Source organism: Musa acuminata, chromosome BXJ2-5, assembly GCF_036884655.1.
Source record: "Musa acuminata AAA Group cultivar baxijiao chromosome BXJ2-5, Cavendish_Baxijiao_AAA, whole genome shotgun sequence".
In the NCBI taxonomy this organism is placed as follows: Eukaryota; Viridiplantae; Streptophyta; class Magnoliopsida; order Zingiberales; family Musaceae; genus Musa; species Musa acuminata.
In genome coordinates this window covers 14,064,681-14,117,500 of record NC_088342.1, presented here as the reverse complement: position 1 = coordinate 14,117,500, position 52,820 = coordinate 14,064,681, and the positions used below count along the sequence as shown (strand labels likewise).

Below are 52,820 nucleotides of genomic sequence, written 5' to 3'. Positions count from 1 at the left end.
CATCACAATTGTTTTCCTTCCCCTGTGCTTAGGCTACATCGAGTGAATATTTGGTCTCGATGACATTTAATTTGAAAACTATGTTTTTGGACTTTTTCTATCGTATTGTTGCAATTGAACAGTATAACTTGTATCTCTATTATGCATTATGCATCAGGAAGCTGCTTGGAAGTTACGAGATTGACTTTAGTGCTAATGTGAAAGGCTAGTCATGTCTATCTCTATATATTCTGCCTAGATTGGCCTAATCCCAAAATATATTATTTTTAATCATATATATATAATATTATTATCTGCATCATAATCATTTATAAAATATGAGAGACTTGTCAATTTGTAGGCAAAATAAAGGCTGAAATATCAATAGATTTATGAATATAGGTAAAACAAACCATACCTATTGGAAAACAATTGCTCAATTATCAGCATCTTGTGGATGAAGGGGGAGAAAGCTAAAACATCAGCAACGTGTGGATGGAATGAAAGGGGAGAAAGCTAAAATAGTTGCTGAATTATCAGCAACTTGTGCACGAAGGGAGAGAAAGCTAAAATATCAACGACAAAGCTATAGGCGAGAGAAAGCTAAAATATAAGCGACTAAATATGTAGGTGTATGTAGAGAAGAACTTGAGCTCTTGGTAAATAAATCTCTTCTTCAAATATTGGAGTAGTGCTAGAATAATTGAATTGTGCTTATGTGGCTCTACTTTTTAAAGATTAAGATGCAAACGGAATTTTTGGCTTGTTAATTGGATCGATTATGGATATGTGATTATGAATGGTTTGAGATTGTGTTTGAATTGATTTCAAGCTCGATCAAGCTTGGCCCGAATATGAATAAATTGAGTACTGCTAAAGCATTAATTTCAGCCTTAAATTTAAGTTCGGCTTATATTTAGCTAAATTCATCAGGCATTTCATGAAATGAATTGTATAAAAAAATTGATATTCTTATTCTTGAGATTAGTGATTGTGATTATTGGACAAATGCATATCAATTGTTATTCTATATTAATTGCTGTGCATTTGATGTTGCAATAGAAAATATTCATATCTGATTACTAAAGATTATAACTAAACTATTAGTATTGAGAATAATATAGAAAATTTAAAATCATACTTAAGATTAGGTTACTGTATGGCATGACCGATCTGATTCCTTAACTTAAATTGGACTAGATTTTATATTGGACCAAATTAATTCCATTTAATTAGAAATACTACATACATATATATAATATTTAATACAAGCAAGATATTCTTTTGTGTATGAAGTGTCTCTGATATAAGAACATATGAAGCACCTGATATGACAAAAATGTTTCTTGTGCATGATATATTTATCTATGAAAGAAAATCAATCAAGTACGTAATATAAATATAACCATCCACTTATATATAAGATATGCCAAAGACATGATGTCTAATCAATCCAAATATGACAAAGAGTTGATTATGCATATGTCGTATTGATTTTTAGAGATGAAGAATTATTAATTAAATGTCATATTAGTTTGATATCTAAAAGAAATATTATCTCATTAATCTAACTAGTATTTTGTAATTGATACAAAACAAACACTATAATAATATTTCTAAATAATTTTTGTTTTGAGTTTATTGTACTAAACTTGAGCACAGGAACTTCTTATGAGTCTTATTTTCTCATAATAAATTGAGACTGAGTTGATCATCAAAGGAATATTATTATTTACACTCTTGGCCAATCTTTTATAGGATTGAACTAAAATAGAATACTAAGATACATGTGTCTACAACTTTTTTATCTGAATCAAGAATCAAGAGAAATTTATCCTTCAAATTATATCTACTTAAGAAATGATTCTTCTTATCTTTTAGCTATGGAAACACGTAAAAAAAGAAGTCAAGGTGGTTAACTCGTCAAGATTGATCATATTATGGATCTATACATTTTTCAACCCAAATCAATGTTCCATTTCTTTAGCAATCTCTCTAAAAAATTTAATGCTTATGTCTAACTTATCATTTTTGCCATAAAAACAAGGGTAATTTATCAAATAGCTCCCTCTTTTATTTTTTAATCAGATGACACTTTTCTATTTATTTTTTTATCATAATGCCTTTATTTTTTTCTTTTGGATAATAATATCCTCACTCTTTGATTAAATTACAATGGAACCCATGTAAAATTCATGATTCATTTCTTTTTATTAAACTAGTTTGTTTCAATTCATCTTCCCCTCCTCTGCCTCTTCCCCCTCCCTCTTCTCCACCTTTACTTTACCTCTTCCTCCTTTACCCCCTTCACATTCTCTTTCTTATTTTCCTCCTTTGCTCCCTCTACCTCCTCCTATTGAATTTTAAATTTTGATGATAAAATCAGTTAATAAAATTTGATGAACTAAAATGCTTTTAAGATAAGTGATTAAAAAAATACTTAAATTACAGACTTGGACTATAGAATGGCTAAATATTGAATTAAAGACTTGGACATTGTGTAGAAAGATTATCATGCCATAATTAGATGTCAAACCAAAGGATTGATCAACATATTGAAGATCAGACTTCTTGCTATAGGTTTGAGTATTGTGTTTGAAGGATTAAATATTACGTTAGAAGGATTAAATGCATTAGAAAATTGAATGTGCTAGTGGAATAGATGATATACCAAAGAACAAGGCGATATACTAAAGATTTAAATAAATTGTCGGAAGATCGAATGAAATATCAAAAGAGTAGACAACATGCTAAAAGCTTCAAAAAAATGTTAGATCAGTGATTGATAAATCAAAGTCTTGATCGAGATCATTTTGGGTTGCCATTGGGCTGAAATAGAGCCTACCAATGATGAAGCCATTGAGGTTGAAGCATAGTTTAATTGAGTCCATTAGAAAGCTCAACTAGTGGCCTAAACTAAGCCCAAGCAATGGCAGTACCATCTATGGCAGTACCATCTAAGTTAGTCAATAAGATAGTGCTTTATTAACCTTTCTAATGGTAGTACCATCTATGGCTATAGTAATATCGCTTAGAAATCAAATTTTATGATGGTAGACTATTGGAGTCTAAGTTTATAGCTCGTTAAAAGTTATTATGATAGTAACATCGACTATCAGTAATATTACCACTAGTATCATAGTAGTGTTGTTTGTATCCTAAAATTATAGGGATTTAAATTTTTTGCTCTATTTTTAAAGCATTTTGGGGTCTATAAATACCCCACTTAGACTTGGTTGATGAAACATCTATTCTTGAGTATGTAAAGTATTGTAATTCTCTTTTTTAGCATTATTTTGAGCCTCTTGCTCTATTTTGAGTTTACTAATGATACAAAGTGACAAGAGGGGAAAGGTTTCTTTTAAAAGAATGAGTGTAAAGGTTTTCTCCTAAGTCTAAAAAAAAATATTACAAAGAGTTGTTGATTTTTACCTATTAAAAGTAAGATTGATAGTTAAAGCTAGTGATCTTGAGGGAAGAAGAATTGAAAATAGATATAACTTAGGAAGATCGAATCTCTATAAATCAATTTATATTCATTCTCTTGTTTTTGACTTTTGTTTATAATTGCTTACTTATTATCATTTACTTTATTTGTAACTCTTAGTAGCACTCAATATTTGGTTGATCATATCTTTGAAATATATTATTTTCTTGATCTAACTTTAAAATTAGTTAAAATTTACTATAACACTAATTCACCCCCCCCCCCCCCCCCCCCTTTAGTATCATTAAGATTCAAATAATTAGTATCACAATAAGGTTCTATCAATTGGATTAACTCTCAAGAGAAATTTAATATTTTTTTAGGCAATCAAGATAATCACTCCATCATATGTTATCTTATGTTCAATGGAATAAACTACACCTTTTAAAAAATTAGAATGAGGATTTTCTTACTTTCTATAGATATGATTATTATATAAATTAATAGATGAATAGAATGATTTTGAAAAGAGTATTTTATTTAAATATTAAAACTATGAATATTTTATTTTATATTAAATAAAAATAAGGTCAATCGAGTTTCTATTTGTGACACTACATATTATATATGATACATGCTTGAAGTCATTTAGAGTAAAAGAATCTAAGATTAATATTTTAGTTCATAGTTGTGAATTATTTAAAATGAAGCCAAATGAATCTATTAGTGATATATGTACCCATTTTACAAAGTTATCAAAGGATTAAAAGTATTTGACAAAAATTATAATAAGTAAGATTTTAAGATCACTTCTAAAGAATTAGGACTCATAGATACTCATAAGCTAAGATGCTAAATATTTGAATAATTTCCTCCTTAAAAAACTTATAAAATCACTAATAGCCTATGAGATTACTTGTAAAGCATATAAAGAAAAAAAATTTATCCAAGAAGAAAAAGGGTATTGCCTTGAGCACGATAGACGAAGACTCAAATGAAGATAGTTCAAGTGAGTTCAAGTGACGAAGAAATAAACCTTCTCACAAGAAAATTAAAAAGGTTCATAAATAAGAATAAGTCAACTCAAATAAGCAAAGGGGCTAAGACTAAAATTAATCTAAAGAAAGACATAATGATAAGATAAGATTAAAAAAGCTAAGACAATTCAAAGTGAATGTCCTTAGTTGAAAAGGAAGACCTCATCATTAACGAATCATAAGGCATTCAAAATAATATGAGATAAATCAAGTGAACTAAATGTAGTAGAACAAACTATTGAATAATAAGTGATAAATTATGCCTTCATGACTTTTGATAATGAGATAACAAATACTCTTGAAATCTCTTTATCGTATAATGAATTACTTAAAATATTTCATAGCTTATATGACGAACTTAAAAAGATTAATAAAAAATATAGTTCATTAAAACAGGATCATTCTATACTTATTAATGAGTTTGATATACTAAAAAATATTTATGACAAATATATTCTTCTAATTAAATATGAAAAAATTATACATGTTTACTTTTAAATCCTCTCAATATAATTTTCTCAATATGTCAGTATAATCCTATCAAGATATAATAGGAAGATATCTCGATGCTTCAATGAGAGGATTTCTCGGTAAGGAGAACCAAGCAATTAAGGGAGATAGGCCATGGTCATCATAGCTATTTTCCTTCCCTTGTGCATGGGTTATATCGAGTGAACCTTTGATCTTAATAACTCCTTTTCGAAGGGTATTTAATTTGAATATTATGTTTTTGGACTTTTCTATTGTATTGCTGCAGTTGAATATTATAGCATGTATCTCAATTATACCTCAGGAAGCTGCTTGGAAGTTGCGAGATTGACTTTAGTGCTAATATGAAAGGCTACTTAAGAAATTCATTAGTGCTATTAGACTTTAGTGCTAATCTGAATCAAGAGAAATTCATCCTTCAAATTATATCTAATTAAGAAGTGCTTCTTCTTATCTTTCAGCTACGGCAACACCAAAAAAAAAAAAGGTCAAGGTGGTCAACTTGTCAAGATTGATCATATTATGGACCTATAAATTTCTCAACTCAAATCAATGTTTCATTCCTTTAGCGACCTCTCTAAAAAAAAATTAATGCTTATGTCTAACTTATCATTTTTACCATAAAAACAAGAGTAATTTATCAAATAGCTCCCTCACTATTATTTTTTAATCAGATGACACTTTTCTATTCATTTGTTTTATGATAATGCCTTTATTTTTTTCATTTGGGTAAAAATATCCTCACTCCTTTGATTAAGTCACAATGGAACATATGTACAATTCACGGTTCATGTCTTTTTATAAACTAGTTCAGTTCAATTTTTCTTCCCCTCCTCTACCTCTTTCCTCTCCCTCTTCTCTATCTTTACTCTACCTCCACCTCCTTTACCCCCTTCACCTTCTCTTTCTTATTTTCCTCCTTTGATCCCTCTACCTCCTTCTATTGAATCTTAGATTTTGATGATAAAATCAATCAATAAAATTTAATGAATTAATATTCTTTTAAGATAAGTGATGTAAAAAATACTTCAATTATAGACTTAGACCATCGAATAGCTAAATATTGAGTTAAAGAGTCGGACATTGTGTCGAAAGATTATCATGCTAGAATTGGATGTCAAAGCCAAAGGATTGATTGACATGCTGAAGATTAGACTTCTTGCTATAGGCTTGGGCATTGTGAATGAAAGATTAAATATTACGTTAGAAGGATAAAATACGTCGAAAAATTAAATGTGCAAGTAGAATAGATGATATACCAAAGAATAAGGCGATATACTGAAGATTTAAATGAATTGTTGGAAGATCGAATGACATGTCAAAAGAGTGGACAACATACTAAAAGCTTCAAAGATATGATGGATCAGCGGTTGATGAGTCAAAGTATTGATCAAGATCATTTTGGATTGCTATTAAGCTAAAATAGAGCCTACCAATCTCGAAGCCATTGAGCTTGAAGCATAGCTTAATTGAGTCCATTAGAAAGCTCAACTAGTGGCCTAAACTAGGCCCAAGGGATGACACTACCTAAGTAAGTCAACAAGATAGTGCTTTGTTAACTTTTCTGATGGTAGTACCATCTATGGTGATAGTAGTATCGCTTAGAAATCAAATTTTATGATGGTTGACCGTTAGAGCTCATCAAAAGTTATGATGTTAGTAACATCCGCTATCAGTGGTATTACCACTAGTATCATAGTAGAGTTGTTCGTATCCTAAAATTTTAGGGATTTAAATTTTTTACTATATTTTTAAAGCCTTTTGGGGTCTATAAATATCCCACTTGGACTTGGTAGATGAAGCATCCATTTTTTAGTATGTAAAGTATTGTAACTCTATTTTTTAGCATTTATTTGAGTCTCTTGCTCTTTTTTACAAAGTGACAAGAGGGAAAATGTTTCTTATAAAATAATGAGTGTAAAGATTTTTTCCTAAGTCTAAAAACGAAAAAATTATTATAAAGAGTTATTGATTTTTACTTTTTGGAAGTAAGATTGATAGTTAAAGCCCATGATCTCGAGGGAAGAGGAATCCAAAATAGATATAAGTTAGGAAGATCGAATCTCTATAAATCAGTTTATATTCTTCTCTTATTTATGACTTATGTTCATAGTTGTTTACTTATTATCATCTACTTTATTTATAACTCTTCGTAGAACTTAATATTTGGTTGATCATATCTTTGAAATATATTATTTTCTCGATCTACCTTTAAAATTAGTTAAAATTTACCATAACACTAATTCAAACCCCATTTTTAGTATTATTAAGATCCAAACAATTAGTACCATAGTAAGGTTCTCTCAATTGGATTAACACTTAAAGAAATTTAATAGCATTTTTAGGCAATCAAGAGGATCACTCTATCACATGTCATCTTATGTTCAATAGAACAAACTACACCCATTAAAAAATTAGAATGAGGATTTTCTTACTTTCTATAGATTATGATTTTTATCTAAATTAGTAGATGAATAGAATGATTTTGAAAAGAGTATTTTATTTAATTATTAAATAAATGAATATTTTATTTTATATTAAATAAAAATAAGTTCAATCAAGTTTCTATTTGTGACATTGCATATTATATATAATATATGCTTCAAGTCATTTACAAACACACAAGTAGAGTAAAAGAATCTAAGATTAAATTTTTAGTTCAAAATTATGAATTATTTAAAATGAAGTTAAATTAATATATTAGTTATATATGTACCCATTTTACAGATATTGACAATGGACTAAAAGTATTTGACAAAAATTACAATAAGTAAGATTTTAAGATCGCTTTCGAAGAATTAGGACCCATAGATACTCGTAATCCAAGATGCTAAAGATTTGAATAATCTTCTCCTTAAAGAACTTATAAAATCACTAATGATCTATAGGATTACTTGTAAAGCATAAGAAGAAAAAAATTTATCCAAGAAGAAAAAAGGCATTGCCTTGCGTACGATAGACGAAGACTTAAACTAAGATAGTTTAAGTGATGAAGAAATAAACCTTCTCAGAAGAAAATTAAAAAGGTTCATAAATAAGAATACATCAACTCAAATAAGCAAATGGGCTAAGACTAAAACCAATCTAAAGAAAGACACAATGATAAACTAAGATTACAAAAAGCTAAGACAATTCAAAGTGAATGTCCTTAGTTGGAAAGGAAGACCTCATCGTTAACGAATCATAAGGCATTCAAATTAATATGAGATAAATCAAGTGGGTTGAATGTAGAGCAAACTATTGAATAATAAGTGATAAATTATTCCTTCATAACTTTTGATAATGAGCTAACAAATACTCTTGAAATCTCTTTATCGTATAATGAATTACTTAAAATATTTCATAGCTTATATGATGAACTTAAAAAGATTGATAAAAAATATTATTAATTAAAAACGGATCATTCTTTACTTATTAATGAGTTTGATATACTAAAAAATATTTATGACAAATATATTCCTTGCATTAAATATGAAAAAATTATACATGTTTGCCTTTAAGTCCTCTCAATATAATTTTCTCAATATGTCAGTATAATCCTATCAAGGTATAATATGAAGATATCTCGATGCTTCGATGAGAGGATTTCTCGGTAACAAGAACCAAGCAATTAAAGGAGATAGGTCATGGTCATCATAGCTATTTTCCTTGTCCCTGTGCTTGGGTCATATCGAGTAAACCTTTGGTCTTAATGACTCATTTTCGAATGATATTTAATTTGAATGCTATGTTTTTGGACTTTTCTATCGTATTGTTGCAGTTGAATATTATTTCATGTATCTCAATTATGCATCAGTAAGCTGCATTGAAGTTGCGAGATTGACTTTAGTACTAATGTGAAAGGCTACTTAAGAAATTCATTAGTGCTATTGGACTTTAGTGCTAGTCTGAATCAAGAGATATTCATCCTTCAAATTATATCTAATTAAGAAGTGCTTCTTCTTATCTTTCAGCTATGGCAACACCAAAAAAAAAATGTTCAATGTGGTCAACTTGCTAAGATTGATCATATTATGGACCTATACATTTCTCAACTCAAATTAATGTTTCATTCCTTTAGCAACTTCTCTAAAAAACTTAATGCTTATGTCTAACTTATCATTTTTGCCATAAAAACAAGGGTAATTTATCAAATACCTCCCTCACTATTATTTTTTAATCAGATGACACTTTTCCATTCATTTTTTTATGATAATGCCTTTATTTTTTCATTTGGATAAAAATATCCTCACTCCTTACATTAAGTCACAATGGAATCCATGTAGAATTCATGGTTCATTTCTTTTTATTAAACTAGTTTGAACCAATTTATCTTCCCCTCCTCCATCCCTTCCCCCTCCCTCTTCTCTACCTTTACTCTACCTCCTCCTCCTTTACCCCCTTCACCTTCTCTTTCTTATTTTCCTCCTTTGATCACTCTACCTCATATTGAATCTTAGATTTCGATGATGAAATTAATAATAAAATTTGAACTAATATGCTTTTAAGATAAATGATGTAAAAATACTTCAATTACAGACTTGGATCGTCGAATAGCTAAATATTGAGTTAAAGAGTCGAACATTACGTTGAAAGATTATCATGATAGAATTGGATATTAAGCCAAAGGATTGATCGACATGCTGAAGATCAAACTTCTTACTATAGGCTTGGGTATTATGCTTGAAGTATTAAATGTTATGTTAAAAGGATTAAATGCGACAAAAAAATTAAATGTGCAAGTGGAATAGACGATATACCAAAGAATAAGGTGATATAGAAGGTTTAAATGAATTATCAAAAGATTGAATGATATGTCAAAAAAGTGGATAACGTGCTAAAAGCTTCAAAGATATGCTGGATTAGTGGATGATGTCAAAGTATTGATCAAGATTATTTTGGGTTGCTATTAGGCTAAAATAGAGCCTACCAGTCATAAAGCCACTGAGCTTGAAGCATAGATTAATTGAGTCCATTAGAAAGCTCAACTAATGGCCTAGACTAGGCCTAAGCGATGACACTACCTAAGTAAGTCAACAAGATAGTGCTTTGTTAACCTTTCTGATGGTAGTACCATCTATGGTGATAGTAGTATTACTTAGAAATCAAATTTTATTATGGTTGACCGTCATAGTCTAAGTTTACAGTTCGTCAAAAGTTATGATGATAGTAACATCTACTATCAGTGGTATTACCACTAGTATCATAGTAGTGTTGTTCGTATACTAAAATTTTAGGGATTTAAATATTTTACTATATTTTTAAAGCCTTTTGGGGCCTATAAATATCTCACTTGGACTTGGTTGATGAAGCATCCATTTTTTTAGTATGTAAAGTATTGTAACTCTATTTTTTTAGCATTATTTTGAGTCTCTTGCTCCCTTTTACAAAGTGACAAGAGGGAAAAGATTTCTTATAAAAGAATGAGTATAAAGGTTTTCTCCTAAGTCTAAAAAAGAAAAAATATTATAAAGAGTTATTGATTTTTACTTATTGGAAGTAAGATTGATAGTTAAAGCCCGTGATCTCGAGGGAAAAGGAATCCAAAATAGATATATGTTAGGAAGATCGAATCTCCATAAATCAATTTATATTCATTCTCTTATTTATGACTTTTGTTCATAATTGCTTACTTATTATCATCTATTTTATTTGTAACTCTTAGTAGAATTCAATATTTGGTTGATCATATCTTTGAAATATATTATTTTCTCGATCTACCTTTAAAATTAGTTAAATTTTGCTATAACACTAATTCACCCCCCTTTTAGTGTCATTAGGATCCAAATAATTAGTATCATAGTGAGGTTTTCTCAATTAGATTAACAATCAAGAGAAATTTAATAGCTTTTTTAGGCAATCAAGAGGATCACTCCATCATATGTCATCTTATATTCAATGGAACAAACTATACCTATTAAAAAATTAGAATGAGGATTTTCTTTCTTTCTATATATTATGATTTTTATCTAAATTAGTAGATGAATAGAATGATTTTGAAAAGAGTATTTTATTTAAATATAAAAACTATAAATGTTTTATTTTATATTAAATACAAATAAGTTAAATTGAATTTTTATTTGTGACACTACATATTATATATGATACACGCTTGAAGTCATTTACAAACACACAAGTAGAGTAAAAGAATCTAAGATTTATCTTTTAGTTCATATTTATAAATTATTTAAAATGAAGCTAAATGAATCTATTAGTGATATATGTACCCAATTTACAGATGTTGTTAATAGATTAAAAGCATTTGACAAAAATTACAATAAATAAGATTTTAAAATCGCTTCCAAAGAATTAGGACCCATAGATACTCGTAATCCAAGATGCTAAAGATTTGAATAATCTTCTCCTTAAAGAACTTATAAAATCACTAATGACCTATGAGATTACTTGTAAAGCAGAAGAAGAAGAAAATTTATCCAAGAAGAAAAAAAGGCATCGCCTTGAGTATGATAGACAAAGACTTAAATGAAGATAGTTTAAGTGACAAAGAAATAAACCTTCTCACAAGGAAATTAAAAAGGTTCATAAATAAGAATAAGTCAACTCAAATAAGCAAATGGGCTAAGACTAAAATCAATCTAAATAAAGACACAATGATAAGCTAAGATTACAAAAAACTGAGACAATTCAAAGTGAATATCCTTAGTTGAAAAGGAAGACCTCATTGTTAAAGAATCATAAGGTATTCAAAATAATATGAGATCAATCAAATGGGTTGAATGCAGTAGAGCAAACTATTGAATAATAAGTGATAAATTATGCCTTTATGACTTTTGATAATGAGATAACAAATACTTTTGAAACCTCTTTATTGTATAATGAACTACATAAAATATTTCATAGCTTATATGATGAAATAAAAAAGATTGATAAAAAATATTATTCATTAAAAAAGTATCATGCTTTATTTATTAATGAGTTTGATATACTAAAAAATATTTATGACAAATATATTCCTTGCATTAAATATGAAAAAAATATCTCATCTTGAACTTAAAAAGGAGTTATTCCAAAAATTAATAAATTAAAATGCTTTGAAAAATATAAAAAAGGACTTATCATGAATGAAAAATTAAAAAATTGCTCGAAAGATGCAACTAATAGTAATGATGTAATAGAATTACTTAAAAAGAAAATATAATTTTAAATAAATATTTAAAAATTAAAGTAGGAAATAAATTTCTTGATATGATTTTTACAAATGATCTCTCACTTTCTATAACTTAGAATTATAACTAACTCAAAAGGAGGAGACTTAAACTATGCTTAAAATGAGAGTTTATGACACTTTTTTCTCTCAAGAATATATGCTCCATTAATGAAGTCTGATAGGGTATAGACCCCAAAAGGCTTCAAGAATGAAACTAAAAATTTAAATTCCTAAAATTTTAGAGTATGAGTAGTACTACCACTAACACTATGTGGTATTACCATTGCAACCAATAGCTTAGGTGGTTCTACCACCACCCTAGGTAGTACTACCATAGTATAGATGGTACCATTGTCGAAAATACCAAAATAACATAAATAGTGCATTTCTTTTATCTCATGTGGTCTTACAACCTAGGCTTGGTGGTACTACTACCCAAGCCTAATTTAGGCCACTAATTTAACTTTCTAATGGGTATAATTATGCCCTAGTTCGAGCCCAATGAGTTCATTAACAAGTTAGCATGGTTTTGACCCAAGACTAACTTAAATTAACTCAAAATAATCTTAATCAATACTTTAACAAATCAACCACATATTTGACATTTACATAGCTTTTATCATATTATATGCTCTTCTGATGTCATCTGATCTTTCGACACTTCGTCCAAATCTTTAGCACATCACCATTTCCTTCGGCATATTGTCAATTCAATTGGCATGTTGACTTTCCCATAATATCCAATCTTTCAATGCAATATTCGATCCTTCCGGCATGATGTCCAAACCTATAGCATAAAATTCGATCTTCAACACATCGACCAATCCTTCAGCTCGATGTCTAAGTTTTAGCACGATAATATTTTAGTGCAACATTCGACTCTCCTACTCGATAGTTAGACCTTTGGTGATCAAGTCTATGATCAAAGTATTTTCTGTGTTAATTATCTCAAAAACATATTTAGTCCAATAAAATTATTAATTGATTTTATCATTAAAAAAATCTGAGATGGAGGATACATCATTTTTAGAAATAACAATAAAGGAAAAACCATTGACATCGAAAAATTGGCAATACATCCAACTTTATAACATAGAATAATTGGATATATAAAAACCAAGTATATTGTATGGAGATTTGTCTAAGTACAATTTCATAAAAATAATTAATAATACATTAATAAAGAGTTGTTAGTTTATACAACATAAATAATTTGATTACATAAAAAATGATATAAACTTGTCATAGACAAGTGTATCAAATGTGAGAACATATTATTTTATCAAGTTTTACAAATATTTTAAAAAATATCCTACATTAAAAATGTTTATGTGCATAAAGTTACTAATATTACTTTTGATGGATTTATTAAGCATAATTTCTTTATTTAAGGATTCTCAGATATATCATACCTCAAAGTATTTGAATATTTTGTGCTTAAGACTATGTTAAAAGTTTATATGCTCAATCTTAAGAAAATTATGATCCTAAAAGAAATGATTCATTCTTTTGATAAGCATTTTGATGATAAAATAAGTGAAAATTATAATATGGAGAAATTATCACTCAATGTCAATGATTTTGGGGGAGTATAGTGTTTGGCATAATCATTTTATACTTTGTTTTTTATTTTTCTTTTAGCTAATAGCAAAAAGGGGGAAGCATCTTGATGATGATTTAAATCCTTCATAGTTTGAGTTTTCTTGATATCTAACTTGAATTTACTATTTTGGTTACATTGATAGCTTATTTACAATTATTGGGTCTTTTAGCTTACTTTATAAGTATTTTAAAAAGTAAATATCATATTTGAAAGATTGATGAAAATGATTTATCATTTGATGAAATAAAAGTTAAAAAATTTGTATCATTTGTGTGCTCCTCATTTGCTAATGATAAAGGGAAAGAAATATCCAAAGACTTGTGATTTATTAATCTCCTTTGTATTCATAACTTATGTTTGATTTCATGACTTCTTGATGTTTATAGCTTGTGACTTATGTTTCTCTCGACTTTATGATTTGAATGACCTGTGACTTATGACTTATGTTTTTCTTGAATTTATGGTGCTCATGGCTTGTGATCTATGATTTTTCTCTCTTATGATATTTTAATATTTATGACTAATGATTTCTTGATCATCATGACTTGAATTTATCTTTGATAACTTAATATTGAGATCTTTCATATACCATAATATCAAAATAATTTTTATTTTCACATAATGGATTATTGATATACTCTATTCTCTTTGCTAATGAAAAAGGGAGAGAAGTAATAACTCATGCTTTTTGTTGATGACTAAGGGAGAGCCTTATCCGGATCATGATCTATACTAGATTTTATGACTTATCGGTGTTCATGGCTTATGATTTGTCTTTATTTGTAACTCTTTTATATTTATGACTTGTATATTTCCTTCTTTTTTTTATGATAAAGGAGAAGAATATATATCACTAAATACAATGAATGCAATGATGAACAAATAATATGATCTTTAAATATTAGGATACTTGCAAGTGTTCAAGTTATATTTCACTTGGTATACCTTTTACTTAATACAATTTGAAAGTTTGTGATATCATTGAACTAAATATTATATTTTTATAACATGTAAATAAGGAGAGTCTGATTAAGACTCCATCATAATACCATAATATAATAATTGTAATCTTTTATGTTATCATGATTCTTGTGTTTCATTAATTATTTCTTTAATTTGATGTATTTTGATACTCATGATATAATTTATATGTATGATATATAGATATAGAGAGTTATATTAAGACCTCATTATCAATTGGTTATCATCATAAAAAAAAGAGATTATTAAATCCTAAATCTTGATGAATAAATCAATTGATGAATTTAATGAACTAATGTACTTTTGAGATAAGTGACGTAGGAAATACTTTGATCATAAACTTAAACTAGTAAATGGCTATATGTCAAACTAGAGAGTTGGATGTTGTGTCAAGAGATCATCTTTCTAGAATTGGACATTGAGCTAGAGGATTAGTTGACATTTCAGAGGTCAAACTTTATGCTATAGGTTCAAGTATTGTGTCGAAAAAATTGGATATTGTATTGAAAGATTAGATGTTATGAGAAAGTCAACATATCAATAAAACAGGTGATATGCTGAAAGATAGGGCAATATGCTAGAGGTTTCGACGAAGTGTCAAAAGATCATATAATATGTTGAAAGAGTGTACAATGTGTCAAAAGCTTCGAAGATATGTTTGATGAGTAGTTGATGAATTAAAGTCTTGATCGAGGTTCTTTTGGGTCAGTATTAGGTGAAAATAAAGCTCATTAGTCATGAAAGTTATTGGGCTTGAAGCAATGTCGAATTGATCCTGTTAGAAGGCCAAATAAATGGCCTAAACTAGGCTTATGTAGTAGTACCTCTAGGCCCAAGCAGTAATACTAGTTAAGTTAGTTGATAAGCACAAATAATGCTTTGTCTAACCTTTCTAGTGGTAGTATCATTTATGATAGTACCACCTAGGGTGATGGTAATACCATCCAAATTTTAAATTTTATGATAATGGAATGCTAGAGTCCAGGTTTGTGACTCATCATATGTTGCAATGGTAATACCACTCAATGTTAATGGTAGTACCACGCGTATCTTAATATTTTAAAGATTTAAATTTTTAACTCTATTTTAAAAACTTTTTTGGGCATATAAATTCACTTGAGCTTGGTTGATTGAGCATATATTCTCAAGTTTGTGAAATATTATAGCTCAATTTTTTGTATTATTTGAGTCTCTTTCTCTCTCTTGAATTTAGTTATGATACTAAGTAGTAGAAAGTGAGAAGTCTCTTATAAAAGTGTGAGTGTGAAGGTCCTCCTAGGTATGTAAAAGAAAAAAAGTTATAAATGATCGTTAATCTTCACCTGTTGAAAACAAGCTTAATACTGAAAGCTCATAGTCTCGAGAGAAAAGGAATTGAAAGTGGATGTAGGTTAAGAAAACCAAATTACTACAAATCAATTTGTATTTCTTCTCTTTCTTGTTACTTTTATTCATGATTACTTGCTTATTATCATTTACTTTATTTGTAATCCTTATTAATACTCAATATTTTGTTGATCGTATTTTCAGCATATATTTTTCTCAATTGAGTCAATTAAAATTTACTATAGTACTAATTCATCTCTTCTCTTAGCATCATTAAGATCCCAACACCTCTCAAATTACTTCTCCCTTCTCCTCCTCCCCCCCTTTCCCTTGGCCTCGTTCTCTACCTCCTACTCTTCCTCTATTTCTCCCTCTCCTCTGCCTCCTCCACATGTTGACACAAATATATATATATATATATATATATATATATATGTATATATATATATATATATATATATATACATATATATATATATATATATATATATATATATATACATATATATATATATATATACACTTAAGTTACACTCAAATATTCTTATTCATAAAATCTAATAGAAATTATATTAATTTTTATATAAAATTATCTTAAATTTATTATAAAATAGAAAACTATTACAATTCTTGCTAGAATCATATTCTTGTAGAATTCTACAAGTTATGATAAGTATTTATCTGAAGTCCTCTAAAGATATATATTATTAATTTAAAATAGGTTCATTGATCAAGGGTAACTTTGTCAACTTCAACCAAACTAACTCAAATTTTCACCAAACAATCTAGTGATGATTATAAAATGATTAGTACTATTTTTTTTTTATAGAATTTTATGATATTTAATTATCAAGAATAAAAATATTTTGGATTGGTTATCTAATTGAGTATAATTTACTTCAATTTTGATGTAATTAGATCAGCTTTAACCAAACTAACTCAAACTTTCACCAAACTACATAACCATGATGATAAGAGATTAGTACTATTTTTTCTTTTTTTATGTAAGAATTTATGATATTTAATTATCATAAAAATATTTTAGATATATTTTGTGAATGAGTGTAACTTAGTTTAATTTGAAGTGTAATTGGGTCAACTTCAACTCAAATTAACTTAAAATATTTTTAATAATATTTAATTATCAAAATAGAGGATCTTTTGGATAAATTATATGATCGAGTATAACTGGTTCTACTTCGATTAAACAAAATCCAAATTACACAAAACCACTAAGACTTGATTCTAACATGATTAGAACCATTAATTGTAATTTTAAAATTTTTTAGGATAATTACTTATTAATTTCAAGAGATTTAGAATAGGTTCTCACCAAGTCTAAATCTCCTATAATTCAATAATTAATCATCTTAAAATCTTAAATAAAAAAACATGGTACTAATTATTTTAGAATCAAATTTTTGTGTCCTATTAAATGTTGATATCATTTAGTCGAAGTTGACCTAGTTACGCTAAATAAGTTACACTCAATCATATAATATATATCCAAAAAAATTCTATTTTAATAATTAAATATCATAAAATTATACATAATTTCAAAAGTATTACTAATTATCTTATAATTATAGCCAAATAGTTAGGTGAAAGTTTGACTTTGTTTTGTGAAAGTTGACCTAGCCACACTTGAAATTGAACTAAGTCATATGCAACGTATCCAAAATATTTTTTATTTTAATAATTAAATATCATAAATCTTACAAAAATAGAAAACATTATTTCTAATCATCTTATAATTATAGCTAGCTAGTTTGGTAGAAGTTTGAGTTAGTACGATTGAAGTTAACTTAGTTATACTCGAAATTGAACTAGATTATAAAGATAACATATTTTTTTTAAATTATTTAATTTTTTATTTTTTTAAAATTATCTATCAAAACTTCCATAATTCTACTAGAATCATGATATAAAAAGAATTATGCTATTTTTAATAATAAATTTAAATAATTTTACATAGAAATTAATATATCTTTCAATGTGTTATGTGAATGAGCATATTTCAAGTATAACTCAAGTGTAATGGGGCATTTTTGGATAATCTATCAGGCGAACGAGGAGTGAGGGTGGGACGGTGGAGGATTAGATGAAGAAAAGGAGAAGAGGGGTAGGGGGAAGAGGAGTGAGGGTGGGAAGGTGGAAGGATTAGACGAAGAAAAGAAGAGGGGTAGGGGGAAGAGGATGAGGTGACGGAGGTGAACAAGAATACAACGAGAGAGAAGAAGGAAGAGGCAAAGGGGGAGATGGAGTAAGAGTAGGAGGGTTGACCAGAATGGATCAAAATTGATTCAAAAAATTTTAAGATAATAAAAAAATTGATATTTATGAAAAAGGAGCACCATTCGAAAATAAGAATATGAGATATCATTTGGTAAAAAAGGAAGATGATATTTAACAAATTATCATAAAAATAATTCCCCGCATGAGATAGACATTGAATGAGTACAAAAGCTGTAGAAATTATAGTCGACACATTAAGAATTCATCACCAATCAAGGTTTTTTTCTTTCAAGTTTCGAAACAACAAGCACTACGTATTCTAAGCCACAGCCTCTCGTCTAGTATGTCTAATAGATGTAGAATAGTAGTGAATCACATTCCAACTGTAGTTCGATTATTATAAGATAAAACCAACAAGGCAAGAACAAGAGTTGCACGCGTATGTGGGTTTTCGTCTATTCTATCTCCCTCACCATATATTTTGTTTCTGATTACAATGCTTTATTTAAAAAAAAAAAATTGCTTGAGATCTTTAGAAGCGTTGTCTGTGGTAGCTATTTGGAATTTTGTGAAAACATATGTTTGATTTGTTTACGGATGTTCTTATCTAAAACATAATTTCGATGTAAGAAAGAAGTTTCTGGACTCGTTTATAAGTAGTATCCTTTGTCGACCACAGATTTTTATTGTATGTAGTCGTACGTAATTATCTTGTAGATTTTTTTCTATAATTACATTATATACTATTGCGTCCAAGTGAATTTACGATAAGATCCTTAAGTGAAAAAATTAGAGGGGGCACAAAAATCTCAGGCTGATATTATATCATAATGAAAGTTTTATTTAGGTTGTCATTTATCCCAAAAATATTGGGCTGTTAATAACTCTTCTAATCCATTTGTATATTCTTAACACTTGGAACCCGACGTAGGTCATCGCAGCTGATTCGTTGGTCAAAATGCTGCCTTTGTTGACCCAATCATTACTCCATTTGAAGCTATGTTCTTGAATTTTCCACTAGTTTTCTTGTGGAAGACTCCAACCTGTGATTTTAATTTGCATTAGGAAGCTGCTAGGAACCTGTAGGGTTGACTTTAGCGCTATCGTACTATCGTGGAAGGCTAGTAGAACAGATAACCTGCTGCCATTGTGTCCTCGTGTGTGTGTACATATACTTCGCCGTGGCCTGATATTAAACAAAAGAAGAAAAAGAAGAAGATGGCAAGGATGTGGGTTGCTCTTTCTGAGGATGTTTATAGAGCCAATGCAACCTTAAGCATACCTGGGATTCTTTTCCTGTTTTTCATGGTCGCCGCGACGATCTCCATCATGGCTGTAGTTATCTTCAACTGTGGCGACAGCGGTGGTGCACCACGGCAAAAGAAGAGAAAAGGTTTGGATGGCCATGACGGTGAGCTTGGTGGTGGAGGGGAGAATGATGGTGATGATGGTGGTGATCAAAATGGCAGCGGAGGGTATGGTGATGATCACCAGCGCCAGCACCAGCACCAGCACCAGCACCACGTCGGTGGGCATCACCAGCACCACCACCACCACGTCGGTGGTCATCACCATAGTGGCGGGTTCCACCACATGTAGTCATATATCCCATAAATGAATTGTAATATTTTTTTTTATATTTAACAAAACGATTCATGTTTTTGTAAAGATTATAATATATCTTTTCACTATTTATTTATAACCTTCTTTCTCCAAATAACGATTGCGTGGCCTTATGTTACCAGAAACATGATGTCAATGTAATTAATATCATATGTGGATTTATCCCGACACTATTTGCAGAATCATCGACCAAATATCAGACTCGTGGATGTGTAATTTGTCGGCTACTACAATATCAATTGACTTGTGAAAGGTATAATAATAGAGGTAAAATATACAAAATCTTGTTGAGATAGCAGCGACTCGTGGATATATCAGCAACCTGTAGGAACTGATTTCACTGTTAGATCACAATTAACCTATTAGGAAATAAATCAGATTAGGAAATTGTCAGACCTCAACAAATGTTTGATCTGATCCTTGTCTTAGGTTGGACTAGAGTTCGTGTTATGCCACCTTAAAGTCCATTAATTAATAACAGTAATATACACATGTAAAGTGCCATGACCTCTTATTCATCTCTAACAATTTTAAAATTATTTTTATATCCGTGCGAATTTTAGAGACTTCTCTTTTGATAAAAGAGTAATATTTTATTTTATTTTGGAGACGAAAGCAAGATACCTGATACTTCATCGAAATCATCTTAAAAAAAAAATAAAATAAAAGAACTATATTTTAAGAAATGCTCAAGAAAAGAAGCTCTAAAGATAACGAAATACTTAATAGTGTCGGAAAGAAACATGTTAAAGCGGAATAATTCTTTCCCTCTGTATTAAAATAGGTTCCTCATCAAAATATCAACTTAATATTCAAATAAAAATATCAACCAGCACAGCATAAACAATAGAGCAAAAATCAATCACACTGTGAGATCAAATCTTTTTAACGTGGAAAACCCAATGTGGGAAAAACCACGAGACCGTAGTCCACCTCAAACTTCCACTATCAATAATAATGATAACATGTTTACAATAGGTCTTCTCTAGAATAACTAGAGGATCAGAATAACATCAAGATCATAGATCTATGTAGGATGGATCTCCTCAAAAGAAAATTCTAGGTCTCACAAAGTGGATATCGCAGAAAAGTACCTTAGAGAGGGTAAAATGCAGATCAACACCGTTAGGATTGTAGAGTTTCCTGCAAGGATTCTCCACATAAAATTTGGGTCGAAACTGACAACGTTTGGCCACCGATCGTCAAACAAAAAACTCATAAACCTAATATTTCTCTCTCTCTTTCTCTCTCCTACGTGTCGCACGCTCACTGTGCCATCTCACAGCGCACACTGCAATCTCTGCCATCACCCAATTTTGCCCTTTCTCTCTTTCTCTGATTTGGGCTTGAACAACCTAATTTGTCTAAGCCCATATATGGGCTGGACCCAACAATTCTCTCCCTCCAGCTCATATGGTGGGTTGTACCAAGCCCGCTCTTCGCCTACATGCTTCAAGCTTCTCCTTAGACAAAGACTTTATCAACATATCTGAACCATTCTCATTGGTATGCACCTTTTCCAACTGTAATTCTTTCATCTCAAGCACATCACGAATCTAGTGATATCTCACATCAATATGCTTGGATCTAGAATGGTATGTTGAATTCTTGGAGAGGTGAATGACGCTCTGACTGTCACAGTAAATAGTATATCCTTCCTGTTTCAAGCCCAATTCCTGTAGAAACTTTTTCATCCATAAAACTTCCTTGCAAGCTTCAGTAACTGCTATGTATTCTACTTCTGTGGTTGATAGAGCAACACACTTCTGTAACTTAGACTGCCAAGAGACTGCTCCTCTTGCAAATGTCATCAAGAATCCTGAAGTGGACTTCCTGGAATCAGTATCACCTGCCATGTCTGCATCTGTGTAGCCTTCTAACACAGTTTCATCACTGCCAAAACATAAACACAACCTGGAAGTACCTCTTAGATATCTTAATATCTATTTCATTGCTGCCCAATGTTCCTTTTCAGGATTAGAGAGAAATCGACTGACAACTCCAACTGCATGAGCTATATCTGGCCTAGTACAAACCATAGCATACATCAAACTGCCTACTGCAGATGAGTAAGGCATTATGGACATTTCTTCTTTTTCTTTCTCACTTGTAGGACATTGTTTCGAACTAAGCTTGAAATGACCTACAAGTGGGGAACAAACTGCTTTGGTTTTACTCATGTTGAATCTTTCAAGAACCTTTTCAATATAAGTCTCCTGAGATAGCCAAATCTTCCTTTTCTTTCTATCACGATGAATCTTCATGTCAAGTATTTGTTTCACCGATCCTAAGTCTTTCATGGTAAAAGACTTACTTAGCTCTCTTTTAAGCTTTCCAATTTTTCCAACATTATGGCCAACAATCAGCATATCATCAACATATAGCAGTAAAATAATAAAATCACCATCTGAAAATTTCTTCATAAACACACAATGATCAGATGTGGTTCTATCATACCCTTGGCTCATCATAAAGGAATCAAACTTCTTATACCATTGTCTTGGTGCCTGTTTGAGTCCATATAAGCTTTTCTTAAGCTTACATACCATATTTTCTTTTCCCTTGACTTTGAAACCTTCTAGTTGCTCCATGTAAATTTCTTCTTCTAAGTCACCATGAAGAAATGATGTTTTTACATCAAGTTGCTCAACTTCTAAATTCAAACGGGCAGCCAAACCAAGAACAACTCGGATATAGGACATTTTTACAACCGGAGAAAATATTTTTTCAAAGTCAATTCCTTTCTTCTGACTGAATCCTTTCACAACTAATCGTGCCTTGTATCTTTGTTGTGAGCTATTGTTTTTAGTCTTCAATTTATAAACCCACTTATTCTTGAGAGCTTTCTTCTCTTTAGGCAACTTTACCAAATCATAGGTGTGGTTCTCAAGCAAGGATCTCATCTCTTCTTGCATAGCTTTAACCCACTGATTCTTATTCTCATGTAGAATAGCTTCTTGGTAAGTTTCTGGCTCTCCCTCATCAGTAAGCATAACATACTCATGTGGAGGATATCTGATAGAGGGTTGTCGCTCTCTAGTGGATCTTCTCAATGAAATCTCAACTGGTGGTGGAGGTAGCTGTTCAGTTGGTTCAGCATCATCAACTGTAGGTGTATCATCACTGGTATTCTCACCACAATCTTTTTTTTCATCTCCCCCATGATCATCATGAACTACAGGTGAAGGAACTGGACCCAAACTCCAAGGAATATAAACAGAGGTTTCTGGCTTCTCAATATTATCACCATCATCAAACAATTGGTCTTCAAGAAACACAACATCTCTGCTTCTAATAATCTTCTTGTTCATTGGATCCCATAATCTGTACCCAAACTCTTCATGACCATATCCCAAGAAGATACATGCTTTTGCCTTATTATCAAGCTTGGACCTCTCATCTTTAGGAATATGAACAAATGCTTTACACCCAAAGACTCTCAAATGATTATAAGATATATCTTTTCCTCTCCATACTCTCTCTGGAACATCACCTTGCAGAGGAACTGATGGAGAAAGATTTATCAGGTCAACTGTAGTTCTCATAGCCTCCCCCAAAATGACTTCGGTAACTTGGCGTGAGAAAGCATACACCTAATCCTTTCTTCAATGGTTCTGTTCATCCTTTCTGCCACACCGTTCTGCTGAGGAGTTTTAGGAACTGTTTTCTCAAGCCTGATACCATGAAACCTGCAATAATTCTCAAAAGGACCCTTGTACTCGCCACCATTATCTGATCGAATACACTTTAGTTTTTTGCCAGTTTCTCTTTCAACACTGACATGAAACTCCTTGAAAGCATCGAGTACCTGGTCTTTAGATTTCAAAGCAAAAGCCCAAACTTTTCTAGAATGGTCATCAATAAAAGTAACAAAATAAAGAGCACCTCCAAGAGTTCTAGTTTGCATAGTACAGACATCAGTATGAACTAAATCAATAACATCTGATATTCTAGATGATTGGTATGTCTGAAATGCAACTCTATGTGTTTTTTCCAACTAAGCAATGATCACAAGATTTAAGAGATGTACCTTGCAACTCTGGTAAGAACTACTTTCTAGCAAGAGTTTGAAGTCCCTTCTCGCTGATATGTCCAAGCCTCTTATGCCAAAGATCTATACTTTCACATTTTCGAATTGCATTAATCTCTCCTTTGTGTAGCTTAGCTTCCATGACATAAAAAGAGTTAATCTTCTTTCCTTTTGCCACAATTAGATAACCTTTAGTGAGTTTCCATTTACTATCACCAAAATAATGTGCAAATCCCTCATCATCAAGTCTACTTGTAGATATCAAGTTAAGACGAATATCTGGAACATGCCTTACATCTTTGAGTATTAATTTGCTCCCAATACTGGTCTCCAAGCAAATATCTCCAATACCCACAATCTTAGATGTACCACTGTTTCCCATTCTGACATTACCAAAATCACCAACAGTGTAAGATCTAAAGAAATCACCATGAGAAGTGACATGAAATGAAGCACCAGAGTCAATTACCCAATTATTGTCCTGAGCTACAAGGCTAACACAACCTTCATCACAGACAATAATTTATTGATATTACCTTCAGTAGCAATTGTATTAGTCTCTTTCTCATTTTTCTTCATTTCATTCTGTTCTTGCTTCCAAAACCTACACTCTTTCTTCATGTGACCTGACCTATTACAGTGAAAATATTTGATATCTCTTCTAGACTTAGATCTTCCTCTATATCCATGTGGATTTCTGCTATGACTTCTTCCACGTCTTTCTTGTTTTTCAGTAACAAATGCCCCAGAAGAAGATTCACCCCGTTCTTTCCTTCTGGCATCTTCATTTAGCAAACTGTCTTTAACCATATCTATAGTTAGAGTCCCCTCTAGCGTGGAGTTACAAATAGTCACCACATACGTTTCCTAACTTTCTAGTAAAGAGCTGAGAAGTAATAATCCCTGCATCTCATCATCTATATTCATTTTCATAGCAACCAACTTATTTGCAAGACTCTAAAATATGCTTATGTGCTCAACAATGTTACCACCATCTTTATACTTCAAATTTACAGGCCTTCTGAGGAGAGAAATTCTATTTCCCACTATATTTTTCGCAAAAAGATTTTCTAACCTTTGCCAAACAACATCAGCTCTGGTTTCATCTAAAATATGCTCATGCAAGTTTATATTCATCCATCTTCTAATATAGGCAATAGCTTTTCTATGTTGAACTTCCAATTCTTTATCGTCCATAGTAGAAGGTTTATCTTTAATCTTGATGGACTTATACAAATCTTTGCAATAAAGTAAATCTTCCATCATACGCCTCCAAGTTGAATAATTTGATGAGTTCAATTTAATCATACCATCTGATTGCTCCATTTCAATCACACAAGAAAAACTAGCACCAAATAACTTGTTGCTCTGATACCACTTGTTGGGAAGAAACCTGTTAAAGCGGAATAATTTTTTCCCTCTTTGTGTATTAAAATATATTCCTCATCAAAATACCAACTTAATATCCAAATGAAAATATCAACTAGCACAGCATAAACAATAGAGCAAAAATCAATCACACAGTGAGACCAAATCTTTTTAACGTGAAAAACCCAATATGGGAAAAACCACGGGACCGTAGTCCACCTCAAACTTCCACTATCAATAATAATGATAACAGGTTTACAATAGGTCTTCTCTAGAATAACTAGAGGATCAGAATAAAATTAAGATCATAGATCTTGGCTTAAGAATAGCATATCTTCATCATGTAGGATGGATATCCTCAAAAGAGAATTCTAGGTCTCACAAAGTGGATATCGCAGAAAAGTACCTTAGAGAGGGTAAAATGCAGATCAACACCGTTAGGATTGTAGAGTTTGCTGCAAGGATTCTCCACATAAAATTTGGGTCGAAACTGACAACGTTTGGCCATCGACCGTCAAGCAGAAAACTCATAAATCTAATCTTTCTCTCTCATCTGCACGTCGCAACTGTGCATCTCCGTTTACACGAGTAAATCTAGCTCTAAAGGATAACGAAATAGAAATTATATTCAAGAGACTTCTCTCTTCTAACCTGTATAAATAGCAATTATATTAAACTAATTCAAACGTGCTTTGTAGTTACATTCACTCTATCATGGTGTCAGAGCGATAAGACGAGCAGAGAGTGGCCTACGACTAGAGGATCACAGCCGCCAGAGAAGCAACAATATATCTCAGCCAAGATTTATCGACGAAGAGCTCTTCACTAGTGAGGAGGAGAGGCGACCGGTCACTTGCTACAAATCAGGCGATGGCGATTAGCGAGGGAGAAGGGGGAGCAATGCTGGTGAGCGCAGCACTAGAGACATCGTCGCAGGAGGGAACACAGTAGATGATATCCTATGTTGCTGACAGAGTGCATTTCAAGGCTACATGAGCAGACGCTAGGAGAAGATAGTCGTTGTTTGTCGAGGAGGAAAGCTTTGATCTGATCAGTGTCATCGAAGGTGGCAGATCATCGTCTTCCAAGTGATTCTGCCGTAATAAGGAGGGTGATGCAGCACCTTTACTTGGTGATCCACCAGTTCTTGAAGTCGGTCACCAAGAACTATACCTCTCCGTCGAATGGATCAGTGGTCAGGAAGAGGGGAATGAGCAGGTCGCTAAAGTCATGGAAGAGGTTACTAGCATATCCACCGGTGGAGAATATGATGGCCGGAGCATCATGGTTGATGGTGCATGGAGGGGCCTCACTGCTTGCTTCGACCGCGAGTTCTTTGATACCTTTGAAGCAAGCCTCATCCCCCCTTGCGAGGATAAGGATGAATTTGCCACAATTCTTTCTATTCTGTTTTCAATGCTCCCATGAATGTGATAGATGAGGAGTTCCTGGGTATGGCTAAGTTCCACTTCACAGATCTCTCATTGAATGGCAGCAGAGTTGGTGAAGGTTTCGGAGACCACGCTGCTAGTACTGGACCTAGCAATGATCTAGTCTGGAGATTGCTCTGGAGAGAGGAAAGTGGAGACTGCTCTGGAGAGAGCTACGGCACTATTTGCAATGCTGAAGAGAGCTGCAATAGTGCGGTGCTGTTTGCAGTGCCGTAGATAAACTATTTGCAATGATCTCTAGTAGTTCTCTATATTAAGAAAGACCGCTAGCGAACCCGCCGTTGCAATCGCTCGGCGAGGATGGTTTCTTGGAGATCAGTAATATGATAGGATTAGAGGGATATATTTATTAGAGTAACCTAGATGGTTTTGAAAAGGAAAGATAGACTCCATAAAATAACCTGTTAATATCGGAAAGCATAATATTCAAGAGAATATCCTATAAAAATATATGGCTTAAATCATGATGCCAATTTATATGAGGCATAAGGACATAATCATGGATAGCATAAACAACTAAAGACTTTGAATTTTTTAAGATTTAGAAACGTATGGAATAGTTTTTCAAATGGTGATATTGTAGGACTGGAGTGAGCATATAATTAATGAGATAGATTGTAGTTTAAAAAACTACTAACAAAAAAGTTAGTAGCATAGACGCTTGATGTAGAAGTGAGAGATTAGTTTCGACTATATGTTGATGTTTGTATTCGGTAGAGTCAATTAATTGAAGAGTATGTAGAGGTGACTTGAGGTATTGTATATCACAAGCTGAGAGGTAGGGAACTTTAATAATAAAACAATCATATCATGGTATATTATATTTCTTAGAGTTAATCCAATCAATTAGAGTTCTAAAAAATAAAAAACAGTTGCACAGTCTACAATTGTCATTGCCATCGTTATTATGGAACTCAATTGAGTTACAAATCTAGAACTTAACGTTAACTCTACCATTACTCTTATAATATATTATGATAATGTTGAAGCTATTTACTTATGTGTCAATCTAATATTCTACTCATGCATGAAATATATTACCATCGACTTCTACTTTGTGCGAGATTAAGTTGTTAAACATCAACTATGTATTTCTCATATGCATACGACTAATTAACTAACAGACTTATAAAATCTCTCGCTCGTAAATTATTTTCATTGTATTGGTCCGATAGAAATGCAACCTTACGAGGATATGATAACATATAAGAATTTTCCAATTGTACAAGAAAATCTCGCTCATCAATTAAAGAAAATCCTCTATTCTAATATGTATAAATAATCATTATATTCAACTAATTCAAGTATGATTTATAATTACATTTCACTCTATCAATACTAATGCCATTATTCCACACCTCCACAGCGATCCAAGAAGAATCCAGCCCTCATGGAATAAATGGAATAGCATATAGTTCGGTCGCGCCTTTCCTTCCAAATCAGAGGACGAAAACGTCGCCTTTCCTTGTCGCCCCCCAACGTTTGACTGAGCATTCCCTCTTCTCATATATGCTACTCTTTTCTTCTTCGTTCGTTTTTTTTATTTTTTGGATTACGTCAGGAAATTGTTGGAGGTTTCAGCGTCAGCAATAACATAATATCAACTCGTTCCAAGCATCCCTGTGTGGAGTTTTGGCATATATGTCTGGTTGATCTGCATTGGTGCTAGTAGCAAGCAGAAGAGGAGAAGAAGATGGCCAGGTTGTTGTTCGCCATGCTTGGGGATGATTCCCCTGGAGCCAATTCGACGTCAAAGACGCCCGGTGTTCTGTTCATGCTCGGCGTGGTAGCAGCGACGATATCGATCATGGCTGTAGTCATCTTTAACTGCGGCAAGAGTCATAAGAGGAGGCCCAAGCCACAGAACAGCGTTGTGTACTACGACAGCAGCGGCGGTGGTGCAACGAGGGATAGAAGGGGTTTGGGTGCTGATGTTGGTGTCGCTGCCGCTGCAGGTGCAGGTGCAGGTTCAGAATTCGCTGCCACCACCTCCGATGGTGGGGGATATCGTGGCGGTGGCGGTGGTGACTGAGGCCAGTCTCGAATACTCATTTATAACGAGCACGTTTAGCATTTACTTCGTACAACTTTTAGTCTAATATTGTTTACGGCCAAGTTATAAATGCAACAGTTTTCTTGGGAAGAATTATTTTTTCCTATTCATCGTATCCAATTTGACAAAATGTTGTGATTAATGTCGGACCGTAATTTCAAGGGCTCAATAAGACGTAAAAGTATATTTATTAGGTAGATTATGATAGAATTTTCTGTCATACAAATGCGTAGTAAATATCCCATTCAGTAAACAGTGGTTCATTTGTCAAAGAAACCAATGTTGGGGCAATTTGTAAGGAGCTGAAGAGAGCTTCTAGTAATAACATATGTTTATCCTACAACGACCAAGCAAAGATCCCCAGCAAAATATACTCTTATTATTATCGACCGGAGACGCATCCCCCGCTAATAGAAACACTTTCAAACTTTGAAAGACGAGTCTTAACGTCAATTCTCTGTATGAACATTTGATGATTTAAAATAATTTCTATCTTTTACCAAAAAAAAAACAAAAGAATGATTTCATGTCTCCAGAGAACCAACTGGCCATGTCTTTACCCTTTCTATACACGAAGGCTCCAAATACTAAGTAGAACATTTCTAACAGGCCAAGGAATAGGTATTTGGCATCGCAGAATCTGAACAAGAACAACGAAATCAGATCCAATGGTAAATCCACAAGTCATCACATGGCTTAAATGGTAAATCCATCCGACAGATTTGTGCTACCAACTTGTCACCAAAACAATGATTCAGCGTATCCAAATTTCATTCCTCCTGCAAAATAAAATCTGACACCATTGAAGAATAATTTGCAACAGAAATATTAACACAAGAAGGCAAAATTGTCAATGAAGTATATAAAATCCAATCATCAATAGCACGAATAGAGGAATCATTACCCACAAATTTCACAAAGCCAACATGAAGGCTTTCCAAAGGAGCACGAATAGAGGAACCATTACCTATAAATTTCACAAACCCAACATGAAGATTTTCTAAAGCACACAAGAAAAATCTCCAACTCTAACTTGAATTCAATGAAAATTGAATTATCCAAATACCAAATTTAGCTCTATCAATCAAGACTCATAAATTATCATTATTATGTAAGCATAAAAGTAATATCATGCAGAATAACTTGATGCCAAGATCGAAATCAAATAACATAAATTAAAGATTAGGTTTGTATACCTTTGGATGCCATGATAGAATACCTTGGTCTCATCTGGTAACACATTATAGTTTGATCCATAAGAAGCAACAACATCCATACGTAAGAAGGTAACTAGATTCTACTCTTTTCTTTCTATCTTTCATAGGAAGAAAGATGAGAATAGGTCTATGATCTATTATTTGTGTCTAATCCTTAGGAGTTCTCATGTAAGCATAAATAAAAGCAAAGAGTTTAGGACAACTAATTAGGAGAATCTTCCCATCAAATTAATCTCCTAATAGATTTTAATATAAATGAACTTTCCTTGTATTGGCCGATAACTCTAATCAAAATTTAATTAGAATTTTAATATATCTAAACTAAGGTTAATTAGGGCTAGATAATTTAACATTATCTAACATAGCCAATTAACCAGGAAGATATAAAACAAAAGGATTCAAAATAAAAATAAATAAAATAAAATTTATTTAAAAATAACTTTACATAATTAGATTTTAAAATCTTAAAAAGTATTTTATAAAATAAGTCAATAAATCTAATAAACATAATAATATTATTTTAAGTTCGATTACCAATACGAATAATAGTGATTATATACCATCAATGTCATATTCACTTTTATGTACCATAATATTATTAATCTTTTTTATTGTAATATATAATAATACTTATAATTTATCTTATCAAGACACTTTATTATCATATTTAATCATAACATGCATATATATATAAATATAAATAAGATAACAAAAATAAATAGTTTAAAGTAAACAAAAAAAATTCTAATAATAATATTCACTTAGATATGTTTTATTATGTTTTTTATCAGTTACTCATAGGTCTTATTCTAAGAATATATTATTTAATTTTAATTAACAATCAATATAGTGAAACTTAAAATATCGATTGACATTGATTGTTTCTAGACTCTAACTATCAAGTATTTTATATACTTAGAACTACTAGAGTACTTATCATTTTTAGAGAAGAAAATTACTATAATGATCATAAAAATATCTTTAGTGACTTAATAATTGAATCTGAACATACCAAGTCTTAAAATAAAAATTTTTAATTATAAAACTTAATTAATAACCTCAAAGTATACTACCAAATCAACTTCTATTATTAATAATATAATAATACATTCCTTTATATTTTTCTTTGTAAAATATCTCTTCAATTAATATAAATATAAATCAAAAAGTAAACTTTATACTATCGAGATAATTTAGAAAATTAGTATCTAAAAATTCTATAATTTCAAACTAATTTAATATCTTATATTTGATTATAAAATTCTTCATCCATTATAGATATCTTGTTATTTTCTTTGTAGCTCTCTAATATTTCATCCTAAATATTTCTAATATCTACCTAGTACTACAACTACAAACTTGATATTTGGTTTGATATAGGGTTAAGCATATAATATACTATTAAATGACTCATGCATAAGAAATATTTTTTATTTAATTATTTGACAAGTCATTTTAAAAATATAAGCTTTAACCAAAATTTTTTACTTATAACATTTATGGAACAAAGTTGTATACTAAATCTCTTCAAAATTGATTAATATATTTTTTTGAGATAATTTTAGCAGATGTATTCCTAGATATTTTTATGTCAATAATTTAAGTTGTCTCAATCATATCAACCATCTTAAAATTTTTAGTGAAATTTATTTTTTGATTTCATATAATAAACCAAGATTACTATTAATAAATAAAATATTATTCATATTATAAAACTAATATAATAAACTAACTCCCATTGATTTTTTTGATATAAACGCTATTATAGTATTTTATTTAAATATAAAAAATAATGATATAATGAGACCATTGTTTAGAAGATTATTTATGGTCATAAATATATTTCCTAAGTTTGTAACCCAAATGTTTATTTTTTTTCTTTTCTTTGTGAATTCTTTAGGTTGATCCATATAAATTTTCTTACCTAGATTTTCTTTTAGAAAAGTTATTTTCACATCCATATATTGTAACATAAGATCATAATAAATTATAAATGTTATGATGATTCTTAGTAAGTTCTTTTTAAAATTAAAGAAATGATCTCATTATAATTAATACATTATTTATAAAAAAAACTTAATCATAAGTCTATTTTTATATCATTCAACATTATCTTTTGAGTCACATTTTCTTTTATAATTATTAGATAATTCAATAACTCTTCTTACATTGCATTATACAACCATTCAAAATCATTGTTTTATATAGCTTATGAAAATGATAAAAGTTCTTTTGATTATTAGATTATAATCAAATTCTTATAGATATATCAAATAATTATAAAAAATAAAAATCTTTTTTTTTGAGATATTTTAAAAATTATCGATTGTGATTATACTACATGTTCATCAATAGGGATATCAATATTATGTGAGATTATGTGAGAGAACATTAATTTTATTATTTGTCTTTATAAAATATTTAATTATTTAACAAACAACTTCTTGAATAAAAAATGATAAAGGAGCATCAACCTAAGGTTCCTTAATATAAATCAATTTTTAAAATAATTTTTACAACCATTTATTTTTTTATTTTTAGAAAATTGTTATTACTATATTTGACTATTCTTCTACTATGATTAAGACAATAAAACATGTACACTTTAATATTTTCTAGATAACCAATAAAATATCTAAAATTAGTTCTAAAATTTATTTTTTTATATATATTAAAGACTCTTATTTTTGTATGATAATTTTAAATATGTAAATGTTTTGAGCTAAGTTTTTTATTAGTCCACAATTTAAATAGAATTGATATAATTGACTTACTAAAAATCATATTCAAGATTTACACAATTGTTCTTGGAGTTTCATCGCACGTTGATTTGGGTACAAAATAATATTACATCATTCTTTTAATCATATCCATAAGAGTATGATTTTGCTTTCAGTAACATTATTCAACTAAGGCAAACTTGTAAGGCATACTAAGTATAAATACTTTTTTATTTTTAATCTAGCAAAAAAAATTAGATTTTGATCTGATTTATCATGTCTACTATAAATTCACTATCATTATTGAATCTAACCATTTTAATATTTTTATCTAGTTGTCTTTCAATTTTATTTATACATATCTAAAAGTGTCAATAGCCTAAAACCTAACATAAATCATGTAAGCATAGTATAGGTCATTTATAAAGATGATAAAATACCTCTCCATCAAAATATAATACATAGAGTAATTTACAAATATAAGTATATAGAATATCAAGGAGTTCATAAAACTATATTTCATTCAAACATTTAAGTGTCGGATCATTTCAAACTCAAGATTCACATTAATTATATATAAACAATTATATAGAATTTGAAAACTAATTTTTATTAAATCATTCCTCCTCCAAAATAAAATCTAACACCGTTGAAGAACAATTTACAACAAAAACATAAACACAAGAAAGCAAAATTTTTAATGGAGCATATAAAATCCATGAATCATCAAAAACACAAATAAAGGAACTATTACCCACAAATTTCACAACGCCAACACGAAGACTTTTGAAAACACACAAGAAAAGTCTCCAACTCCAACTTGAATTAGATGAAAATTAGATATTCCAATGATCAAGGATACTAAATTTAGCTCTAACAATTAGGACTCATAAATTATCATTATCATCTAAATATAAAAATAATATCATGCAAAATAATTTAATGCCAAGATCAAAATCAAATAATATAGATTAGGGATTGGTTTTGCATACCTTTCGATGCCATGATATAATACCTCAGTTTAATCTTGTAATGCACTATAATCTGATCCATAAGTAGCAACAATATCGATATATAAAAAAGGTAACTACACTCTTCTCTTCTCTTTCTATCTTTCATAGCATTATAATATTTATAATATTGATGGAGTAGGGGTAATAGAGAGATGAAAATAGATATATGATATATTATCTAGAGGTCTTATCTATACATTAGGGAGAGCAAAGATTTTATAATTGCTAATTAAGAGAGTTTCTCCCATCAAGATCATCTCTTAAGGGATCCTAATATAAGTGAACTTCCTTTCGATTGATCGATAACCCTAATCAAAATCTAATTAGAACTTTAATATATCTTAACTAAGGTTAATCAAGGTCACATAATTTAACATTCTCTCACTTGGCCTATTAATCGGTAAGATATCAAATAAAAGAGTTTAAAATTAAAATAAATAAAGTAAATTTTTATTTAAAAAATAAGTTTACCTAATTGGATTTTAAAATCTTGAAAAGTATTTTACACATGTGCATGAATTTTATAAAATAAGTCAACAAGTCTAATAAACATAATAATACCATATTAAGTTCGACTACTAATACAAATAATAGTGGTTTTATGTCATTAATGATATACTCACTTCTATGTACCATAATATTATTAGTTTTTCCTCATACAATCCATAATAACACCTGTAATTTATCTTGTCAAGACATTCCTATTATCATATTTAATCATTATATATATATATATATATATGTATATACATATGTATATACATATATATATACATATGTATATACATATGTATATATGTATATATATATATATATATATAAGATAATATAAACAAATAGTTTAAAGTTAGCAAAAGAAAATGCCAATAATAATGTTCACTTAGACATGTCATTATATTTTTTTAGTGGTTGCTCTAAGTCCTGTTCTAAAAATATGTTCTTTAATTTTAGATTGTAAGGTCTTATTAAATTAATTAGTAATAAATATAATAATACTTAGAAAATCAATTGATACTAACTTTTTTTTAAATTCTTAACTCTAACCATCAAGTACTTTATGTATATGCTTAGGATCACTAAAATATTTATTATTTTTAGAGAAGAAAACTACTATAGTGATCACAAAAATATCTTTAATGACTTGACAATTGAATCTGATACTATCAGGTCATGAGATAAAGTTTTGTAATCATACTTTTTTTTTTTCCCTTTCTTTGCAAATTCTTTAGGTTGATCTATATAATTTTTTTTTATCTAGATTTTCTTCAAAAAAAATATTTTCACATCCATTTATTATAACTTAAGATCATAATAAGTTACAAATATTATGATGATTCTCAATAATTTTTTTTAATTAATAAAGATCTCATTATAATCGATGTCTTCTTTTTGAAAAAAAAAATTGATCATAATTTTTTATTTATTTACATTATTTGTTAATTACTATTTTTCTTGGCCAAAATATACTTAAGGATCCACTTTAGAATATGAAAAAAAAATAAGTGTAAAGGCCTCATGATTAAGTCTATTAACTAGTTTTATTTGAAAATAGTAAAATTAGCTTTTTAGAGACATTTAGCATCTCAAAATTAATATATTGGCTTTAAAAGCTTCATGAATAGTGTTAAATTCTATTTTTCGAAAATTTTCTTTTATTTTATGACCATTTTAATATTTTAAAACTAAAAGATTATATAAATACATTAAAATTTTGTTTAAAATTATTTAAAAATAATTTTAGGTTTATCTGTGTCTAATCCTGCAAAAACATATCAAGAATTAATCGAGCTTTATAAATTATTTTATATTATAAAACTATAGAATTGAACTATATTTAAATGATCTAAAACATCATTTAACATGATAAATATTTGATATTTATGTTTGTATGTATTAGTAAATTATTCTAATTCTACAAACATCATTTCAATATTTTTATTCTCAAACTTAAATTTTGTTCCATAATATTATTATCAATTTTTAAATTATAAAATTAGAAAATAGAGTTTATTTGAACCACTTTGAAATTTGCTTAACCAATCCATCGACTAGATGTATGAGTGAAACCAAGAAAAGACTTTTGTTTTTCTCTTTTTCGGTGGAGGTCCAATGGAGGAATTAAATTATAAATTATAGGAATAATATAGAAATTTTATATATGAAGGACCCTGATTTAAAAATTTATCTACCATCATCATATATTTCAATCTCCATAAATTTCGCATCTGATTTGTTAGGAAGTCATTAGTAATATATATACATCAAACCGATAACATTAAGACTATGAATTTAACTAGGTCTTAATCAGGCTTACATGATACAAAATTAAGACCACATAAAATTGATTGTGATATCATTTGTGATGTCCTTAAAATAATCTACAATTTATATTTTAAACATTTTAATTTAATTAAAGTTTTTATCTTAATCACTTTAATCAAATTAAATGATTAAACACTGATGTCAAGCCCACTTTGATATGATAAACTTAAATGATTCAAAGAAAGAAGATAATAATGAAACACAAAAACGTTTAACTTTGATTGAATTAGAAGACCACGAAGGGAAATTAAAAAAAATATACAAATTTTTTATGTTAATTCTAGAGATCCATAATTATTGTTTAATTGATGAATTTAATACTTTAATTTACTTCTCTTTGAGACAAATATTTCTTTTTTCTTGTGAAAGTGTCCATTATCTCTTGCTTTATATCATTTGTCATATCTTTATAATTATCTACGATTGATTTTTTAATTATTTTATTTAAATGAAAATTCATATTTTAATATTTAACTTTTCATCAATTTAAGTAAAAGAGAGATAACCAAAACTCATACGTTAATTTTATTCTTCTCAAGGTTCATCTTTTCTTTGATGGTAATCCTAATCGAATTTTGTTATTTATCAATCACTTGAATGGACTTGCACTTGAAATTCTCCAGAACCAAATATACTTTTTAATGATGCCCAATACCAACCCGGCTTTGATATTTTGCAAGATTAAAATAAATGAAAGATGATAATTCACAGAAAGAATATAACAGACAGTACACTACAATGTTAACCTCTATTCATCTTCGTAACTCATCTCTTTCAATATTTTTATGATGTTCTGCAGAATCAACATCAGACGATGCCTAACCCAATTATCAGGACTTACAACTTTACCAAATGGCCGAGTTCATTTTCTTTCGTAAATTACCTTAACTTTCTAAACACAAGTCAAAAATATTTCAAGCTACCATGCCTTCTATTGATTTTGAGATCTTTTACGTTGATTTCCTTTCATAAATATTACATTTAATTATTGTAAACACTTTTATACATACTCCACAAGAGAGATCTATTCGGGTGTTGCTGCGGGCGAGCGCCAGCCCTGCAGGCGGCTTGCCTGCAAGTGTTGTGCTCGTGGGCTATGTCGCCCTTGCGGGTGCCACTCCTGCAGTTGCAGGTGGCCTGCCTACAAGCACCTTGCTCGCATGCATCGCTGATACAATTGGCCACTGGCCGCCCGCATGCAGGTGGCGGCCAAGGCTACGAGCAGCCTTTGACCAATCTGCAAGGGCAGAGGGCAGCAATTAGGGCAACAATAATTGCTGCCTTTTCTCACCTTTGTATTAATAATTTTGACTTCAAAAACCTTTCTAAAACACAGCACACATAATTTAAAATTCAATCTTTCGCACGAATAACTTGGCTCTGATACTACTGTAAGAAAATCTAGGGATGACATCATATACATAGCGGAAGAACAAAAAGAAAAATCTTATATTTCCATAAAAATATTTCATCGTCGTGCGAAAATTAGTGTGTAAAGTTACGATGATTTGAAAACTCGTTTGATCCAACCCGTATTAGAAATGTGTTTAACTTAAAAATGTTCAGTAGTAAGCAAATAGATCAATTTGTAATATGAATGAAAAGCATAAAGTAAATGTAAACCAATTTTTCAATGGTTTGTTCATCGTGACCTACGTTCACTCCTGATTCCTCTTCCTTCAAGGCCACCGACGTTTGCTAACGATCTTCTTTCAATGGACGAAGATCGAGGCCATCGCCTTCGACGTATGAACATTTGTGTTAATTATGATCTATTGTTGCTTTTATTTATATTATGTCAGGAACACGGAGTGCTCCTATTCGATGATCATTGTTAACTTTCAACGCTCATAAAGACGATAACATTTAATATAACATGTTGATTAAGACATTGAGCCTTCATCGATCGATTGGAAAGCGATGCCCGATCTATTACGTTGCTGGCTTGACAATATCCATTCATGCAATACTCGTCAATTCAGAAAACGAGACTCGAAAAAAGATTAAAATACAACCAACACATTTTGAATGCAGTCGAGAGCAACGCCCAAATTCAGTACTGTTCAAACTTCTTGGGAAGACAACAACGAAGCTTGCCAAGAAAGCAAAATCAAACAAAGGTTTTTATGATGTTTTAACTTATATAATTGACGTTTTCTGCTCCGATAACTCACACCGTCGCCCCCTAAATCCACATCTCCTGCGAGAGACAAATTCCCCATGAGGAGGCCATCTTCAACCTCTCCTTACTATTGTTGTCTCTTGCTACTGCTTTTCTTCTTCTCCGTGAAGACGGGTGCATTCAGCATCCACAACCATAGCAACCATAACTGTAACTCAAATGATCTCGGAGCACTGTATGGTTTCTCACGCAGCCTCGACACCCAAATCCACGAATGGCCGGTTGCCATTGCTAACTCCACCAACTGCTGTAGTTGGCTGGGCGTCTACTGTGTTAGTTTGGCAAGTCTCACGTAGTCCCACTTTGGAAAAATCTTATCTCCTATTACAATTATAAATAATGACCTAGGCTTTAAAGCTAGATGCACCATAAGAAAACCTAATTGTTTGTTTTAGGCTTTTTTTGTTTAGTAGTTTCAAGTGTTGGCCTAGGAATATTTTCCTAAGGTATTTGTAATTATCCCTTTTATAGTAGAGTTTTGCTCCTCCTTCGTTCGTGGATGTAGGTCAATTGATCGAACAACGTAAATCTGGTGTTTTTGTCCCTTTTATTTTTTTTGCTTTATTATCTTTATTGGGTTGCCAAATTACCTTTTGGTAAATTTCTTGGGGCCAGTTCTGAGAAACTAATATCAGAGCCTGGTTTCAGAATCTTTTAGCAACGATGATAATAACAAAGATCGTTGTCGAGAAATTCGACAAAAATGTCAACTTCGGCATATGGCATCTCAAGATGATGGTCATTTTGGTTCAAGATGGAGTTGATTTGGCATTATAGGGAGTTAAGAACATTCTATATGATATGTCAAAGGAAGATCTTGCAGGTATGGATAAGAAGGCCCGATCAAGCATTATTCTAAATCTTTATGACAAGGTTTTATGGGAGGTAGCTATGGAGACTACGACTAAGAGCATGTGGGACAAGCTTAAAGTCTTGTATATGAAGAGAACAATGAAGAATCGTCTCTACTTGAAGCAGAGTTTATATATGCTTCGGATGACTGAAGATACATCTATACTCTTATATCTTGATAAATTTAATTTCTTAGTTATGGATTGGGAGATTATAGATGTGAAAATTGTTGACGAGGATAAGGTTCTGTTACTTTTGTGTTCTCTTCCCCAATCCTTTAAGTATTTCCGTGATATTATGATTTATGAAAAAAAAATAATTTCGTATTAGGAAATTAAATCTACACTAAAATCTAAGGAGCAGAGAGATAGGGATATCACTGGGAAAGTAGAGGGAATCAGGTTGAGGGTCTGGTTGTCAGGGGTAGAACGAATAAAAGAAAATTTGATAGTAGTAGATCTAAATCTAGATCTAAATCCAGACATAGAAATTTGGAGTGCAGATATTATCATAAAATGGGACACATTAAGGTTGATTACTTTAAATTAAAAAATAAATTAAAGTAAAAGAGAAAAATTGTTGAGAAAACTACAAAATCCGCTGAAGCTAGTGTAGCAACTGATGAGAATATTGAAAATATTTTCTTTGCTACTGATTACAGAACGAGGTCTAAAAATGAATGAATTTTAGATTCGGGTTGTTCTTATCACATGTGTCCCAATAGAGATTTATTTTCCGCATATGAATCTTGTAATGGTGGAATTATTTTGATGGGCAATAATGCCGCGTTTAATGTTGTTAGTAGAGACACAATCCGAATTAAAATACATGATGGTATTATGAGGACGCTCATTAATATTAGACGTTCCTGATTTAAAAAAAAATCTCATCTCTTTAGGCACCCTAGAGGCTCTTGGGTGTAAATACGCAGCTGAAGGTGGAGTTATGAAAGTTTCTAGAAGTGCCCTTATTGTTATAAAAGCTTATAGGTCTAGTAGCTTGTATATTTTATAGGGAACTACTGTCACAGGCTCGATTGCAGTCTTGTCATCATCATTGTTTGATTCTGACATTACCAAATTATGACATATGCGTTTGGATCATATGCGCGAAAAATGTTTAAGCATATTAAGCAAAATGGGTCTTCTTTTTGGACAGAGTACTAGGCCACTGAATTTCTGTGAACATAATATTTTTGGAAAGCAGAAAAGAGTCAACTTCAATTCTCTGGCAGTTCACAAAATTAAAGGTACTCTTGACTATATTCATTCAGACATTTGCGGTCCAGTTCGTGTTTAGTCTAAGGGTGGTGCCAGGTATATGTTGACTTTCATTGACGATTATTCCAAGAAAGTTTGGGTTTATTTTCTAAAGCATAAAAATTATATTTTTCTAACCTTTAAACAATGGAAGGCTTTGATTTAGAAGCAAACAGGTAAAGAGATTAAGCGGCTTCGAACAGATAATAGTATAAAATTTTGTGAAGGTGACTTTGATGAATTTTGTAAAAATGAAGGAATTGTTCGGCATCACATTGTTAGAATGACGCCTTAGTAAAATAGTATGGCCGAACATATGAACATAACACTCTTGGAGAGAGCAAGGTGTATGATCTCAAATGCAAGGTTGACAAATGACTTTTGGGCAGAGGCGATTAATATGGCATGTTACGTTGTCAACCGCGCTCCTTCTACAGCACTTAATTTTAAAACTCTAGAGGAAGTTTGGTCAGGTACTCCTACTGATTACACTGATTTAAAAATTTTTGAGTATCCAGTATACATGCATGTAAATGAAGGAAAATTAGAACCTCGAGCTAAAAAGTGCATTTTCCTTGGGTATACTTCTAGGGTAAAAGGATACAGATTATGGCGTTTTGATCCCAAATCCCAAAAATTTATAATCAGTAGAGATGTTACTTTTGATGAATTGTCTATGTTATCTTCCAAAGAGGAATCTACTAATTGTATAAATGATAGTGTGTAGAAACAGGTGGAGCGCTTAAGATTGGTAGTTCTGATTCTTTTCAGTCGAACTCTTCTATTCAAAGAATGCCAGTAGATGGTCCTGAGTCTACTGATAAAGATGATCCAGAGGAAGAAAAATATTCCATAGCCAAGGATAGACCATAGAGAGATATTCGACCACCATAAAGATATACAAATTTGGTTGTATATGCTTTGTCTGTTGCAGAAGAAACAAGTGAAGTTGAAATTGAATCTCTCTATCAGAATAGAACTTGGGATCTTGTGAAGCCGCCTTCGGGTAAGAAAATTGTTAGATGCAAATGGGTCTTCAAAAGGAAGAAAGGTATTCCAAGGGTTGAAGATGCAAGGTACAAAGCACGATTGGTTGCAAAGGGCTATAGTCAAGTACATGGTGTTGATTTTAATGACGTAATTTCACTTGTTGTTAAACATAGCTCTATTCGTATTTTGCTTACTTTAGTTGCCATGTATGATTTGGAATTGGAGCAACATGATGTCCAGACATCTTTCTTACATGGTGAACTTGAAGAATAAATTTACGTGGAGCAACCTCATAGATTTGAAGTTGACGGTAAGGAAGATCATGTTTACTTGTTAAAGAAATCCTTGTACAGATTGAAGAAGTCTTCAAGACAATGGTATAAGAGGTTTGATTCTTTTATATTGGGTCATGGTTGTAAGTGTTAGGATCAAGAGCACTAAGAGGGGGGGGGGGGGGGGGTGAATTAGTGCAGCGGAAAACTTTCTACTTTTTTAAATTGAGTTCGTACGACAAAGCCGATTTCAGCAGAAACTTCGATTCGTAAATCAATTTAACTTGTGATTAGGCAAGAGGCAGTTAAAATGAATCTATTTAAGGCAGTTTGCTATTGTGATAGAAATCAGAATGTAAGCGTAAACTGAAATATGATGTTCGTACGAGAAAACCGATTTACGTCTAAACACGATTCGGAAAGTATTGAGCTTGCAAATGTAAAAGTGCAGAAGACAGTAAGCTATGAAGAAGGTTTGCAGTAAGGATAATAAGCTCAAAGTAAATCCAAACCAGAGAGCAGCGCGATTTAGAGTGGTTTGCGAGAAAATCGATTTACGTCTAAACACGATTCGGAAAGTATTGAGCTTGAAAGCGTAGACGTAAAAGCACAGAACACAGTAGGCTATGAAGGAGGTTTGCAGTAAAGATAATGAGCTCAAAGTAAATGCAAACTAGAGAGCAACGTAATTTAGAGTGGTTCGGTCAATCTTGACCTACATCCACTTCTGGCTTCCTCCACCGATGAGGTTGCCGACGTCCACTAGAGGCCTTCCTTCAATAGGTGAAGGCCAACCACCTTTTTACAGATTCACTCCTTTTGACGGGCTTAGGAGACAACCCTTACAAACTTTTCTCTCCTCTCTTGAAAGATCTAAACTTGGAAGAAGAGAAGGAGAAGAACTTTTAACTCATACAACACTTTTGAGCTCTAAAAATCATAGAGTAAGATCAGGATTTCGATGGTTTTCGTTGTTCTTTCATTGCTGAAAGAGTGGGGTTTATATAGGCCCCAAACCAGTTTAAAATTGGAGTTCAAAACTGTCAATTCCCAGAATTCCGAGGTCTGGCGGTTGCACCGCCTGACTGGGGCGGTTGCACCGCTGTCAGAGCTCGGAGACTGAGCTCTTGGGCGGTGCCACCGCTTGTCAGGGGCGGTTGCACCGCTTGGCAGAGCTCGGAGACCGAGCTCAGGCGGTGCCACCGCCTGATTGGGGCGGTTGCACCGCCTAGCCTGAGCTCGGAGACCGAGCTCAGGCGGTTCCACCGCCTGTCAGGGGCGGTTGCACCGCCCAGCCAGAACTCGGAGATCGAGCCTTGGGCGATGCCACCGTCGACCCAGGCGGTGCCACCTCTAGCCAAGTCATCTGGGTCCGAATGGGCTGATCCATTCGGCCCCAATTGGGTCTTTCAAGGGCCCAATTGCCCCAAGATTAAGTTAGTGGGATCACGTCCCATTTCTAACTTAATTAATGTGATAACTACGACAATTCGAAGGATAGCTTGCTCCGGTGTGTCAATCGCTTCTTCTAGCGAGCTTCCGGTGAACTTCCGTCGATCATCCGATGAACCCTCGGTGATGCTCCTACGGACTTCTGGCAAACTCCTAGTCTTGCAACGATCCACTTGGCGAGTTCCGACGAGCTTCTTTTGGCAAGCTCCTGGACTTATCGGATATGTTCCTGTAGAACCTCCGACGACCGTCCGAACTTCCGTCGAGCTCTCGAACTCCCAATGTGATCATAGTCCTGACTCCGGCGTAACTCCTACTGCATGTTTTACTTTCATCGTAGTTAATCCTGTACACTTATCTCAATATATGGATTAGGTAACAAATGACAATTGAAGTCATCATCAAAATCCGAGATTCAACAATCTCCCCCTTTTTGATGATGACAATCAATTGATAACGGAGTTAACCTTAACTCCCCCTATCTATGTGCCATAATTGAGATAAGTCATTCTTGAATTCAAAGCCTTTGAATTCAAGAGACATATTGATAAGTTAAAGTCATTTAACCTTATCAATACTCCCATCATGATTCCTATCATGATGTATCTCTTTGTATGATGTCAGGACTCGACATCCATTTTCAAATTTCAAATGTGAATTGTTGTAATGATAGCAATTCATCATATGGAAAGATATCAACATTTTCAAATTACAATACAAGTTCTTGATATCTTAATATGATGCAAATATGGCAATCATAGTAAACATGGCATAGCATCAATGATCATATGTCTATTTCTTTCAACATAATAAGGCATTTATAGTATCAATTCATATACTTCTCCCCCTTTGTCATCAACAAAAAGGAGAACGATATAAGCATCTTTTGAATATACATGTAATGCTATAAGTGGGTTCATGTCGTTTATATATGATGCAAACATCCCAAGAAGACCATGACATGGAGAGTATATACATAGAGTGAAAACTTCTTCCTTGTTTATTATTCTTTTTGCATGATGGAGGAAGGCCATTTGTGTAGTTCAAGTCTATAGCATGCCTTACAAGGATCAAGACTTTTATGTGAGTAAAATCCTTGCAAAAAAATATCTTCCTTTTACAAGAAGGAATCATTAATTTTATGTTTCAAAGGTAATATTCTTGTCAAGAATTTGAATCAAAATCCGAAAGAGAGTAATGATATCCAATTGGAACTGAAAATTCAATTTAACACTTTCATGCAAGATTATGAGGACATGCTCATCGTTTATGAAGATTTTTCCAACATGTAATTTTTGTCGTGTAATTCAATCAATAAGGTCTAAATAACAAGTTTAACAAATTTATACATTCTGACACATCAACATGCCATCAATATTATGGTAATACATCAGCATCATGATAATACATCAACATCATGGTATCAGCATCATCAATATTATGGTATCAACATCAATTTCAAGGCTATATTACTTTCACATTCATCATGGAAACCAAGATACAAGGTTTTCAAAGAAACATTTAACATGAAATCCGACAATGAGTAATGAGATTGAGTAACCCTATATATTCTTGCATCAAACAACCATAATGCATTGTGATCAAGGTAAGTAATAAAGAGTTTACAACAGCGAAATTGTTACAACAAGAGGTTATTGTGTCCATACATACAAACTTTATTCAGGAGGTGGAAAATTAAGGTGCATAAATAAAGAGTCAAATTGACGATGAATTTGCTGAAGTTCAGATAAGATTTGATCTTGCTGGTGTTCAAGCCGATCTTGTCTTTGTTTAAATCTGTCCATCCGAATCACAATGTCTTCAATGGATGATGCATAAGCTTGCTCAAATGGATGTGTTTCCTAAAAGGGACAGATCGGAGGAGATTGGGTGCCCCTAAAGACTGGTGTTTCGGGTTCTGGTTCAGGTTAAGGGTGATCGGTTCTTCTAGGCATTCTAACCCAATTACCATTTCTATACACACATCTCAATCGATGAAGTAGATTTTTGTTTATTATGCTAAACCTATCTACTCTCATTACTTCTTCGTCGGGTGGGATTTGAATATCGTAGGCTTTAAGGATTCTAGTGATTATACCACCATATGGAAGCATCATGTCTCTCTTAGATAGTTCTATCATGTTTTGTTGAATGAGGTATCCAAAGCAGATGTTATGTTCTTTCATGATCCAATACATGATTCCTAACTCCAATTGACTCACTTCATCATGATGATATTGTTTGGGAAGAATGATGCTAGTTAGGATATGATGAAGTACTTTAGTGTTTAGTGATAATAGGTGTTCAAACTTTTAGGAATTATCACTAAGTTGGGATTACCGAAAATTGTTCCTAAGGCTTCAACATATGTTGTCCCAACTTTTTCATTGTCCCATGATCCTCTAAAATAAAGTCCTCTATTTTTTATGGGAATACCTATCATATCACAAATGAATCTATCCGTAATGGAGATGTGTTGTCCTAGGAGATAGGTGGACATTCTTTCTTCTTCATCTACTTGTAGATTGTTGTAAAACAATCTAACAAGTCTTGGATAGATGGGTTCACTAATTTGTAAAATAGGGAGTAGATCTAGGTTGGCAAACCATTGGATTGTCTCTAAGTCTCTTAGTTCATCTAAATCTACATGTTTTCCCTTATGGACACTTCTAAGTTCAAAGGAGGAGAATTTTTCAGCATGATACTTTGAATCAAAGAGGGTAAGATCAAAATCTTTCACTAATCTCCTCTTTCCTTTGTCCCTTGAGGATCTTCTAGAGCCCATAACTACTGTTATTTGAGAGGATAGTAAAGCACAAGAGTAAATGAATAAAAAACAGAATTTAGAGGGCTCTTAGAGAATACCTTGAGTGAGATCTTCAAGAGAAGGAGAGATTGTTGATCTTTTGCTTCGAAATGGGGAGGATTTGAGATGCAAGATGGGAGAAATGAAGTTGGAGAGGCTTTGGAAGAGAGAAGAGGGGAAGAAAGTAAGTTGGGGTCGGTTCCACCGCCGGCCCTAGCTTGGTTTAATAGGGGGCAAGATTACGGGCGGTTGCACCACTGGCTGGGGTGGTGCAACCGCTTGCAACCCGTGACAGCCGGCGGTGCTACCGCCAGCTGGAGCGGTGCCACCGCCTGTAGGCAGTGAGCACTTGCTTTGACTGCTTTGTGGTTTTTTTTTTTTTTTTTGAATGTGACTTACTTGAGAAGAGTTTTTACTTATGAAGTAGTCAACTTTGCTTTCGTAACTACGTAAGAATTTTCATTTTAAGATGAGACATTTGCACGATCAAGATAGATCTAGTGATGCGCATATTCTTTTTCAAATGTCGTATTCATGTTTGTGACAGTTTGTCCACGTTGGTAAGCTTTGCAAGTTTATGACAAACTTTACTTACAAAACGTAAGTTCATGATATAGTTGATCTTAAAAGTAACGAACTTATCAGTTTGGTGGGATCGGAAATCCAGTGGATATGTGAGGGTACATATGGGTTTCCAATCCTGAGGGATAAAATAGGTTTGTATTGCTTTTAGTTTTCTAATCTTCTTTTTATTTATGCTTAGGGAGCATCATGTGTTCTTTTTGGATCTCGGGTTATGAATATGGAGAATCCAAAGAGCAGGATATTATTTCTTGCTCCCAACTTGTGATGGTGTACATCTCTACACGAAAGTATAATTTTTAGGTACCCATTTACTTTTGGGTGCCTCAAAGGTTGATCTATATTATTTGTCATGTTGCATAGAGTTTATCATGGTTCCTTTAGGAACCCAAATTAATTTGTTCAGATTAATTTTCTTGAATGGACAATAATGCGTTTTGTGTCCAGGCTTGCAACAAAAGTTGCATTTGCTTTGGTGTTGAACATGTAGGATAGGCCCTTTTATGAAGGTTGTTGGATTTTGGTGATAATTTCTCACGAATCCGATTCCCCTTCTTTTGGGAACGTGATCTTTGTTTGTGAGGATCATGTTCAAAGACTTGCTACCTACCTCAAATTTCTTCAAGGTGTCCATGAGTAGCAAGTTTTGCTTTTGGATAGTTTCTAGATCATGGCATTTGATACAAGAGCCTAAACTATCATGATATTCAGTTTTTAACTTATCGTAATCACAATTAAGACTATCATGCTCTTATTTTAGCAATTTATATTTTATACTAATAATCTTGCATTCATCAAATAAATCATGGAAGACATTTAATAATTCATCAAACGATAAATCTGCATCAATTAAATTTGTTACCTCCTCTCCGATAGCCATTAAGGCGTAATGAGCAACTTGCTCGGTGTTGGACTCCTCTTCTTCGGATGAGCTCGAATCATCCCATGTTGCTTTAAGCGCCTTCTTTTTTGATGTTCTCTTCTTGGCTTGGGGACAATCACTCTTGTAGTGTCCCGGCTTTTTGCACTCATAGCAAATAACTTGGTCCCTTTTGGGTTCAAGTTTATTTTTTGTGTCATTTTTAAATTTGTTTCTCTTAATGAATTTTTTGAATTTCTTTGTTAGAAGTGCCAAGTCATCGTCACAGTCTTCATCACTTGAGTTTTCTCTCAAGTGGTCATCAAAAGTTCTAAGTGCCATATCCTTCCTGTTCTTTGGAAGGATGTCTTCTTGCTCTTCATGAGCCTTGCATGTCATTTCATAAGTCATTAATGACCCGATTAGTTCTTCAAGAGGGAAGTTGCTTAAATCTTTAGCCTCTTGAATAGTAGTGACTTTAGGGTCCCAACTCTTAGGAAGGGATCTTAGAATCTTATTTACAAGCTCAAAATCCGAAAAACTTTTGCCGAGTCCTTTTAGACCATTGACGACATCCGTGAAACGGGTGTACATGTCACCAATAGTCTCGCTCGGTTTCATTCGGAAAAGTTTGAAAGAGTGTATCAAAAGATTGATTTTTGACTCTTTCACTCTACTTGTGCCTTCATGAGTCACTTCGAGTGTATGCCAAATATCAAATGCGGTTTCACAAACTGAAAAATGATTAAACTCATTTTTGTCGAGCGAACAAAATAAGGCATTCATAGCCTTCGCATTAAGAGCGCAAGTCTTCTTTTCCAAATCATTCCATTCGATCATTGGAAGAGAAGATTTCGAAAAACCATTTTCAACAAGATTACAAAGTTCAAAATCCATTGAAATAAGGAAGATCCTCATTCAGGTCTTCCAATAGGTGTAGTCCATTCCATTGAACATGGGTGGACGTGTAATAGAATGACCCTCTTGGTTTCCATCTCTCTTGAGTTTTAATCCGTTTGAGAATGAACCGAGCTTTGATACCAATTGTTAGGATCAAGAGCACTAAGAGGGGGGGGTGAATTAGTGCAGCGGAAAACTTTCTACGTTTTTAAACTGAGTTCGTACGACAAAGCCGATTTCAGCAGAAACTTCAATTCGTAAATCACTTTAACTTGTGATTAGGCAAGAGGCAGTTAAAACGAATCTGTTTAAGGCAGTTTGCTATTGTGATAGAAATCAGAATGTAAGCGCAAACTGAAATACGATGTTTGTACGAGAAAACCGATTTACGTCTAAACACGATTCGGAAAGTATTGAGCTTGCAAACGTAAAAGCGCAGAAGACAGTAAACTATGAAGAAGGTTTGCAGTAAGGATAATAAGCTCAAAGTAAATGCAAACCAGAGAGCAGCACGATTTAGAGTGGTTTGCGAGAAAATCGATTTACGTCTAAACACGATTCAGAAAGTATTGAGCTTGAAAGCGTAGACGTAAAAGCGCAGAACACAGTAGGCTATGAAGGAGGTTTGCAGTAAAGATAATGAGCTCAAAGTAAATGCAAACCAGAGAGCAGCATGATTTAGAGTGGTTCGGTCAATCTTGACCTACATCCACTTCTGGCTTCCTCCACTGATGAGATTGCCGACGTCCACTAGAGGCCTTCCTTCAATAGGCGAAGGCCAACCACCTTTTTACAGATTCACTCCTTTTGACAGACTTAGGAGATAACCCTTACAAACTTTTCTCTCCTTTCTTGAAAGATCTGAACTTGGAAGAAGAGAAGGAGAAGAACTTTTAACTCATACAATAATTTTGAGCTCTAAAAATCACAGAGTAAGATCAGGATTTCGGTGGTTTTCATTGTTCTTTCATTGCTGAAAGAGTGGGGTTTATATAGGCCCCAAACCAGTTTGAAATTGGAGCTCAAAACTGTCAATTCCCGGAATTCCGGGGTCTGGCGGTTGCACCGCCTGACTGGGGCGTTTGCACCGCTGTCAGAGCTCGGAGACTGAGCTCCTAGGCGGTGCCACCGCTTGTCAAGGGAGGTTGCACCGCTTGGCAGAGCTCGGAGACCGAGCTCAGGCGGTGCCACCGCTTGTCAGGGGCGGTTGCACTGCCCAGCCAGAACTCGGAGACCGAGCCCTGGGCGGTGCCACCGTCGACCCAGGCGGTGCCACCTCTAGCCAAGTCATCTGGGTCCGAATGGGCTGATCCATTCGGTCCCAATTGGGTCTTTCAAGGGCCCAATTGTCCCAAGATTAAGTTAGTGGGATCACCTCCCATTTCTAACTTAATCAATGTGCTAACTATGACAATTCGAAGGACAACTTGCTCCGGTGCGTCAATCACTTCTTCCAGCGAGCTTCCGGTGAACTTCCGTCGATCATTCGATGAACCCTCGGTGATGCTCCTGCGGACTTCCGGCAAACTCCTGGTCTGGCGATGATCCACTTGGCGAGTTCCGACGAGCTTCTTTTGGCAAGCTCCTGGACTTCTCGGATATGTTCCTACAGAACCTCCGACGACCGTCCGAACTTCCGTCGAGCTCTCAAACTCCCAATGTGATCATAGTCCTGACTCCGGCGCAACTCCTACTGCATGTCTTACTTTCATCGTAGTTAATCCTGCACACTTATCTCAACATATGAATTAGATAACAAATTACAATTGATGTCATTATCAAAATCCGAGATTCAATAGTAAGGAGCATGTATGATAGCTGTGTCTACTTCCGGAAGTTAACTGATGGCTCTTTTGTGTATTTGTTGCTTTATGTTGATGACATGCTTATTGCAGCTAATAATTTGTCAGAAATTCACACTTTAAAAATGCACCTGAGTAGTTAATTTGAAATGAAAGATTTGGGAGCAGCTAAGAAAATTCTTAGGCATGGAGATCAAAAGAGAACGAGGAGTTGGAAAATTATTTCTAACCTAGAAAAATTACATCGAGAAACTCTTGGAGAGGTTTGGCATGAAAAACACTAAGTCAGTGAGTACTCTTCTTACTAGCCATTTTTGGCTATCTACTGCTCAGTCACCATAGTCAATTGAAGATGAAGAATATATGGTACAAGTTCCATATTCTAGTGCCATCGGTAGTATTATGTATGTAATGGTTTGTACTCGTCCAGATATTTCACAAGTAGTCAGTGTGGTTAGCAGATATATGTCTCACCTGGGTAAAACACATTGGCAAGCTGTGAAGTGGATTCTCATATACTTGCAAGGGACTTCATATGCTTGTTTAGAGTTTAGGAAAAATCATGACACTTTGGTTGATTTCGTCGACTCTGATTATGCCGCGGATCTTGATAAACGAAGATCTTTAACATGCTATGTTTTTTGCGTTGGCGATTATGCAGTTAGTTGGAAAGCTTCCTTACAACCTGTCGTGACTTTATCTACTACAGAGGCAGAATATATGACGGTGATAGAGGCGATTAAAGAAGTTTTATGGTTAAGAGGTTTGTTCGGCGAATTATGTCTGCATCAAGGTGTTACTACAATTTACTGTGATAGTCAAAGTACTATTCATTTGACTAAATACCAGATGTTTCATGAGAGGACGAAACACATCGATGTGAAGTTTCATTTTATTCAGGATATCATTGCTGAGGGAAAGGTCCTTGTTCATAAAATTCATACGAAGGACAATCCAACTGATATTCTTACGAAGCCTCTTTCAGTTTACAAGTTCAACCAGTGCTTGAACTTGGTTGGTGTTCATTATTGGTGATTGCCCGTTGGGGCTTTTCTGAAGAAGGTAGAGCAAGTTTTGTTAATTATCAATATTGGAATATACTAAGGTGGAGCAAGTTTTGTTAATTGTCAATGTTGGAACATACTAAGGTAGAGATTTGTTAGTTTGGCAAGTCCCACATAGTCCCACATCGGGAAAATCAATTTTGTTATCTTTAATTGCAACTATAAATAAGGGTCTGGACTTTTTAATTATAGCATAGTAATATTTTTCTAAGGCATTTGTAATTATCCATTTTATAGTAGAGTTTTGCTTCTCCTTTGTCCGTGGATGTAAGTCAATTGACCGAACCCATATTCGACTCTAGCTTGGTTAGCAACGCAAGAGTCATCGGTCTCGATCTATTGGGAAAAGGCCTGGAAGGGGTTCTCTCACCGTCCGTGTCTGGTTTGGACAAGCTCAGCTTCCTCAACCTCTCCCTCAATTCTTTCCGAGGCCCCATCCCACCCGAGCTGTTCCACCTGAAGCTCTTCGCGGTGATCGACTTGAGCAACAATCACTTGTTAGGCGAGATGCCACCGGGTATAGGAAACCTCTCAAGCCTGTCCCTATTGGATATCTCCAACAACAGGTTCACCGGGATGATCCCTGATGTCTTTCACGGCTTGACAAAGCTCGAGGTTTTCTCGGCTGAGTCTATTGGATTCGTTGGCCGGCTGCCCACTTCCTTGTCCTCGTGCTCGATGCTTACGTCGCTTGATCTGTGGAACAATTCTCTCAACGGTAGCATCGACCTCGACTTTGGACGATTACTTCGTCTTACCGTCCTCAACCTTGGATGGAATAGATTGCACGGGCTCATCCCGGAGAGCCTTTCTTCTTGCAAGGCACTACAGATCCTGAATCTGAATCGCAACAACCTAAGTGGTCTGGTTCCACAGAAGCTTCGCAATCTTCGTTCCCTTTCCTTCCTGGCCCTCGAGCAAAATAATCTCTCCAACATTTCCAACGCATTGGCAGTTCTTCAGGGGTGTCACAACTTGACCGTTCAAAATGAAGAAATGCCAACTAATGGAATCCGAGGATTTGGAAGCCTACGTGCTCTCAGCATGGCAAACTGTGGTTTCAGAGGTTCTATGCCCTTGTGGTTACGAAAATGCAGAGAACTTCGAGCTATAAATCTAGCATGGAATCTTTTTAGCGGAGAGATACCATCGTGGTTTGAAGGTTTTGATCATCTGTTTGTCATGGACTTGTCGAACAACTCGTTCTACAGGGAGATCCCAATTTCCTTGATGCAATTGAAGAGTTAGACTTTGGGGAATTCCCTGCAGGATGATGTTTCTTCTTTGGAACCGCCATTGTATTACTGGCACAGAGGTAAGCAGATTAACGAGACACTATTTTACAAGCACTACACGGATTTTCCACCAATGCTAAACTTCAGCCGTAACAAATTGAATGGATCAATATGTAAAGAATTTGGGAAATTGAAGTATCTTCATCACCTGGATCTAAGTTGGAACAACTTCTCCGGTTCTATTCCTGAAGAACTGTCAAACATGATCAGCATAGAGAAGTTGGACTTATCTTTCAACAATTTATCAGGTAGCATTCCGTCTTCTCTGACTAGGCTTACTTTTCTGTCTTTCTTCAGTGTTGCCTACAATCATTTGCAAGGACTGATCCCAAGTGGAGGTCAGTTCTTGAGCTTTCCCTGTTCGAGCTTTGAAGGAAATCCTGGACTCTACAGTAATCCGAAACGCTTGTGCAACTCAACCTTGAATACAACTGACCACAAGGAAGGTGATGATAACGATGAAGATAAATTCGTTTTCTTGGGA

The 52,820-nt window shown here is 32.8% G+C and overlaps 1 protein-coding gene across 1 annotated transcript; it reads left to right on the top strand.

Moving 5' to 3' along the window:
- Nucleotides 1-28,389: 28,389 nt before the first annotated feature.
- Nucleotides 28,390-52,289, top strand: LOC103985289 (phytosulfokine receptor 1-like). Its single transcript, XM_065107175.1, has 3 exons — nucleotides 28,390-28,720; nucleotides 50,639-50,991; nucleotides 51,282-52,289. Exons 1-3 carry the CDS (start codon nucleotides 28,390-28,392, stop codon nucleotides 52,287-52,289), a joined length of 1,692 nt encoding a protein of 563 aa, XP_064963247.1.
- Nucleotides 52,290-52,820: the final 531 nt, after the last annotated feature.

Bases quoted from the DNA above. Each gene is read 5' to 3' on its own strand.
- LOC103985289 (XM_065107175.1), top strand. From the start codon at position 28,390: ATGGCCAGGTTGTTGTTCGCCATGCTTGGGGATGATTCCCCTGGAGCC. The intron at 28,721-50,638 runs GTGACTGAGGCC...GCGATTATGCAG, and splicing joins ATATCGTGGCGGTGGCGGTG to TTAGTTGGAAAGCTTCCTTA. The intron at 50,992-51,281 runs GTTGGTGTTCAT...ATTTTATAGTAG, and splicing joins TCAACCAGTGCTTGAACTTG to AGTTTTGCTTCTCCTTTGTC.